Genomic DNA, 72089 nt, shown 5'->3' with positions numbered 1-72089 from the left:
GAGCCACCCAGGTGCCCCTCTTCAACCTTTTAATTAGCATTAGTGTTTTGACTTGCTTTTGCTAATAGAACACACCAGAAGAGACAGGGTGATGGTTCTGAGGTTAGAGTCTGTGGCTTTCCTCTCTCTTCCTTAGAACCCTAATTAATACCACCATGTGTGGTCAAATGCCACTGTCACCAAAAATATCTGTATGATACCATCCAAGAGACAACTGACTTACAATTGCATGAAGGAGGCTGCTGAGGTCAGAACTGCCCGGCTGAATCCAGCCCAAATAATGAGCTAAATGCATTAGTCACTTTTAAGCCATAAGCTTTCATCTGGTTTGTTATGTGACAAACAGTAATTGACACAGACATATATTCATCCTAGCAGCAGACAGGGCATTTTATCAGGGGGTACCTTTGGGGCATGGAAAAGAGTTGGGTAATATCTAAGAGATTTCCCAACTTTTCATGTATGTTCAAGTAAAGACAGCTTTGTAATTTCCAAAATTAGTCACTCCAAATGAAAAAAAAAAGACTTAACAATTTCTTTCTTTTGAATATAAATATTTAGTGTTTTCATTTCATTCTATTATTTGCACGGATGACACTCCAGTACTGGAGCAACCATCAAAGGAAGGATGAGTCGTGGCGATTTTATTAAAATTCATACAATGCACTTGACTATTCTTAATGACTTTAAACATCTCAAGCTGTGAGTTAAATAACAAATGATAAAAAAAGTCTACTCAATTTTTTTTTGTTGTATAATGAAAGTCAGTGACCTGCAGGAAGTAATTTAATGAATTGAGATATGGATTTATAGGTGATGGTATAATCACTTTTAAATTTATCCCCTCATTTTAATAATAGGATTACATTGGATCTTGAATGACAGTGCTTTTTTGTGTTTTGAATTTTACTACTTAATAATTACAGATAAAATGTTAAGTGAAACATAGTATATATTTTTTAGGGATTTAATAAGTTTTTTTGAGATTTAATTACTATGAAATGTACTCATTATATGTAATTAAGAACAATATTAGAATCCTTGAGCAAACAGCACTTTGACTTTCAACATGTGTAAATCAGGTTATCAGTGACAAAAGGCTACATTTGAATATTTAAAAACATACAATACCTTTTGTATCACACTTGACTTCTATCTATAATATGAAGATTAAAATGGAAAGTGGCTAAATGGTCTAGTATTTCTGACATGTTATGTACCATTTGACTGTGTAAAATTGGAACTGTTTTCAGATATTTAAGAAAATATCTTTCAAGTATGAAATCAAATCTTGCTTTAGGCAATATTAAACATAACAATAAAATATAGTTAAAATTAACATAGTAAATTATTTTCTCTTGAAATATTATAATTTATTTTTGTGAAGATATTCCTACTCAATATAAATAATTGAAGTAATATAGATATGTATAAAGAAGAATTGAAAACCAATAAAATCCCACCACTGGGAAATATCAAGTGATTATCATTCTAGATGTCCCTTTATACACACACAGATAGATTCTTTCTATCATCTATGTATCTATCTATCTATCTATCTATCTATCTGTTTATCATCTATTTCTATCATATATCTCTCATCTCTTACTTCTCTCTAATTAATATATATGTTTATATATTATTCATGTTCTGTAAGAGCCAAGTTCTTTCTTTTCACCTATTTCTATAGCTTTTTTCACTATTTCTATAGCTTTTTCCACTAATCTCTAATTCCTTCCAACTTCGTATCACAAGGAAAACATACCCACTCTGTATGTTTCTCTCCACATCATGCCAAAAGACTTCAGTGAGAATTTACAGAATTTTTTTTATTTTTTTGTATTTTGCAACTCGTCAGTGTGGTTCATAGAGGGTTATGTTAGAAGCATCAGCACTTTTTTTCCAAAATCCTCTAATTCTTTCACTGGCAACAATTTTTCAACATGTCTGACATTAGGTCAAACTCTTTTCATTATTTTATTGTTTACTGATGACATCTTTCTTGTGGTGTGTGAAGATCATTTCATTAAGTATTATATTCAAGAAGATTTATAATAGATTTTCAAAACAGTTTAAATACACTATCAAAAGAGTTTAAGTTATAATTAAATTAAATTATAATTGGATGACTACTTAAGATTCCATCAATATTGAAGAAATATTATTTATTAGGGACAATGGCAATAAAACTGAAAAACATAAAATGTTACTCTAAACAGAAGCATAGTCTAAGCTTGTATTTTTTCCATAAAAAAGTTCATGTAATTGAGTATTTGTGGTATATATTCCTTATAATATGTAATTTTAGAAAGCCATTGCCTTTTAATGTTGTTCTGAGATTACCACACATTTTTCCTTTATTGTAATATATTCCTTACATTTTTTATGATTGTAAATCTTATGGAAAAAAAATGTTTATCTTACTTTGAAGTGAGTTAGTATTGCATTTAGGGGAAATACAGTTGAGAAATTGCTATCAGCCATAGCTAGTTTGACAACAAAAACTCTTCAACAATTGAAGGGATAATTAATTTCTTCTTAAGCAGAAAGAAATATGAGGAATAGACTACGGTAACTAAAATTGAACAGCCTATATCCTTATATTGTTTTCAGCTCATCCTGGCTGTTGAATTTAAATTCATCAGACAAGGCAAATAGATAAACCTACCTAATCCTTAATCTTAGAGACACTTAACTGATTTTTTTAAAAATAACTTTTCCCTATTTGAATCACATTTAGATTTTATGCCTTAAACTGTTATTAAGTAGAGAATATGATGCTAATTATGAACTATAAGAGTTATCTCAGAAATGAATGATTTTCTTTCAATTAGTATTCTAACTTAGTAAGAAAATTATTTAGTTGAGAACTTGATTATGGATTCAATCATAGAACTTTTAAGAACTGTGAGAATGTACTGTAAAACTTTCAAGAACTGTGGAGAGTTTAAGATTTAGCCCCACAGGCAAGCTAATAGGTAATCCTGCCAGTTTCACAGATGTTGACAGAAAACATGGGTCTTTTGGGTCAAAGGACTTTTTTACTCACATCACAGCAAGTAACATGTGCTTCATGTTTATACTTCTTTCTCTTACCCTTCAAGACAGGTGGTGATGCAGAGTGGCCCAGTTAGATGTACAAACAGTGGGTTTGTGTCACAGATAAGGAACTCTAGATTTTTATAATGGCTGTAAGCAAAATGCCTCAATGGGTGGCATTATTTTTATTAAACTGGAGAGCAAACAAACATGTCTTCTGCTTTAGCAGGAAACACTATCTGTATTATACAAAATGCTTTACTATTTGAATACATTTGAAAAGATAAGTCAGAAAAAAAGAAAACCTGTCAGTATCTCTGATTGTAAGATATTCAGAAGCACCAGAAACTTATAGAGCATTGTTTCTCAACAAATCTGTGGTACCTGAGCATAAAGGATAATAGGTCAATACTTCTGATAAACAATAACAAGAGTATTCCATTTGACCTATAGTGTAAGTTTGGCAGTGTGCAATAATAAATTGAGATTAAGAATTTAGATATTTAATTAATTTTTATTTGCACTCAGATACTCATGATTAATTAACTCAAGCTCCCAATGTAACAGCTACTAAGTTATATAATTTTTCTCTTTAATATTAAAGATAATTTTAACCTTAGCTACTTTTCCAAGAATACGTTTCAAGAATATTAAGCGTTCTGACATTACACCTCATTTACAAGTTAAAAATTTATACTGACTCATTTCCATGGATGCTGGTAGACAACTCAAAACTACTAGCTCAGAGATAAAGGGCAATAGCAGCAGGCAGAGTAACAGTATTTTTTTTTTAAATTTATTTATGATAGACACACAGAGAGAGAGAGAGAAACAGAGACACAGGCCGAGGGAGAAGCAGGCTCCATGCACCGGGAGCCCGACGTGGGATTCGATCCCCAGTCTCCAGGATCGCGCCCTGGGCCAAAGGCAGGCGCTAAACCGCTGCGCCACCCAGGGATCCCGAGTAACAGTATTTTTTAATTGATTCCCGAAGTTTCAATCCCTACTCAGTGATGTCAAAAGACCAAGTGATACCTAAACACATAGTAGGTTACATTTTAAGACAGGAAACCTGAGCTTGTAATAATGCCTGTCCTTTGCCTCTGAAGTAGATACTATCTCTGTCTTTGAAGGCAATCCAATATATAAACGTTCTTGGAAAGCATCCAGAAGAAAGGGCAATAGATCCTCACTTAAAAGACATGCAAACATGTGAAAGACCCATAGAAATTGCTATGAGTCATGAAAAAGAAAAAGAATCTAAACATTAAAGATCTGGGGCCAATTGGGAAGTGTTTATAGAGCAGAAGATATATTTTCATAGAAATAAATACAGGTGGTAACATGGAGACATACAGTTTTTATGACTTCATCAGAACAGTACTATATATATATATATATATATATATATATATATATATATATATTGAAAGGCATTGTTTGATTGTTTATTTTTGCTGGGAATTCAGGAGGTTGGAGGGACATCTCCTCCAAACCTTCTGTTGCATATCTGAAATAAGAATTTATCTATTATAAATCAATAACTTAATAGAGAATGACACATTTTTCTGGCAGGAGAATATTTTACCTCTTTTCTTCCTATTTACTCTGAATTTTATAATTCTGCAGAAAGGGAGCTGATAGATTTGAGAGAGGGAGTGTATATATATATATATATATATATACATATATATATTTGAGAGAGGGAGTGTATATATATATATATATATATATATATATATATAATGTCTTATAATTGTTCTGGCAATTTAATGTCTTTCTATTATCTTATATTATGAAAAATTGCAAGGCAGAGAAACAGAAAGTTGCCTGCATTTTAAATAATTTCTTTCAGTACTAGAAAGAAACATATCATATAAGCATAGCCTTCAAATTAGTAACTTGAAACCCTAATAAGATGGTACATTTTCTCAAACTAGGATATCTAAATTATGTAAGTAACTTCCCCTCAAATAAATAGGTCATATTATCTAAATCACAAAGTCCTCTATAAATAAAAGAGATTAACATTTCTCTGTAAATGTTGTATGGATACAGCTCTCTATGCCTAAAAATGCTCACTGAGCTATATGAATGAGAAATAACTCCTTTATCTTGTTTTCCTCTTAAGCAGACTTAACACAATTTGTCTATAATGCTCACAATTTCTTTATAGTTTTCAAATGGCTGCTAGTCTTATACACTCTATTTGACTTTGGAAATGTAGGTATCATCTACTACATATGGTAAGCTGACTCTCCTAGAATTAGAAAGAAATCCATCTCCTTGTTTTTTCCACCCTGTCACCGCACTGCAAGTAGCTCAGTACTCTAGGTTGGTTCTTTCTATCAGCCTTCTCCTTTTCCTTCATTTTCTTTAGAAAAACTAAAATAAATTAATTATTTGATTAGTTATTGCTTAATACCACTGAGGTGTGGTAAATGATCTTTTTTCTCTACTCTGTCTAAATCATTACAGCACAAGCAGGCAAAAAAGTAAAATAATGCTGAATGGATAAATGAATCTTTGGTACTCTACCTAAAATCCTCCATTTATTTAAAGATTACCTACAAAGATTCCCTTTGGGACACTATGCCTGCCCAGATTATTCATATCTGTGCCTCTGTATCATTGGGTAGTTTATTTCACTACACCTTTCAACCTTCCTATTGTTCATAGGCAATTTTTGTTGCTGTTCCTGTTCAGATGTTGCTTGAGTTTGCCCAGAAGACAAATTTCCCAAGATCTTCTTTAAGGCACTGTTATTCAGCCATCTGCTTATATTATCTCTTCTTCCTTGGGGTCCTAAAGGAGAGGTATCCAAATTTACCCATTTTCAGGATTTTCCAGAGCCTAAAAGGGGACATCCACAGACTGGAATCAGTCAATGTCAATATTTTAGTTGCATGAAAGTGAGCTATTCAAATCTAAGACCTTCCAAAGTGGTGAATACAAATGCAATATGCTACATGATTACAAGACTGTTTGTCCTTTCTCTTCGGGTTTCAGAAATCATACTAGATTAATTGTTTACTTTTGGAAAAAATATCTCTGTAATTTTTCTTTTTGATGTCCATCATAGCTTTCCTAGTGGTTCAACATATTAATTTCCTTTGCACAGATCCTGGAGAAACAGATGTATGCTATTTACATTCCCAGCTATATTTTATCTGGTATGTGATGACATAAGAATAAATATATTGAGGGGATCCCTGGGTGGCACAGTGGTTTAGTGCCTGCCTTTGGCCCAGGGCGTGATCCTGGAGACCCGGGATCGAATCCCACGTCGGGCTCCCGTTGCATGGAGCCTGCTTCTCCCTCTGCCTGTGTCTCTGCCTCTCTCTCTCTCTCTCTCTCTCTCTCTGTGACTATCATAAATAAAAATTTAAAAAAAAGAATAAATAAATTGATAGGTGAATTTATGCTAGTATAAATAAATATATTCTTTAGAACTGAATGTGTTCTTCTACCTGAGGATTTTCACTAGGTGTTTATTTATTTATATGTTTCATTAGGTCATTGAATTTTTTCTCATCCTTTGATTTTTTTATCTTCCAAATGGCTATGAGATTCATTTCTTGTGAAACATTATATATGTGGTTGATTATTCAGGCAGAAGTGACAGTCCATAAAATATCATGAACACACAATTTTATTAAGTGTCATCTTTTCTAAGCAGATGATAGCTTCCAAATCATCCAAAATTCTTCCCTTAAACCTGCCCATGGAATATGGACCTCTCAGATTCAATTTCTGGGAAATATATAGTTATTTGTTATCTCTTAGTTTCACATTGACTTTCAAGTTGTTTGTTATGGAAACCTCCTAAGATTAAAAAAAAAAAAAAAAAGAAACAAGTCTAATCCTTGATAACATGGACTTGAAAAATGAAAGGTACCAGATGATTACTCTATCTACACACTTGAGTCCATCCATGTTAGCTGAAAAAATATTAAAAAAAAATAAGAACTTAACCTAAGAAAAAAAGAAAACATAAAAGACTTCTATGTTTCAAAACAATAGTGCTTCAGAAGATTTCTAATATATACAAGACAAGGAACTGTATAATTATTTAAAATATATTTAATATTGATATTTGTTACTTTTTGATTAGGCAAGTCCTAGGTTTGCCTCTCTCTACTCTTTAATGATATCCACATCTAAACACACCACAGCAAATCCAGTGATCACAAGTAATTCAAAGGTTTGCCCTCAGGCATAAGCAGAGTAAGGGAGTTCATGGATGGGAGGTCATGTGGACTCCTGGACTCTGATGTTCTAGAGGAAAGAAGGGAAAGGAGAGGGAGAGAAGGAGAAAATAGGAGGGAGCAGGATGGAGAAGAAGGGAAGAGAAAGGAGAGAGAGAGGGAAAGAGAAGAAGAAGGAAGGAGAAAATATTCAATACAATATTATAAGAACACAGTCACAAGAAGAATCACAAACACAAATCACCAGAAGACAGCGGGCAGAATTTTTAATACTGTTAAACTAATTTTGGGTAGTCAGTTGGTTGTTGGGGAAAGTGAAAGGGTGCAGGAAAAACAGAGGGGCAGGGCTGGCTACCTTCCATACAACTTGTTCTTCGTCCAACATAGCAGAAGTTGAATAGGTACTGGGAAGTCTGATGATGTCTGCCCCCAGCCCATATTTAATAGTTCAACCAGATTTCATTTTGCTATGTATGGGTGACTTACCGCTTCCTTTTACATTATACATATGTGCACATATACATATGCAATATTGTATTTCCCATTGCTACCTTCATTTTTATTAGCTAATTTTAAACACCAAGGTTTTAATATGGTAGGTTTGTGTGCTAATTTGTTTTTTTTTTTTTTTATCACAGAAGCAATTTTGAACTCTTATTGTTTTTCTGCAGGGTATGGGTCATCAACAAAGTATTACAGAGTTTGGATACATTTTCTTTTGGGCCTTAGAAATATCATTAACCAATTTCAAATTATATTTTGTGTGTTATCAGTTTGATTTTTTTTGATAATTTAGTAAATGACCAGAATTCAGAAGTATTGTGCATAATTCTAGAATGTAGCATTGCCTTGAGCATCAAAACACTTGTATATTTATTCATACTTTCATTTGGAAGGCAGTTTTTCATTTGGAAATGAAATGTACGAGAATGAGAATAATGCAAGAGTATTGCTCATAAATTATGAACTCTGGAGGCTCCTAATTCCATTACAGTGAAAAATTTCATAAACATTGTCCTCCTTAATCAGGATACATGTTTGGCACCTAAATGTAGAATAATTCAATATTCTATTTTCTTTGTTCATCTTATGTGATAATTTTTGTGTTGTTTGTGATTATTGACCACTTTTTCTTTGTTCAAATTCTCCTCTCCATTGGCTTCTCTACTTCCTGGCTCTCAGAACCTTTTCAGTATGGATTATTTTTTCTGTCCCCAAAATGTTGATATTGACTAATGTTCTATTTTTGACTCTTTTCTTCCACTCTATATTCTTGCTGGGTTTATTCACTTTCTCCCATAGTCTCAAATATTACATACATGCTCAAAACTTACATATTTATGTTTCCATCTCTATTTTCACTAAACATTATAGTATATATATGTATATTCTCTAGGCACCCAAATTTGAAATACTTAAGACCACACTATTTTTTACTTCAAATACCCTTCTTTATTGTCTTTTATTGTTTTACTGTCTCCTGCCAGTGATGTCACTAGTTAATCAGCAAATATACATTTAAGAACACAGAGTCTACCTCAAATACCCTTTTTTATTGTCTTTTATTGTTTTACTGTCTCCTATCAGTGATGTCACTAGTTAATCAGTAAATATACATTTAAGAACACAGAGTCTCCCCTGACTCTTCCCACTCTAACCCCTCTTCTCAAAAAAGATTAGCAGATCCTCTGGCTGCTATGTCCTAAATAACTTTCACATCTGGGCACTTTCCTCAATCCTACAATTCCTAAGAGTTCAGCCTTCTTCTCAATTTTCCTGACCACCAGTCTCCCTTTCTCCAGTATATGCCAGTATATGGTTGTAATTATACTTTTTTTCCCCCTATTACAATTTTTGCATGACTCTTTTCCTAAGATATAAACATCGGCAAGTCATTTGACTGCCCTGAGGATTTGATATTTTCTCATCACCTAATGCATTAACATAGCATCCAGAGCCTTCAAATTCTAGCCCCAGCAGCCTCTTTTGGGCCATCTTCTGCATACAACCTTACCTTACAGCCATGCAAGACACATTTCCATTTTCCATGAATATACATCCACAATTCAACACTTGTTTAATCTCCTGGAATGTCTTCCTTTTTACCCACCTTCCATTGCCTAGTTCATTCTTACTATTTTTTTTTCTTTTAAGATTTTATTTATTTGTTTGAGAGAGAGAGAGAGAGTGAGAGAAAGCACAAGAGTGAGGTGAGGGGTTGCGGGAGAGGCAGACTGCCCGCTGAGCAGGGAGTCTGACATGGGGCTTGATCCCATGACTCTAAGCTCATGACTTGATCTAAAGGCAGACACTTAACCAACTGAGCCACCTGGGTGCTCCAATTCTTACTCTATCTTAAAGACCTAGGATTTGGGATCCCTGAGTGGCTCAGCAGTTTAGCACCTGCCTTTGGTCCAGGGCGTGATCCTGGAGTCCCGCGTCGGGCTCCCAGCATAGACCCTGCTTCTGCCTCCTCCTCTGCCCCTCTCTCTCTAGGTCTATCATAAATAAATAAACAGATCTTTAAAAAAAAAAAAAGACCTAGCATTTTACATTTCAGGAACTTTCCTTTGAGATTTATACAATGTCATTGAATTCTCAATATAACCCCTTGTATTGAATTATATGTCCTGATTTTACAGTTTATGGGGCTTTGAGGGGTTAAATAACTTGACACTCCCATTTAGCAAACCCGTGTTTGACAATGTGATCTTAATCATTGTGTAACATTGGCTATCCTATGAACTCCTCAAGAGAAAGAGCCATGAAAATTATACTGCATCCCCCATTTAATTCCTAGCACAGAAAGCCTCACAAATTAAAGTGTTTTAGTGAAATGTTGATTGAATTAGCCAGGTTAAGCTATGTGCAACCTCTACACTGAAGGATATCTTTCTCCAGTGTACCAATGCCTCTTAGCTAAAGTCCCTAAACAGTTTATTCCTACGGATGTTAATAAAACAATAATAGTAATAATATGTTGTTACTGAAATGCATGATACATTTCATAATACAATTCATTTGAAAGAATCAAATACTATCATATATATCAAGTTCTTAGAATTGCTTTCTAGCATATAATGGTCACTCAAAATAATAATTATTATATTTCTATTTTAGTATTATTATACTTGTGTCAAAGGATATCAGTGTGTACATGCCAATACACTCTGACTGTAGATGACCTTTATCAGCGTGGCATATTTAGTATTCTGGTTAATGAATTCCAAAATATGTAAATACCAACAGCACTCCTTATTTCAATCTGTTTTTAAACACTTGCTTATAAAGTGCTTTATGAGAACCCACATAACAGTTTCCCATATTGATAGCTTTGAGAACAAATTTCCAGTATTCCAAAGTCTTCAAAGGACTTAATACATATTTTTTTACATTTAAAATTTAGCACCTTTAATCTTCTTTATTTAATGTTCATTATATTTTTCTTTGTTCTTTTTTTATGTTTTTCTTTGTTCTTTTCTTTGTTTGTTTGGGTCTTCTTTGTATACGATAGAAAGGAAATTTAAGAAAGCCTATAAGGAAAGGGGAAAGACCATCAAATAGACAAAAAAGATAAGTTGACAGGTATAAGCACTAGTCTCATGAAACCATAGAGTATGTTTGATTACTTCTAGTAAATAGGCATATTACATGGGAAACAAAAATCTTATTTTGAGTATTTACAATTGTGATGAGAAATCTGAGGGGAAAGAGTATAAAAGTAAATTGATAAAAATCACTAACACTTAAAAAGCAATGATTAAGTACCAGATATTTCTCTACACACTTTAAAGTTATTAACTCTTAGCTGTTCATGATAATTCTATTGGATAGGTATCAATTTTTTAAAAAAATAAAAACACAACATTATACCTAAAGGAGCTAGAAAAAGATGATCAAACCAAGACCAGTAGAAAGAAGGAAATAATAAAGATTAAAGTAGAAATGAAATAGAAACTAACAAACAAAAAAGAATAGAACAGATCAAAGAAACTAGAAGCTTGTTATTTGAAAAGATCAAAAAAATATAAACCTTTAGCCAGACTCCTCAAAAGAGAGAGAGAGGACTCAAATAAACAAAATCAGAAATGAAAGTGGAGAAATAACAACCAACACCACAGAAATACAAAGGATTATAAGGTAATATTATGAACAATTATATGCCAACAAATTATAATATATAATCTTCCAAAACTGAATCTGGAAGAAGCAGAGAATCTGAACAGATTGATTACTAGCAATGAAATTGAATCAGTAATCAAAAACTCCCAAACAAACAAAAGTCCAAGACCAGAGAGGTGAATTCTACCAAACATTTGAAGGAGAGTTAACATCTATTTTCCTCAAACTACTCCAAAAAACAGAAAAGGAAGGAAAACATTGAAATTCATTCTGAGGCATTCTATGAGGCATTACTCTGATACCAAAATCAGATAAAGACATTACAATAAAAAAGACCTATAGGCCAATCTGATGAACATATATGCAAATATCCTCAATAAAATATTATCAAGCTGAATCCAACAATGTATTTAAAAAATCATTCACCACAATCAAGTAGGATTTGTTCCTGGGATACAAAGGTGGTTCCATATTTGTAATCAATCAATGTATACATCATATCAGCAAAAAAAAAAAAAAAAAAAAAAAAAAAGGATATGGATGCCTGGGTGTCTCAGTCAATTAAGTATTTGAATCTTGATTTTGGCTCAAGTCACAATCTCAGGGTCATGATCTCAAGGTTGTGAGATCAAGCCCTGACTCTGGTTCTGCATTCAGCACAGATTCTGCTTATCTTTCTCCCTGCTTTCCTGCTGCTTATGCACTCTCTTTAAAACCATCAAACAAACAAACAAATAAATATAAAAACCATATGATCATTTCAATAGATGCAGAAAAAGCATTCAACAAAGCACAATATTCATTCATAACAAAAACCTTCAACATAGTATGTTTAGAGGGAGTATACCTCAACATAATAAAGGTTATATATGAAAAACCAGTTAACATCAAATTGAATGGTGAAAAACTGAGCACTTTTCCTCTGAGAGCAGGAACAAGACAAGAATGTACACCCTCACCTATTTTATTCAACATAATACTGGAAATCCTAGTCACAAGATTCAGACATGAAATAGAAATAAAAGGCATCCAAGTTGGTAAAGAAAAAAAATTAAAAATTCAATATTTGCAGATGATATGATACACCATATAGAAAACCCCAAAGACTTCACCAAAACCTAATAGAACTGATCAATGAACTCAGTAAGAGCATAGGATACAAAATCAAACACAAAAATCCATTGCATTTCCATACACCAATAATGTAGCAGAAAGAGAAATTAAGAAAAATTTCCCATTTACGATTGCACCCAAAATAATAAAATATCTAATAAACTTAACCAAGGTGTGGAAAGACTGTATTCCTAAAACTATAAAATACTGATGAAAGAAATAAGACAATACCTACAAATGGAAAGCTATTCCATGCTCATGAATTGGATGAACAAATATTGTTAAAATGTCCATACCATCCAAAGCAATCTACAGATTTAATGCAATCTTCATCAAAATGCTAACGGCATTTTCATAGAACTAGAACAAATAAACTTAAAATTTGTATGGAACCACAGAGGACCCTGAATAGCTAAAGCAATCATGAAGAAGAACAAAACTGAAGGTATCACAATCCTAGATTTCAAGGTAAACTACAAAGTTGTAATAATCAAAACAGTATGGTATTGGATACATAGATAAATAAAACATACAAAGATCAATAGAGAGCCCAGAAATAAACCCATGATTATATGGTCAATTAATCTTTCACAGAGATGGCAAGAATATGCAATGGGAAAAGAAGATACCCTCTTCAACAAGTGGTGTTGAGAAAATTGAACAGCTACATGCAAAACAATTAAACTGGACCACTTTTTTCTACTTTACACAAAAATAAGCTCAAAGTAGATTAAGGACTTAAATGTGAGATCTGAAACCACAAAAATCCTAGAAGAGAATATAGGCAGTAATTTCTTTAACATTGGACATAACATTTTTCTAGATATATCTCTTGAGGCTAGGGAAACAAAAGCAAAAATAAATATCAACATTACATCAGAATAAAAAGTAGTTACACAGCAAAAGAAACCATCAACAAAACTAAAAGACAACCTACTGAATTGGAGAAGATATTTGTAAATGACAAATCTGATAAAGGGTTAATATCCAAAATGAACAAAGAGCTTATACAACTCAACACCAAAAAAAAAAAAAAAAAAAAAAGAAAAAACAAAACCAAAACGAAACGACAATTACTCCAATTAAAAATGGTCACAAGACAGAAACAGACATTTCCTCAAAGATGATACACTGATGGCCAACAGACACATGAAAAGAAGCTCAACATCACTCATCATCAAGGAAATGTGAATCAACACCATAATGAGATATCACCTCATGCCTTAGTCAGAATGGGTATAATTGAGAAGATAATAAAGAACAAGAATTGAAATGGGTATGGAGAAAAAGGAAACTTAGTGCACTATGGGTGGGAATGCAAATTGGTACAGCCATTATAGAAGACACTAGGAGTTTCTCCAAGGGGCGGGGGTGGACTAAAAATAGAATTACCATATGATCCACTATTAGATATTTATATAAGGAATATGAAAACATTAATTTGTAAAGATATATGCATCCCTGTGTTTATTGCAGCATTATTTACCATAGCCAAATTATAGAAGCAGCCCAAGCATCCATAGATAGATGAGTGGATAAAGAAGATGTGCTGTATATATACACAATGTAATATTACTTAGGCATAAAAAAGAATAATATCTTCCCATTTGCAACAACATGGATGAATCTAGAGACCATTATGCTGAGTGAAATAAGTCATCAAGAGAATAAAAAATACCATACAATTTCAGTCATACATGCAATTTAAGAAACAAAACAAAAGGAAAAAAGTCCAACAAAACAAAAATTAGTCTCTTAATTATAGAGAATAAACTGAGGTGGGGAGTAGGGATATAACAGGTCAAGGGGATTAAGAGTTCACTTGTGATGAACAGTGAAGAATCTATAGAATTGTCGAATCACTATATTGTACACCTGAAACTAATATAACACTGTATGTTAAGTACACACTAAAATTTTAAAAATTTAAAAGTCCAACCTACAAAAAATAAAATTTAATTTAAAAAATAAAAGCAAGCATTATAATAAATTAAACAATAATAATTGCAATTTACTGAGTTCTTACTTTGTACTTTAACACTATGCCAAGAATTTGAAATATATTTGTTTCCTTAACATTTACAACTAACCTGATAAAGGGACATCATTCTTACATAGAACTAAAACACCTTACAGAATTCATCAAAGTATAGGCTCTACATATTATCAGGTATCTTGCTTTATTCATAGTATAAAAAACTTTTCACATTTCAGAACATTTATTTGTGCAAATATTTTCTCTTCTTTAAAATGCAAGTATCTTAAGGGTTGGGTGGGCTGGGCTTGAAGAATCAGTCTGTTTTCCAGAGTATATTTCATATATCTGATAACGTAATAGGTGCAATACACACTTTATTTTTTTTTGTATAATTTTTATTGGAGTTTAATTTACCAGCATATAGTATAACACCCAATGCTCATCCCATCAAGTACCCCCTCAGTGCCTGTCACCCAGTCATCCCAACCCCCCGCCACCCCCCCTTCCACTACCCCTTGTTCGATTCCCAGAGTTAGGAGTCTCTCATGTTATGTCACTGTCTCTGATTTTTCCCACTCATTTTCGCTCCTTTTCCCTTTAATTCCTTTCTTTTTTTTATTTATTTTTTTATTAATTTTTTATATTCCCTGAATGAATGAAACCATATGTTTATCCTTCTCTGATGGACTTACTTCACTCAGGATAATACCCTCCACATCTATTCATGGTGAAGCAAATGGTAGGTATTTGTCATTTCTAATGGCTGAGTAATATCCATTGTATACATAGACCACATCTTCTTTATCCATTCATCTTTTAATGGACACCGAGGCTCCTTCCACAGTTAGGCTATTGTGGGCATTGCTACTATAAACATTGGGGTGCAGGTGTTTCGGTTTTTCACTGCATCTGTATATTTGGGGTAAATCCCCAGCATTGCAATTGCTGGGTCCTAGGGCAGTTCTATTTTTAACACTTTGAGGAACCTCCACACAGTTTTCCAGAGTGGCTGCAGCAGCTCCTATTCCCACCAACAGTGCAGGAGGGTTCCCCTTTCTCCACATCCTCACCAACTTTTGTGGGTCCTTCCTTGTTAATTTTCCCCATTCTCACTGGTGTGAGGTGGTATCTCATTGTGGTTTTGATTTGTATTTCCCTGATGGCAAGTGATGTGGAGCTTTTTCTCATGTGCTTTTTGGCCATGTGTATGTCTTCCTCTGTGAGATTTCTGTTCATGTCTTTTGTCCATTTCATGATTGGATTGTTTGTTTCTTTGCTGTTGAGTTTAATAAGTTCTTTATAGATCTTGGAAACTAGCCCTTTATCTGATAGGTCATTTACAAATACCTTCTCCCATTCTGTACGTTGTCTTTTAGTTTTGTTGACTGTTTCTTTTGACGTGCAGAAGATTTTTATATTGATGAAGTCCCAATAATTCATTTTTGCTTTTGTTTCCCTTGCCTTCATAGATGTATCTTGCAAGAAGTTGCTGTGGTCAAGTTCAGAAAGTGTCTTGCCTGGGTTCTCCACTAGGATTTTGGTGGATTCTTGTCTCACATTTAGATCTTTCATCCATTTTGAGTTTATCTTTGTGTATGGTGTAAGAGAATGGTCTAGTTTCATTCTTCTGCACATGGCTGTCCAATTTTCCCAGCATCATTTATTGAAGAGAGTCCATTTTCCAGTGGATAGTCTTACCCGACTGTTGAATATTAGTTGACCATAGAGTTGAGGGCCAATTTCTGGATTCTGTATTCTGTCCCATTGATCTATGTGTCTGTTATTGTGCCAGTACCACACTGTCTTGATGATCATAGCTTTGTAGTACAACTTGAAATACGGCATTGTGATGGCTCGGGCTCTGGTTTTCTTTTTCAATATTCCTCTGGCTATTTGGGGTCTTTTCTGATTCCACACAAAATTTAAGATGATTTATACCAACTCTCTGAAGAAATCCCATGGTATTTTGATAGGGATTGCATTAAATGCATAAATTGTCCCTGGTAGCATTGACATTTTCACAATATAAATTGTTCCAATCCATGAGCGTGGAATATTTTTCCATCTCTTTGTGTCTTCCTCAATTTCTTTCAGAAGTGCTCTGCAGTTTTTAGGGTATAGATCCTTTACCTCTTTGGTTAGGTTTATTCCTCGGTATCTTATGCTTTTGGGTGCAATTATAATTGGGATTGACTCCTTAATTTCTCTTTCTTCAGTCTCATTGTTAGTGTATAGAAATGCAACTGATTGGGGCATTGATTTTGTATCCTGCCACACTGCCAAATTGATGTATGAGTTCTAGCAATCTCGGGGGAGAGTCTTTTGGGGTTTCTATGTACAGTATTGAGTCATCTGCAAAGAGGGAGAGTTTGACTTCTTCTTTACCAATTTGAATGCCTTTTATTTCTTTTTGTCATCTGAGTGCTAAGGCTAGGAGTTTAGCAGTGGTGAGAATGGACATCCCTGTCTTGTTCCTGATCTTAGAGAAATGGCTCCCAGTGTTTCCCCATTGAGAATATTTGCAGTGGGCTTTTCGTAAGATGGCTTTTAAGCTGCTGAGGAATGCTCCCTCTACCTCTACACTCTGAAGAGTTTTGATCAAGAATGGATGCTGTATCTTGTCAAATGCTTTCTCTGCATCTATTGAGAGGATCATATGGTTCTTGTTTTTCTCTTGTTGATGTGATCTATCACGTTGATTGTTTTACGAGCCTTGCATCCTGGCGATAAATCCCACTTGGTCACAGTGAATAATCTTCTTAATGTACTGTTGGATCCTATTGGCTAATATCTTGTTGAGAATTTTTGCATCTGTGTTCATCAGGGATATTGGTCTATAATTCTCCTTTTTGGTGGGGTCTTTGCCTGGTTTTGGAATTAAGCTGATGCTGGCCTCATAAAACAAGTTTGGAAGTATTCAGCTCCTTTCTATCTTTTGGAGCTGCTACATTAGAATAAGTATTGTTTCTTCTTTAAAGGTTTGATAGAATTCCCCTGGGAAGCCATCTGGCCCTGGACTTTTCTGTCTTGGGAGCTTTTTGATGACTGCTTCAACTTCCTCCCTGGTTATTGGCCTGTTCAGGTTTTCTGTTTCTTCCTGTTCCAGTTTTGGTAGTTTGTGGTTTTCCAGAAATGCATCCATTTCTTCTAGATTGCCTAATTTATTGGCATATAGCTGCTCATAATATGTTTTTAAAATCATTTGTGTTTCCTTAGTATTGGTTATGATCTCTCCTTTTTCATTCATGATTTTATTAATTTGAGTCTTTTTTTCTTTTGAATAAGGCAGGCTAATGGCTTATCTATCTTATTAAATCTTTCAAAGAACCAACTCCTCGTTTTCTTGATCTGTTCTACAGTTCTTCTGGTCTCTATTTCATTGAGTTCTGTTCGAATCTTTAACTCTTTTCTTCTGCTTGGTATAGTTTTTATTTGTTGTTTTCTCCAATTCCGTTAGGTGCAAGGCTAGCTTGTGTATTTGAGTATTTCCAATTTTTGAGGCATGCTTTTATTATGATGTATTTCCCTCTTAGGACTGCTTTTGCTGTATCCCAAAGATTTTGAAGAGTTGTATCTTCATTTCCATTAGTTTCCATGAATCTTTTTAATTCTTCTCTAATTTACTGGTTGATATATTCATCTTTTAGCATGATGCTCTTTAACCTCCACGTGTTTGAATCTCTTCCAAATTTCTTCTTGTGATTGAGTTCTACTTTCAAAGCATGATGGTCTAAAACTATGCAGAGGACAATTTCAATCTTTTGGTATCAGCTGAGACCTGATTTGTGACCCAGTATGTGGTCTATTCTGGAGAAAGTTCCATGTGCACTTGAGAAGAATGTGTATTCAGTTGTTTTTGGATGTAAAGTTCTGTAAGTATCTGTGAAATCGATCTGGTCCAGTGTATCATTTAAAGCTCTCTCTCTTTCTCTTTTTTTTTTTTTTTTTTTGAGATATTGTGCTTAGAATATCTGTCATTTGCAGAAAGTGCCATTTTAAAGTTTCCTACTATTAGTGTATTATTATCTAAGTTTCTTTACTTTGGTTATTAATTGATTGATACACTTGGCAGCTCCCACATTAGGGACATAAATATTCATGATTGGTAGGTCCTCTAAGTATGATATAGTGTACCTCTTCATCTCTTACTAGTCTTTGGGATAAACTTTAATTTATCTGATATGAGGATTGCTACCCCAGCTTTCTTTTTCTCCACCCCCCCCCCCACGGGAAAAAGCAACATCTATTGTTCTTAGAGTCTGATACCCGGGCTTTCTTTTAAGGATGATTTAAATGGTAAATTGTTTTCCAACCTTTCATTTTCAGGCTTGAGGTATCCTTAGGTCTCAAATGAATCTCTTGTAGACAGCAAATAGATGGGTCTTGCTTTTTTATCCAGTCTGAAACCCTGCACCTTTTGATGGGATCATTTAGCCCATACAGGTTCAGAGTTACTATTGAAAGATATGAATTTGGTGTCATCATAATACCTATTCAGTACCTGTTTTTGTGGATTATTTCTTTGGGCGTCCTCTTTCTTTTACAGGGTCCCCCTTAATATTTCTTGTAGAGCTGGTTTGGTGGTCACATATTCTTTCAGTTTCTGCCTATCTTGGAAGCTCTTTATCTCTCTTTCTATTCTGAATGAAAGGCTTGCTGGATAGAGTATTCTTGGCTGCATGTTCTTCTCACTTAGGACCCTGAATATATCCTGCCAGCCCTTTCTAGTCTGACAGGTCTCTGTGGAGAGGTCTGCTGTTAATCTAATAGTTTTCCCCATATTGATTAGAGATCTCTTGTCTCTTGCTGTTTTAAGGATTTTCTCTTTATCTTTGAAATTTGCAAGTTTCACTATTAAATGTTGAGGTATTAACGGTTTTTATTTATTTGGTGTGTGTGGGGGGGCTCTTTATTTCCTGGATCTGAGTGCCTGTTTCCCTCCCCAAATTAGGGTAGTTCTAAGCTATGATTTGTTCAAATGTGCTTTCTGGTCCTCTGTCCCTCTCAGCACCCTCTGGAACCCCAATTATATGTAGATTTTTCCTTTGAGGCTATCATTTATTTCTTTAACCTTTCCTCATGATCTTTTAATTGTTTTTCTCTTTTTTCCTCAGATTCCTTCCTTGCCATCACCTTGTCTTCTATGTCACTCACTCTTTCTTCTACTTCATTAACCCTCATTGTTAGGACCTCCAGTTTGGATTGCATCTCATTTAATTGATTTTTAATTTCAGCTGATTAGATCTAAATTCTGCAGTCATGAAGTCTCCTGAATCCTTTATGCTTTTTTTCCAGAGCCACAAGTAGCTTTATAATTGTGCTTCTGAATTGGTTTTCTGACTTCAAATTGTAATATAATTCTGTAACTCTGTGGGAGTGAGTACTATTTCTAATTCTTTCGTTTTGGTGAGTTCTTTCTAGTTATTTTGCTCAGTGCAGAGTGGCTAAAAACAAGTTGTACTGGAAAAAGGAAGGAAAAAAAAGAGAGAAAAGGGGGAAAAAACAAAATAAAGAACAAAAAACAAAAGACAAAACGAACACAAGGAGGGGTATCCTCTGGTTCTATATACTGTAAATCCCTCTACTTCCCCTGGAGCTTTCTAGCGCTGCTCTGCCAAGAATTTGCTCCTCCCGGTCTTTCCAGCGGGTCTTCTGGGGGAGGGGCCTGTTGTGCTGACTCTCAGGTGTGTGCACCTGGGGAGATGCCCCCCCCCCACTCCAGGTAGCTGTGTACCCGGCGAGGCCCCTGTTCCCTGGCGGCCCGCCCCTCCCAGGCACAGGGTGACACCAGGAGGGACACCACCACTGGCGGGGGCGCCCCCCAGCCCTGGAGTCAGCTCCCCAGTAACCACCACAGCTCCCAGTCCGCAGGGGCCTGGATAATCCTGGTGGGGGGGGCGCTGACCTGCACAGCTCGGGGGCCCGGGGCAGGACCGTCTGTCCTGGGCCCTCCCCGCCTGTCCCGGGGGAGCAGGGTCCCGGGCTGTGTCCCCCGCGCCCTGGGCTCCGGGGCCTGCGCCACTGGACTCCCGCTCCCGGGGGCCGCAGCTCCCGAAGGCAGCAGGTGCAGCCCCCTCCGCCCGGAGCCCCCGCCCGCCCCCCCCCTGGCTTCTCCCCGAGGCCCCCTGGCGCAGCTCCAGCCCTTCCCCGAGCTCACTTGCGGCGTGTGGGGCGCCCTCCTGCTAGTGATCCCGGGAACCTGGGGGCTCCGCTGCCCTCCTGCGGTCCTGCCCGAGCTCCCTGCGAGCGCCCTCCCTGGTGTTTGGGATGGGTTGAAACTTATCTAGGTAAGTTTGCGGGGACAGGTGACTTGGGGACCCTACTCCTCCGACATCTCCAACAGCCGCACACTTTATTTTTTCAAGAGGACAGCACTCTAGGTCCTTTCACAGGAGGCTATTAAGGGCTAAACTTTTACTCCTCCTATAGAAAAAGAAATCCTTTGACTTATCTTGCAATAATCTCTTATTTCTTTGTATGTGTGTGTGCCCAATCTCTCCTCTTACTGTTTCTTTTATGAATTGTGCATTAAAATAATTTCTGTGATTTAAATCCTCATCAATGCCCCATCATATTGTAAATTACTTTGCCCATTATGATTTAGCCAATGCCACTTATTCTCTCCTTGTATCTCAGAGTCCCGTGAAATATCCTTTTTTTTTTTTTTTTTTTTTTTTTTTTAGAGAGAGAGAGAGAGAATGTGAGTGCCCTGGATGGGCATCTGGAGAAGGAAAAGGGAGACAGAAAGAGAGAGAATCTTACGCAGGCTCCACACCCAGGGAGGAACCTGATGAGGGACTGGATCTCACAACTCCCGAGATCATGACCTGAGCCAAAATCAAGAGTGAGACCCTTAACCAAATGAGCCACCCTGGTCCCCCAGGTCTATGGTTCCTTTAAAATGCAATGGTTCCTTAACACTTAGACAATTATTTTAGTGCAGCTTCCTTCACAAGCAGAGCCTGAGACAATTCTAAATGCAAGTAGTTTTCTTGATTGACGCCAGTAAACACTTAGGAGAACGGAAAAATGAGATATAGTAAGGAAGACAACCAGTAAAATGTGTTATCAAGCAAGTTAACCCTGTGGATAACAGGAGCTTAATCACACATAGTGGCCAGTTTAAGAAAGTCAAGTAGGGCATTTTTACATCAACTTCTACCATTTCCAGGGCTTATAATTCCATGAACTTCTGGTAAACTGATAATTTGTCATCAGAGAAAGACATGGGCAAAAAGTGACCTCTCTGAAGCGATCAGGTCCAAGGCTACCAGTAAGGCACTGAAAGTGTCTGCTCAAATAATGTTATTATTACATCATATAGCTATTTATTTATTTATTTAATTAATTTATTTGCATTTGTGTCTATACCAATAGATCGCAACTTATGGAGGGCATAAATGTTTTTTTTTAAATTTATCTCTGGATCTACTATTTCCTATTATGTTGCCAAACAAACATCTGCTGAATTAAAATAAAATAATCAGAAAATAGCATGCCATTGCTGTCCCTATTATTTTCCTAGCATGGTAGAAGTACCCATCAGCTAACACTTTTTTTCTTTCAGGATAAGCATATAGCATAAGAACTGTAATATAAGGCACATTTGATTTTAGTTCTTTAAAATTAGGGTGAAAAAAATGTATGGTAAATTTGTAGATCTAGTCTTGAGCTGTGCTAAAACTATGGACTGTGCTCTCCACTTTTCAGTGCTGCATTGAACAGATGAGTGGGTCTTCAGGCAGAGACTGAATTTTCTGGCTACAGGTTCAATAGACACGTTAGTTCAATGACTTAAATTGGTAGTGACCACTCTGTGCTTTTTGTGGCAGAAAATCACTAGCCAAGAAGGAATCTATGACCCAGGAGGCATTTTACTGAAGCTTTCATTTATAAATAAGAATAACTTTAGGTCACAGGGAAAATAATAGCAAAGGAAAGGGACTTACGAAAAATAGAAGTATGCTAGTTTCCCCTTTAAAAAACAGTTGCTTAACTTTCTAACTTTCAACTAATCAGGTCCATATATAGTATGAATGTTGTAAATCATAAATGTTTCCTTTCATAAATTACTTCTGTTGTATGTATATAATGGCTATGAGAAAAAAAACTGTATGTAAAAAGCAGTTAAAAATATAGGGAGTTTTGGGGCACCTGGGTGGCTCAGCAGTTGAGCAGCTGCCTTCAGCTCAGACCCTGATCCAGGGGTCATAGAATTAAGTCCTGCATGGGGCTTCCCTCAAGGAGCCTGCTTCTCCCTTTGCCTATGTCTCTGCCTCTCTGTGTTTTTCATAAATAAATACATAAATAAATAAAATATTAAAAAATAATTTAGAGAGTTTTGTTAGAGTATATCACATGAAAATGGAGGCATTCTTTCTAATCACTTATGAAGTCAATTCTGTTCTCCCTTTTTCTCTTTGACATGTATGAATTTCACAAGTATAGACAAACTGGTGAAAGCACTTGAGAAGCTTCAAAACATATTCAGATGTGAAAAAAATATGAAAGAAGTAAAGGATGATCCCAAACTAGATTATTTTACCTGAATATATAAATTAGTTTATTTTTATGTCTGCAATATTTAATTTTGATTTGGTAATCTTCCTTTTTAGAAAAAATCCAAAGGTCAAAGACTCTCTTTAATCCTAAGAGCAATGCTTTTGGATAAATAAATCAGTAATGCTTTATGATTTTTAAAGAAAGCAGTGTATAGTTACATGATTTTTTGTATTAACTCACGAGGCTTTTGGTTTTGCATAGGCCTTGCTAAAAACCAGAACCTTTATTGACCTTTGGCAGTTAAACAGCTAAAATTTGTCATCCTTTCCCTCACAACTGTATCCAGTTGAAAAGTAGTGGGGTCAACCATGTAAAGACTGAAATACATGCTTCATTTGATAAAAACTGGATTGAGGATTTGACTTAGATATGCTGCCACCTTGCCTTGCTAAAACCACAATCCTGAATTAGATTTACACACCCAGTCCATATTATAACTGGATAACCATGGGCCTTTGCCATCTAAAAGGTTCACTACTTGAAGAATAAAAGAATAATTGTATGCTGCATATGAGGTAGCTCCAAAATCAGTCCAACATGTAAGCTGAAGAAAGCTATTCCCTTCAGCATTTGCTAATTAGCACTTGGGGGAGAGGTCAGGAATATCAGTAGCTCAGCATTTTTTAAAAATTTTTATTTATTTATGATAGTCACAGAGAGAGAGAGAGAGAGGCAGAGACAGGCAGAGGGAGAAGCAGGCTCCACGCACCGGGAGCCCGATGTGGGATTCGATCCTGGGTCTCCAGGATCGCGCCCTGGGCCAAAGGCAGGCACTAAACCGCTGCACCACCCAGGGATCCCAAGCTCAGCATTCTTTTTAAAAAGATTCTATTTATTTATTCATGACAGGCATACACAGAGAGAGGCAGAGACACAGGCAGAGAGAGAATCAGGCTCCATGCATGAGGTCCGATACGGGACTGGATCCTGGGACTCCAGGATCATGCCCTGGGCCGAAGGCAGGTGCTCAACCCCTGAGCCACCCAGGCATCCCTAGCTCAGCATTTCAAAAAACAGTAGTGCTATTTAGCATTATGGGAAGAACAATTTAAATATTGCTCAAGACTGGTTTAAACATTGCTGGAGAGTTTGCTTCTGCCATATAAATGACAATGGTGTCCAATCTGTTATTGTGACACCACCACCACCACCACCACCACCACCACCACCATGCACGTGCACACACACACACACACACCAGCATTTCTGAATATCTTGTAATTTAGTTGTAGTCAAGCTGAGGTCTACCCAAATGTAACATGAAGTCAAGAAAATTTAAATCCCATCCCTAATAAGTGTAATCATTCATCAATGACTAATCATATATTAATTTTGTGCAACTTTGTTGTCTTAAAAATAAATAAATAAGGGATCATTTATTGCTTCTGTTTTACTAATCTAGCATAAGCAGTTTAATTCTTAATTAGAAATACATTACATTTAAGTTTACGCTTTTTAAAGAAAAAAACACATTGATCTTAATACAGTATGAATTAATTACTTTTTGAAAATTTAATTTCATAGTGAGCAAAAAGATCAATTTATTCAATTGCAGAACACTATACAGCTTTACAAATCTGACAAAGTAAGAGTTCTAGATAGATAAAGATGGTATAGATATAGATAGATATAGATATAGTATAAACTAAGAGAGATAAAGAAAGGGAAAAATGAAGAAAAATCATGATTATTCTCTCTGGTCAAAAAATACAAAGATAATGCAGAGTACCTGCTTCTAAAATAGCATTCTAGTCTAACGGCTATAAATCACCACTTGGGGCCCAAACAACTGTAGCCAATACCAATTCCAATCTGGGATCATCCCCATCCAACTCTTTAGGTCCAGTTCTTCTCAAATCCTTCATCAATCAAGTGCAAAACAGTTTTGTCAGTCCCAACACCAAGTAGAAGTTTTGAACTAGCTGCTACAATAAGCAGAAGTATTGGTGGCCAGGAATGAGTATCATTGATACTTTACAGTACTGATAATAAAGACAATGCTAATGATACTAATGTTAATATTAATAATACTAATATCTAACATATACATAAGTTCTGGACTTAGTTTAAAGTGCTTTCCCTGTATATTTTATCTATTACCATCATATTGGTGTACAGCTTTTTGGGGGCTATGATTTGGTATTCATTGCCTGAGGTGTCATTCTCTGTTGGGACAGGAAAACTGATTTTTACCGTACCTAATTGCACGAGTTTTAACACCTTGCCTTGTCCTTCAGCTGTGTGGTGAAGGAAAGGGCATTGCTCCCTATTTTCTCAGGCTATTCTTTAGATTTCAGGTGTGAGAAGGGAAAAAATGCCCTGAACAAAATCATGTATAGCCGCATGACTTTAAATGTTGTCATTTACATTGACTCTATTTTTATTGCATTAATATACATTATATGTACTGTTCTTAGCTCTGAGTTTTCAAATGTAAACTAGACCAACAAGAACATTTACATTATAAATTTCTACCATTTTATGAGAATGTACCTGATAGGGATATTTGTTAAAACCCACCATGCATGCTTTGGACTACATGCTTCATTTTTCCCAACTGCTTTTATATTTTTCTCTTTTTAAAGATTTGTTTATAGTTATTTTAAAGGCAGGGGGAGGGGTAGAGGGAGAGGGAGAGAGATAATAAACAGCAGAATCTGTTTTGAGTGTGGAGCCCAAGGACACAGGGCCTGACCTCATGACCCTGAGATCATGACTCCTGCTGAGAAACTCTAGTCGGACACTCAACTGACTGAGCCACCTAGGGGTCCCCCAACTGCTTTTAAAGATCTAACAGATTAAGCTTATTTAGATTTCCTCAGGTTCTTTTCTCCTCCTCTATGCCTTCTTAGGTTCTGAAAAATATTTAAGTACACAATACAAAACAGTGTGCCTGGCATATGCCTGGTGATCAAAAAATATAAACTTTCCATTCAAAACCAAGAGGTTCTAAAATACCTCCTACCCAAAATAACTACTCCTAAATTAAGATACTTAACTCATTCCTCAATCCTGATAAGCTACTGTCATTTCAATGCAGTAACCTTATTATCATGAATAAATATATATTCCTATATTTATTTTATAAATTTTCTTACAGGTTTCAGTTTTAGGACTTCATAAAAATTATGTGAAAATTCTTTCTTTTTATTATCTATCATCTATGTATCATCTATCTATCTACTATCAATCACAATCTAAACTTTTCTCTGTGTCAATATAGTCTATAAAATGCTGCATAAAAATGCTGATATTCAAAACTCTGACATCTGTATTTGAACCAAATTAATAGATGTCTTATTTCAAGCTTTTAAGCAATTTATTATTCATTGTAATTGAAACTTTAAATGTGATATAAACCAGTTGTAATAGCAAATATGGCCAGCATTTTTGATACATTTGATCCAGGAGTGTTGACCTAAAGTAAAGGCAGATTGAATACCTTGTTTTGTTTTTTTGAATACCTTTTTATATTAGTTCTATTTCACATTCATTATACAGAGCTATCCTGTAAGCATTGGTATATTGGCCATGACTGCAGTAAGTTTATTTAGAAATAAGAAATTCAACTGCCTGCAGTTTTCTGATGATTTTATACACTTTCTGGCTCTGATCTTTCCAGTTTTCATTCTTTTATCTGGAATAACTGTCCATCGTTCTTTCCTTGGTTATCTCATGTTCCATCTTTACAGCTCAGCTTATTTTTCTCCTATAAGCCTTCAATGAACACTCCTACCATGTTCTGCTCCAAGTGATGAATACACATATAGACATACAATTAAAGTCAGAAATATGCACCTTTCTTTGTACTCCAGTAGCACCTATATTTTGATGGTATCTGTCATAATTCATGAAAATTTCTTGTTTTTCTTTCTTTCATAGTCTTCAAATTCCTTGAGGATACTGACTATCTGATTTGCCCCTGGTGCACATAGGAGGGACACACTCTGATGTGTATGTTAAACAAGTTGATAAATTAATAATCAGGTCTCACCTGTCTCCAAAATAAACCAATTTATATTTTTTTGTAGTTAATTATAATTTTATTGATGTTGGTTACATTCCAAATACATTTCAAAGAATTTCAAAGAATGCCGTTGCCTTGGCTTTTATTTTAAATTTCTATGAAAAAAATATTTTATTTAAAATATTAAAATAAAATAAAATATTTACAGCTCAATACTCAATATTATTTATATTTGAAGATATTACTTATTTGGAGTCCCACAGGGATAGTGATGTGTATGGTAGATACTCACTTGAAGATTAATTGTAATTCTGAACATCTGCTAAAAATGGAAAATAGACGCTTTATCAATATATAAGAAATTATATATCCTTCAAGTTACACAGAAAATCATGTACACCTTAAAGGGAATGAGAATTAATGGGCTTTATGGAAAGAAAATGTAATGAGGAGTTCAAAGGTCAATTTTTTCTACCTTTTCCACTAGGAAATTCTATATTATTAAAATAAACATCATTAACGGTTTCATGACCTAGTTGGTTTTTTTAAATCTCTTTGTAAAGAGTGTTAGAATATAGAATAGAGCATTGGAATAGCAATATAGGTTTAAATTTCTATGAAATAAATGGCAAAACTTCCCCCCAACATACAAGTATCTATTTAAAACCAATATAAACAGTTCTTGTATTTTACAAGGATAAAAATACGTATCAGCTTCTGTAAGGAAGAAAAAATATTACGTAGATGATTTTCGTTCAAGTTATTTATTGTCTTGTTGCAAAAATTAGTTTAGAAATACATAGATAACCAGCATTTAATATAATTTGAGACAGGTGCCACACATGATGCTAGTAACATAGAAAATACTTTAAAAAACATTTGAAATGCAAAGTAGATGTATTTAAGAATCCATAATACAAACAAAGTTGGGAGGAGGGACCTGAGTTTATTGAGTAAGTTACTCATTTAGACAATTGAATTTTGTAGTTGTAAACACAATCTATTTCTTTATAGAAGTGTTGATTTTTGTCAGAATAGGAAGCTCTGATTTATTGAAGTCAATATTCCTTAACTTGGTGTGTCCAGAATATATTTCTCAGTCAATCATAGGTTGAAAGATTCCCAAGTCATACAATTTCAGTACATACAGCCATTCGCCCCACAAAAACAAGTTCATGTAACTTCAAACCCAAATATGTACCACCAGTTCAGACATCTCTCTTGACTTACAGATATAAGTACCCAATACCCTACTAGGTATCTTCACATGATGGTCTAAAGTTCACTATTCAAAAATGAAACTACTGAACTCGTCATCCTCTCAAACTGGGTCTCAAACAACAAACTGAAATAAGCAGAATAAAATAAAAACTATATATTTCAAGTACTCTTATTTTAGTAAATGAAACCAGATTTGGATCAATAACTCATTTCTACTAGAAATAAAATCATCTAAAATTACATATATTTAAATATTACAGCTATGTTTTATATACAAAAATCATTTAAATATATATACTTATGTATGTATATTTAGTATATACATGTTTATAAATATAAACTATATATTTAGTATAAAGTTGCTATAAATATTTGTGAGTATGTTTTTGTGTGGACATACATTTTCAAATTAGTTGAGGTTATATTTAGGAATACAATTGCTGAATTATATGGTAACACGATGTTTAGCTTTGTAAGAAACTGCTACAATGTCTTCTAAGTGGTATACTATTTTGTATTCCCACCAGCAAAGAATAAGGATTCTTGCTGCTAGACATTCTTGCTAGCAATTGGTATTGTCTACTCTTTTGATTTTAGCCATTCTAATAGGTTTGTAGTAGCATTTCATCATTGTTTAAATTTAAAATACCTTAATAAGAAATTATGTTGACTAACTTTTAATATGCCTAATTGCCATCTGTATATCTTTTTTGATGAAATGTCTGCTCAGGTATTTTGTAGTTTTTAAACAGCATTGTTTTCTTGTTTGGTATTGTTAATTTTTAAATTGGAATACTTTGGATAAAAGTCCTTGGTCAGATTTTTTTTAAATTAACTTGTTTTGTTTTATTTATTTATTTATTTATTTATTTATTTATTTATTTTTTGTTTTTGTTTTTTTTTTGTTTTGTTTTATTTATATCTTATTAAGACTTTGCTTTCCTGAGCAGTTTTAGGTTTACAGCAAAATAGAGGGGAAGCTTAAGAGATGTCCCATTTACCCTCTGCTCCCACACATTCATGGCTTCCTCTATTATCAACAGCCCTCATCAGAATGGCACATTTGTCACAATTGATGAACCAACAATGACACATCATAATCACCCAAAGTCCATGGCTTACATTATGGCTCACTCTTGGTGTTGTATATTCTGTAGATTTGGACAAATGTTTAACGACATATGTCGATCAATTATAGTATCACACAGAGTATTACCACTGCCCTAAAAATCTTCTGGAAATCGCTGATCCTTCAACAGTCTCTATAATTTTGCATTATCTAGAATATCATATACTTGGTATCATATAGTATTAGTATTTACTCTTGATTTCTACTCTGGTCATGATCTCAGAGTCATGAAATCAAGTTCCCCATCAGGCTCCATGCTGGGTTTGAAGTCTGCTTAAAATTCTCTCTCGGTCTCTTTGTTCATGCCCCATTCTCTCTCTCTCTCTCTCTCTCTCTCAAAAAAAAAAAAAAGTTTCTTTCACTTACTAATATGCATTTATTGCTCCTCCATGTTTTTTCAGGGCTTGATAACTCATTTCTTTCTCACTGTTGAATAATATTCCATTGTCTGAATATGCCACAGTTTATTTATCCATTCACCTACTGAAGGAATGTTGGTTTTAGGCTAAGTTTTAGCAGTTATAAACATTCATCTGTGGGTCCCTGTCTGGGCATGTTTTCAAATATTTTTGGTAAATATCAAGGAGCACTATTGCTGGATCTCATGGTAAGCATATGTTTGGTTTTAAAAGAAACCACTGAGCTGTCTTTTAAAGTGGCTGTCCCATTTTGTATTCCAACCAGCAATGAATAGGTGTTCCTGATGCTTTACATCTCTATCAGCACTTGACATTGTCAGTGATTTGGTTTTTGGACATTCTGATGGGTGTGTTGTAGTATTTCTTTTTTTTAAAGATATTTATTCATGAGAGACAGAGAGGCAGAGACATAGGCAGAGGGAGAAGCAGGCTTCCTCGGGGGAGCCTGATGTGGGACTCGATCCCAGGACCCCAGGATCACAACCTGAGCCAAAGGCAGATGCTCGACCACTGAGCCACTCAGGTGTCCTCATTTTTGTTTTAGCTTTCATTTCTCTGATTACATATGATATGAAGCATTTTTTCATATGCTTATTTTGTCATTTAGATATCTTCTTGTCAGTTAAGGTGTCAGTTAAGGTATTTAATGTGCGGTTCTTTGTTTCCTTACTGTCGAGTTTTAAGACGTTTTGCATATTTTGAACAAAAATCCATTATCAGAGCTGTTTTTTGCAAAAAATTTTTTCTAGTCTGTGGCTTATTTTTTAAATTCTTTTGGCATGATCTTTCACATATCACAAGTTCTTTATTTTAATAAAGTCCAGCTTATCAATACTTTCTTTTATGGATTATGCTTTTGGTGCCTTTCTTCCAAAGTGTATAAAATGGATAAGGAGGAAAAATACTAATAGGTGTTAGGAAACCTGACAAACTGTATACCTCAAATGGAAGATCAAAGCCAACATCAAAGATTTTGTTTTTAACATCAGTGATTATAACTTCTGTGGATATTATGTGCCCATGAAATGATGAGATGGGAATAATATTTTATATCTGTTTTCTTCTTTCTCAAAACATATAAACTTGTATATTATGAGAACATCAGACAAATCCCAATTGAAGGATAGTCTACAAATTCCAGTCAGACTTTTCAGTTCAACATTTTTAAAGTTAGATTGTATTCTCTGCGTGAAAATATAAACTTGCTGAATTATGACAAGTACATCAATGCTAATCGATATGCTATTTGCTCTCATACAATTCTCAGTGTCTTTGAATTTATATCGAATCCTATAACTAGTTTTGGGTCAATGAAATATAAGGAAAAGTGTTATAAATAATGTCTGGACTGAGATACTGCAGATCCCATACCATACACAACTTTCAAGACTCCCTCTTCTGTTGCAATAACCTATGGAGCTACAACATAAGAAAAAAAAAAAAAAAGATAGCACAAGTACCTGACTCTGTGAAAGAAAGCTTCCTGTTGACTTATGTATGACAAATGACAAGAATATAACAATAATAAGTTGATGTTTAAACTGTAGCTGTAGCATAGTGTATCTTACTCTACAGGTCTTAACGATCTAGGACCACACTTTAATTTTCTTATTTTTCTTCTAGATATTTTTAGTAATATTTGCCACTGGGATGATGCTTGATTTTACTCTGTGGAAATCCTATAGGACTATGCTGAGAATGTTCCCATTCAAAGAGATTATATTTCTGCATTAGTTGAAAGCTAATTTGGTTGTTCCCATTCCAGAACCATTTCAAGCTTCCTTAAGTTTTACCTAAAATAATACATACTAGGATTTGGCTTTCTTTCCTTATTTCTCTTCCAGTGAAAAATATCCCCATAACTACTTTTAGGACTGCTCTGTGTCTTTAGATGATTGTCGTCCAAATCTCTGGTTCCTCATTGCTCTTTCTTGGCTTCCTTCTGTACTCCTGGCCATTAACCTTTGTAGTTGTACTCAGGTATGTGCTCTGGCTTCTCTGTATAGAGGCACTCTTCCTGGCTATCCTAACGTCCATTTGCCTCCAGGTCTTGATTAAGCTGTTTTTTGTTTGTATGCCCCCTCTTTGTTTCTGTATGTATTTTGCAGGGAGGAATTCATGAAGATATCTCCTATATATTTTGAAATGAACAATGAATCAAAGAATCTGCAGTAGGATCTAGCTATTGTGCAACAAAAGTGTGTCCCATAACTCCCAGTTACTTGAGAGATTATGTCTAGTACTCTGTAAATGCTTAAAGTCTATTCAGTATAATTTTAAAATAGCAATGCTAGCTTAATTTGTTAGTGGTTTTTGAGTGTATCTTTTTCCAACTTTGTTTCCAAATTTTCTGTGTCATAGTTTAGCTCAATATCTATTGAATGAAATATAGTTTTATCTGTTTTTTTTTGTTTGTTTTTAATAATCTAGTTTCACAATCTTTGTTTTATAATTGGAGAGTTTTAGTACACTTAAATTGATTGAGGTTGTTGATAGATTTTGATTCATTTTTTATTTGGCCTTATTTCAATCTACTTTTTCCATTTTTTTTCCTCCTTTCCATTAGCCTTTTTATTTTTTTTTTATTTTTATTTTTTTTAATTTTTATTTATTTATGATAGTCACAGAGAGAGAGAGAGAGAGAGGCAGAGACACAGGCAGAGGGAGAAGCAGGCTCCATGCACCGGGAGCCCGATGTGGGATTCGATCCCGGGTCTCCAGGATTGCGCCCTGGGCCAAAGGCAGGCGCCAAACCGCTGCGCCACCCAGGGATCCCCTCCATTAGCCTTTTTAATTGATAAAAAAAAAGTGTTTCTTTTTTCTTTAAGAATATTTTCAAAATAAAACATTGGTCTCAAGCAATTTAGAGGACTATTCAAATTACCTATTTCAACATTAACTATGAAAATAATTTTGTTCAACTTTATTTTATTATCATAATTGTAAAAAAATTATTGCTCACCTTTTATGAATTGCAGTATCATAACTTCCTTTCCTTTCCTTTCTAATTACATAGGCAATATAACCTATAATCTGTGTCCAGTATTTTGTTAGACCTTATCGAAAAAGGCATGTGATTTATATCATCCTAGGATCATTATATCATCTTAGGATCATGCAATCAAGCTAAAGGAAAGCAAGATATATGCCCAGATAATAGAATAATATAGGATAGAATAATAATAGGGTATAGAGCAATAGTTAGTTTAATGAACAATGTATGTTCCATTTTAGGAAATTTCTAAAATAAAGCTACACTATTAAGAGTACACAATTCTTAATATTTTTTATTAAATCTATCTAAAATGTATTATTTGCAATGTTTCTTTCTTAAAAAGAAAGCCATCAAACATGATTTAACATTTTTCTCAGTACCACAGAGTCATTAGTTTCATTATTTGAAATACATTAGTTTTACTATGGGTTCCTAATGCTTTCAACTTTCAGTTCTGCTTCTCATCATGTCTGCCTCCTTTCAGTTATTTGCTTATTTTCTGCTGTGATTGGAGAAAGTCAATAAGTTAGTATGAATGCACTGTGGCTAAATAAAAAAGCATCAAGAATTGTGAAAGTCCAAGGGAGATGTAGTGTGAATGAAGGACCAGAGTCCTCCCCCAATGTTTCATTGAAAAATAAATTAAAATATTGATATGGTAAATAATATTTAAGCAAATTTCTGACAAAAAAATTCAATAATCTTCTTTTGGGCCAAGAAGCAGATCTAATCTTATGCCCCTAACTCAAGACCTTACACCTGGATGAAAAAAGGAACACTACTCTTCCTACTCTTCATCTTAGCCTTGAACTTTTCTTGGAACAGAAGTAGAGACTATCTCTCTGACCTCATATTTAGCCTGAAGCTTGAGATGACAGCATAAGTGATATGACTCCTGGGAACTGCTTAAAACTGACAAAAGACTACTATTGGAACTGCCCAACAAAAAAGGAGAAAGAGGTAACCTTGGCCTAGCCAAGCTCCAATCTTTTTCTTTTTTTTTTAAGATTTTATTTATTTATTCATGAGAGACACAGAGATAGAGAGGCAGAGACACAGGTAGAGGGAGAAGCAGGTTCCATGCAGGAAGCCCTATGCGGGACTCGATCCCAGACTCTGGGATCACACCCCGGCTGAAGGCCGCGCTAAATTGTTGAGACACCAGGGCTGCCCTCCAATCTTTAATTACATTAAGAAGTAGTCAAATATTGAGATTTCCATAACGCTACCAACCTGTTTGAATCCAACTATGGAAATCCAGGGAACATCTGCTACTAAAGAAATATAGAACTCAGATTAGCCATCTTGCTGAATACCTGAATTCCAAGAAACTACAAAACACATGTAATCCTAATGGAAAAATAATAACCTGAATTCAATAAGAAAGTTGTACAGTTTGGAGAAAAATTTAAAAAGGAAAAATAAGGCAGAATATGAGTCTCATTTAAGATCAATTTCCCAGGGATGCCTGGGTGGCTCAGCAGTTGAGCATCTGCCTTCCTCCCAGGGCTGATCCCAGGGTCCAGGGATGGAGTCCCACATCAGCCTCCCCGCGAGGAGCCTGCTCCTCCCTCTATCTGTCTCTGCCACTCTCTATGGGTCTGACATGAAAAAATAAAATCTTAAAAAATCAATTTCCTATATAAAACTCAAAAATTTAGGAGAAAAATGTTTTATCCATCTTTCAAAGGGATGGATACATATCATGATTGCTAAAGAACTATTCCAATCTTTATCAAAATGTGTATATACCATAGAAAATTGTCCTTATGGAAAGAAAATAACTATTTTCTCAAGTTTCACCTTTTTCCAAATACTCCATAAACACTGGCATTTATTTACATCAAATTGAATTCTGTTCCTTAATATCTGATAGGGAGATAAATATAGTATCTTTTCCAGCCATTAGTATTCTGTTGTTATAGCCACTGATCCTATTGTTAAAATATTATCTCCCAAGGATACTTACATTGTCTGCTTGAAATATCCCCCACTTGTCTTGAATGTTTCAACTCTAGCTTATACTTATGTCATTTAAATTGTTCAGGATGAGTAGGTGAGTATGGGGAAGCAGGTGGGAGTAGACTGCTTCTGGGTACACCTGTATGTCAGGTTGGAACCAAATATCATCCACACTCATACAAGTCCTAGAGTCGAATTCAGGTTATCAAATTTCAAATCTGATATAATAGATAAGATCTCAGACCCTGGGGGCAGGTTGCTTAAGCTACTGGGTGTTTTTCCTTGCTAACTGTGTGATCTTGGGCAAATTACCTAATCTCTCTGTCTCATTTTCCTTAGCTCTAAAAAGGGGATAATGACAATCCTCATACTGTCATTATAAAGATTAAACAAGTTTATAAAATTAAAACATTTAGAATAGTGCCTTGTATATAAGAAATGCCATGTAAACATTAGAGTTTAACCACTGAGTTCTCTCTAGGGAAACTTGAGTGTGTTTCTCAATCTATTTTAAAAGTTCAGCATCTAAATTCTTTTCCTCTCAGGAAGATTCTGTTCCTTATGAAGTTTTCTCCAACTGTCCTGAGCTCTGCATTCCAAGATATATATATTTTTTTATAATAATGTCTGTATAGACAGTAAGATCCAATTTCTCTTTTTCCAGGCCAATGGGGAAGGTTCTGAGAGCTGCCTTTAAATGAATCTTCTGAAAATAAAACTTGCTGACTCCATGTTGACAATTTTAAAGAGTAGCATCTCTAGCAAATCCTCATCCTAACGGGGCACACAGCTACATGAGAAATTTTACAATATGACCACATTTCAATACATGTTCTTAGTCAAAGAAGTTTGTGAAGCTCAAGGTATAACATTAGTGAAGACACTAAGCTATGAATAAAGACAGAAGAGTCAAACCATCTTTTCAGGGATGGATCCAAAGGATGCCAGAATTTCTATATAAAGCATCTCAACCCTGCTGAACAATTTGGATGATTCCTCTGTTGAGAATGGAGAAGTTTATATATTTATAATTCATGATCACCAGAGCTATAAAAAGCCTCATAATACTCATTTCAAATGTCCAATGTTGAGGTTAGGAGAGTTAACACTAGATGTTGTCAATTTTTCTGTTGGATGTGATTGCTTAGTAGTGTTAATTTAATATTAGCTTTATAAACATATTTAGCATATTTTATTGTTTTTTCTTTATTAAATGGCAAAAAATTTAGTGATTTTGTTATTAAAATTATATCACCATGATATTTGTCTTCCTTTTTGTCAGTTAATTACTATATGCTTTATAATTAAATTTATGTCAGGAAAAATGGGCTTTATATATAATTCTTTGCAAGATGTATGTGAGTTTTCTACTATCTCCTACACACAAATTCCCCTATAGAGGTAATTTTACAGTATTTGCCCATTTAAACACAATCCATCTTTTCTTTCTTATAAACATGTTGCCAGTACTCCTGGGCAGTTCTACAATATTTAGAACTTTAAAAAATATTATGCAAAAATTTAACATATTTAAACATTATTCATGATCATTTATGCTCATTTTAATTTTCTTTAATGTTCCTTTTTTATAAAATGCTAACTTTTTCTAAAAGAACAAACTCAATATTCATGGGCTGATAGTAGTTTAGCTACCTCATTTCATAGACTCCTAAAGCAAACAACTAAAAACTGGGACTTAAGAGAGACTGGAATTGCAAACATGTGAAGCAATGTACACCAGATACCAAAATTAGAATCAGAATTGGAATTCATCTCCATGTTTGTCTGATTTACATCTGTATAATTTTCTCAGCATTGCCCAATTCCGCTAGATGCATTTAAAATACCCAGCGTCTTTAAATGCTTGGGTGAATGATGGGATCTTTCACTTTATATCTGGACAATTAGTCTTATGCAGACATGGTGTGATTTCTAACTCCTCTATTGATGATATAAAGAGGATAACTACATTTTCAATGTAGATAAATACCTATTATTATTAAAAAGTCACATGTACACTCAGGATGAAGAGCTGTCAAATAGCCACACCCACAATGTCTTTGCCATCATCCACAATCAGTTATTGAGATCCACTAGCACTGTGCTAGATAAAAAATGGGGCATTTAAAATGCTTCCTGAGCTTCAGTTAATCTGCATATTTATTCCAATGACAGGTATACCAAAACACTTCTTTGAAAAAAATGCAGCGTACCATCTGTCAGTGCTTATTTCAACAAAGAAAATGTCTTTTTCCTCCCCAAATCATTCGTTATATTGAAGAGAGCTAGAAACACAATTGCATTCCATAGTTTCTCCTTCATGCTTCTGTCACTTTCTAAATGAATTTGGCAGAACAAAATTAATAGCTGAGAAAGACTAGGAAGAGAAAATTCTCGATGGAGAAAAAAAAATTAATGTTTTCAAATATTTACTTTCCACCCTGAATCCACAGTCTTCTGTTTTTATTGCTAGATTGAAAAATGGCAATACTAAACCACAAAAATATTTTAATTTTCAGAAAATTAAGAATGGATTATGCTTAGTCTTCTAAAAATATATATGAATATGTAGAATTTAAGTAAGTGAACAAATAAATCATTATTAAGTTTTTTCGAAGTGTACCTTCTTGGTTAGTGTTATTTCTAATGTGTCCCTTTTGCCCTACCAAGCAGTTTAACAACAGATTTCAGGAAACACAAAAAAATCTTTTCAAGGTCATAGACATGAACTATATTGCCATCACTTTGAAAAAATAATCAATTGGGCTGAGTATTTAGAGAATTGTTATAAATCTCTTAGTCATAAGAGCAAGAATAAAAGAAATGCCTCAGTGATGCTTAGTTGGTCATAGCTACAGGTCACCACTATCTGTTCTCTGTTTCTAAGAACATAAGAAACTTCCATTCCCTCACCCTCTTAAATTTAGACATGGTCATTTGACCTCCACTAGATAGTGATATATACTCAGAAGACGTGTGTTTCATTTCCAGATGGAAGCATTTAATTGCTGGTACTCAGACTTCCAGCCTGCTCCCCTCCTCCTGTAATTGTGGAAGTACCTGGTGACATGGAAACACAACTTAGCTGCCGTTGAGAAGTTGTTTAGACCTGCAGTGGACTTTGTTTGTTGGAAAAACTAACTTTGGTTGTTTTAAGGCACTGAGATTTTGAAGTTTGTTTTTATGTCATAAATGAGCCATTTTGATGAATATGAGTACATATAATAATTATAAATTATAAAATGGACATACCAACATTATATATATATATATATATACATCTATATATCTCTATCTATCTATCTATCTATCTATCATCTATCTATCTATCTATCTATCTATCTATATATCTTTTTTTTTTTTTATTTTATTTTATTTTTTTTTATTTATGATAGTCAGAGAGAGAGAGAGAGAGAGAGAGGCAGAGACATAGGCAGAGGGAGAAGCAGGCTCCATGCACCGGGAGCCCGACGTGGGATTCGATCCCGGGTCTCCAGGATCGCGCCCTGGGCCAAAGGCAGGCGCCAAACCGCTGCGCCACCCAGGGATCCCTCTATCTATATATCTTATAGTTTGTTTTTGACTTGGTAATTATGACCAGTAAATGTAGGATGTCAAAATTGAATGTTTTAATTTATAGTGGTCTTTCTATGTTAATTTTCTTTGACAATAAAATCCTTAATGAAATCAGGCCTGAATTGGCACTCTGTCTGGCTTAGCAGAGATCCATATCTATCTATCTATCTATCTATCTATCTATCTATCTATCTATCTATCTAGATTATTATATATTATATATCTATCTTTAGTTTTATTTGCTTATCAGCATTGCTCTATCCTCTTTAAGACCCAACTCACATTACACCTCCCTCACTATTCTTTCACTCCACAAGTAATTTTATTTTACCCTTCACTCCCATAGCACATCATGACATCTTTAATTTTTCAGTTGATAAAGATGTTTGAATTTTTTTTAATATATTGATACCTCTAAATTTGCTGATGGGTTTTCTAAAAAGTGAAAATTCCAGTCCTTAATATTTTGGGAATCTCTCCTGTCCTATTTTCTCAATCTACATGCTTATCTTGATCTCTTAAATGCCTCCTTGGTTCTTATGTTTTACCTGTGCTAACTGAAACATGAAGTGAGGGACTGTCCCTTATCACCTAAGGATTTTTCTCCTGGAACTTAAAACTAAGTTCATTTTATCTAGCAAGCTCTACAACATATTATCATTATTATGATCTCTATTATTTGCACAACTCTCAGTTTCAGTTTCTTTGTTTCTCTCTTGGTTTTGCTTTTTTTTTTTTTTTAACCCACTTAGCAAAATAAAATTATTATCTGCCTTCTGGATAGCTTTACCAGCAAAGCTAACATGGCTGAAAAAAAAACTCATAACCATGCTGACTTGCCTGACACTAAATCAGCATCATTTGATCCACCTTGCTTCCTTTTCATATTCAGGGGCCTTTCCAGATCCTAGGTAAGCAAACCCTTCTGCCTGTGTACTAGACCTGGTTTCCTAGTCTTACCTAACTGAAGAGCAAGACTCTAGCCATTGCCTGATCTCTCACTTACATGGTCAAACATTCCCTTTACTGATCATTCCACAAAATACATGAACATACTGCTATTTCTTTTCATTTTATTAAAGAAGCTTACAAACAAAAAGCTTTGTTTGTTGTTCTCATTGCCCCTCCAACACTAACCAACTTTTTATCTTTAGAGCCAATCTTTCTGAAACAGTTTTCTGTGCTTACTGTCTCCAAATTCTGTCCCCCACTTCTATCTTTTTTTTAATATTTATTTATTTATTTATTTACTTATTTATTTGGAGTGGGGAGAGAGAGAGAGGGAGAGTATGAGTAGAATGGAGGGGCAAAAGGGCAGAGGGAGAAAGAGGCGCAGAAGAAAAGGGAGAGGCAGACTCCCCATTGATTAGGGAATCTGACCTGGGGCTCCTTCCCAGGACCCTAAGATCATGGGCTGAGCTGAAATCAGCCACTTGACCAACTAAGCTACCCAAGTGCTCCTCCTCACTTCTGTCTTGAATCGACTGCAACCAGGTTTCAATTACTCTGTCTACCTAAAGTGCTCTTTAAAAGATCACAAAAGACCCACACTTTGTTACACAAAATGGTCATTTGAGTCCTTATCTGATTGGCAGCAGCATTTGAAGCATTTGTTTTTTCTCCTCAAAACAAGATCTTCACTTAGTTTTCAAGATACCATTCCCTCATGGATTTCCTCTCATCTTTCTGCCCATTTTTTTAGACTTTCTTCCTCATTTACCAACCTGGAAATGTCGAAGAGTCCCAGGGCTCCATCCTTTACTTTACATAGGTTTTGAACTTTCATTCTTTCTCTAGAGCTTCTCTAGTCTCATGGCAGTACATACCATGCCCATGGTGATGATTGCCAAATGTTTAACTCCTGTCTAGACCTCTTTGGATACTCAAGTATGCAAGTGGTTTCTTGTCATTTCTTCTTTAATGTCTAATAGGCATTTTATGTTCAATATGCTGTAAACGAATGTTCGGTATTTTCTAATGCTATCCAACCTAATGTGGTCTTTTTGAAGTACTTTTATTGAAAGTCAAAGATAATTCCATTTTTTTGGTTGCTTGGGAAAAATAAATAGCATCATCCTTTGACTCTTCTCCTTCTCTTACCGTTGAGGCTGACAGCAAATCTTTTCTGCCTGACCACTCTTTACCACTCTCACTGTCACTATCCTAGTCCAGATCATCCTCTCTAATCAGGGATTTTTTCAATAGTTTCTGTCATAGGCAGAATTTTAATATGACTGCCCAATGACCCATGACTTTGTAAGATATCTTCTTGTTTGGGGAAACAACCTGTAATTTGTTGCTAATAATAGAACATGGCTCACTGTTGAAATAGCTCAGCTTGTTGACATACCCTAAACATTATGTTACCTCCTAAGGCAAAGGTGAAGGGATTTGGGAGATATAGGTCAGGTATCCTAATCAATTGAGTTATTCAAAGGGAGATCATTCTGATGGGCCTGACTTAGTCAGGTAAAGCTATAAAAAGAGGTCCCAGAGTCAGAAACAGAAATCAGATTCCCCCACTGACCTTGAAGTAAGCTCCTGTGTTGTGAGATAACCATGTCCTAAGGGACTTTGGGAATCTTCTATGAGTTGAGAGTAGAATCCAGTTTCAGATAAGTGCATAGCCGGGTTAAAACTTTGATTGAAGCCTTGTGAGACTCTGAAGAGAAAGAAGATTTAGTTAATCCATGTTTGGATTTCTAATCCATGCAAACTGTGAGCTTTCTAACTTGTCTCATGAATCTCTAAAAGTACAACTCTCTCACCATTTTATACTTCTCCAATCTTAGTTTTATCTTAAGACTTCAATCAATTGACCTATTTATATTTGATTATTTTGTACATTCTCTCTACAATTGAAGTTCTGTAAGAGTGGAGACTTTTGTTGATTTTGTTCATTGACAGAAGATTTTTAATACCTACAAGCACACGTGGTCCATAGTATATGCTCAAAGAGCTTCACGCAATAAAAACTACTTTTGTGGCCATTTTGTGGCAGTGAGACCTGCAAATAAAGGGGAGCACTGGGGCTGCGGCGAGAGGAGGAGTGGGGGGCCGGGGTGGTGTGATCTGGTGGCCTGGGCCGAGGGGGCAGCAGAGCCTCGGCCTATGTGCTGGGCGGCACCTGCGTGGCCTCCATCTGGGGAGGATTCAAGATGACCAACGAGGAACCTCTTCCCAAAAAGGTTCGACTGAGTGAAACAGACTTCAAAGTTATGGCACGAGATGAGTTAATTCTAAGGTGGAAACAATATGAAGCATATGTTCAAGCTTTGGAGGGAAAGTACACAGATCTTAATTCTAATGATGCAACTGGGTTAAGGGAGTCTGAAGAAAAACTAAAGCAACAACAAGAGTCTGCTCGCAGAGAAAACATCCTTGTAATGCGACTGGCAACCAAGGAGCAAGAGATGCAAGAGTGTACTACTCAAATCCAGTACCTCAAGCAAGTCCAGCAGCCTAGCGTTACCCAACTGAGATCAACAATGGTAGACCGAGCGATCAACTTGTTTTTCCTAAAAATGAAAGGTGAACTGGAACAGACTAAGGACAAACTGGAACAAGCCCAAAATGAACTGAGTGGCTGGAAGTTTACGCCTGATAGGTAAACAAATCATACTCCCCAGTCAAGACTTCCCTTGACAGTCCCACTACAAGAAAGCTGTGGTGGACAGCCAAGTATTCGTTTCTACCCCAAGACTCAGACTTTTTGAGCCAAAAAAAAAAAAAAAAGCCACATTCTTATACTATCCAGCTTGTAATGGTTAATGTAAAACTTACCAGTTGAACCTTGTGTTTCAGCTTTTTTTTTTCTTCCCCCTCCCCTTGCTTCAAAGGCCTGATCGGACTATTCCGAAGAAGTGGCCACCTCCAAAAATTCCCCTTCTAAAACATGTAGACACTTGAGAAATGTTTCTGTTTGAAGAAAATAGAGGGAGAAACAGAAGTCTTAAGTCTGTGGCACACTGTGTCTTCAGACAGTTTGGAGGAATAAAAACCTAGAGATTTAAAATCATGAACTGAACATGTAAAATTCCAGTAAAATGTAAAAATGGAATATGCATCGCTCTTAACCTTGAGCATAGTAACTTAGAGACACTGTATCTCAGGTTTGCCAATAAGAATGTGGACTTCATGACTGTTGTTGAACTGGGTCAAAACTCAAATGATGTGAATTTTGCCTTTAAAGAGTTTATTTGCTAAGAACCAATTTAATAGTCATGAGAGAATCAAATAATAGATGTCAGTACAAGTAGTTAATATATTTAACCATTTAGTTTGGGGCTCTATATTACTTGATTGAGCCTTAAATCAATGTGGTTTTAATCAATGGTTTGTTCTTTGAATGGTCAGAAAGTAGAAAATCTTACTGAGGACTGTACAAACAAACATAAAGGTGTGGTATCAAACTTCAGGTTGAAACTGTTTGAAGCATTATAAACATTCATTTCACTACTAGATTGTATAAGGATATTGGCTGTGATGAGACTCACTGCGTTATTTTTTTCAGTAGTGAAATTGAATCCCCATTCCATTCAACAGGCACATGTTGAAAGAGCATTGTCGTTGTTAATGGGGAAAGTGTTTTCTTCATTGTATTTGGGTCTTTTGTACTGCACTCTTGATATTAAATTAAATGTGCCTTGAAAAAAAAAACTACTTTTATATATATAACACAACACTGCTCTAAAGTTCATGGATCCTAGAAAATTCTAATGTCTATGATTCTTTTGCCATACTTTGCCATGGAGAGTAGGTTGGGGATAAACACATTTTAATTCTGAGTAGATTATATGGATTTTTTCACCCAATATATTGTGTAATCTTAGAGATTGGGAGGAAAAGTTCATTTATCTTTATACTCTAAATAGTACTTCATAAATTGTGGTACTTAAGTGTATGTTTTGCCATTTAATTTTAGCTCTTGCATCTGGAATGTACATGAAAGTAATGATAAAAGTGGGAAAATATACATTATAACTAATCTTAAATCTTCTCAGATTTAACTACAAATATTGCTCCTAATTAGTTAAATAGATAATTGTATCATGGGATGCTTACAGCTTTCTATGAAAAATATATTAGTTATAGATTATAAAAACTCCTTGAAAAGAGTCCTATAAATCTAATTTAATCTTTTTATTTACTTCTTGATATTAGGAAAGTGACTTCTGACATTAATGAAAGTTCTTAGGGTCATGAGTTGATGGTCAGTACTATGAAAACAGTGTTAGACAAAATTATTTTTGACAGATTCAAATTCTGGCAGACAGCAACCGAGGAGTATAGAGGAGAGGACAAGCAAGGTTAAGTGGAATCTTACAGAAAAGGAAAATACGTTGGCCGAGGACAGAGTTTCTTAGCCTCGGTTCCACTTAAATTTGGAGATGCTATCCTTTGCATTATAAGATGTCTAGCAGCATCTTTGATTTCTACCCAGTAGATGCCAGCAGCATCCCCATTCTACTCAGAGCTACTAAAATGTCTGTTGATATGGTCAAATGTTTTGGAGACTGAACTTTCCCTTCTTTTCTTCTTCTTCCTCCTTTTTCTTCTTCTTCTTCTTCCTCCTTTTTCTTCTTCTTCTTCTTCTTCTTCTTCTTCTTCTTCTTCTTTCTTCACTGAAAACTATGGGTATATAAAATAAGCAAGATATTAGAGTACTAGATCCAGAGTATCAAAAGTCACAAAATTCAAAATATATAATTAGCAAGCAAAAATCATTGGCTTTCTTTCTTTCTTTCTTTCTTTCTTTCTTTCTTTCTTTCTTTCTTTCTCTTTCTTTCTTTCTTTTTTCTTTCTTTCTTTCTTTCTTCTTTCTTTCTTTCTTTCTTTCTTTCTTCTTTCTTTTCTTCTTCTTTCTTTCTTCTTCTTCTTCTTCTTCTTCTTCTTCTTCTTCTTCTTCTTCTTCTTCTTCTTCCTTTCTTCTTCTTCTTCCTTCTCTCTTCTTTCTCTCAAAGAGAAATTTTAATTCTTTTGAAAGGTAACTCTCCCTGGGATGTGTTGATTGACAAGAACTCGACATGTGAACTTGCTTCTAGAAGAAAAGACACAGGCATAGCCTCCCCCGCAAAGAAGCATGGGATGTGGACTTTGCAGTTACTCTTTCATCTAGAATGTAAACCAAGAGCAATAAGATGATGAAAATAAGAACTGCCCCTAGCCTTAATTATTCTTAGATTGTTCCCTAAAATGCTAATGTTAATTTTGAATTGGAGAGATTGGTTACAGTTGTTGGCATAGAATATGAGCAATTGAAAAGAAAGAAGAGTAAACAAAACCCAAACCATAAATACAGCAACACTAAACCATATTTCTGAAAGTGAGAAAAAACTTGGTTCAGACATTAGGCATCAAATTAATAATAAATTAAGTGCAATGTATTTGGGCAAACAGAAAGTAGAGATAGCATAACAAAGATAAAGATGAATGAAATGGAATAATGAAATGTAAAAAATTACAGCAAAAAAAAAACTAAATAAAATGACAAAAAAAAAACACTCAGGAAGAAATTATCTAAGGAGATAGAATAATTTATCTCTAACAAATTCTTTACACTTCAGTAACTGATAGATATAATGAAATGCATGGACAGAGCAAATGCAAGATAATAAGGCAAGATAACAAAATGAAAAGGAACAATAAATAAGAAATAGGAGAACACATACAATCATATGCATAAGCAAAGGAATTAACTACCAAATAGCACCATTAGAGAGATAATGATAATAATAATAATAATAAATGAACAACTGAAAAGATGGATACATGACGGTTCAGCATAGACATACTTAAAAATATTGACATGATGAAAATCACTAAGAATGGAAAGAAAATTTTTATAATTGGAAAGTAATTTTTAAGGACATAAAGATGGCTAACCAAGAATTAAAATCAAACATAGATAACTGGTGGTCCTGAAGTAGAGATGAAACCAAACGAACTGAAAATTAAAAGCTATTTTGGGTGATGCCTGCGGGGGGCTTGATCAGATAAGCCACTGACTCTTTATTTCAGCTCAGGTCATGATCTAAGGGTGGTGAGATCCAGCTCTATATTGGACTCTATGGCTTGTGTGGAGCCAGCTTAAGATTCTCTCCCTTTGCCCTCTCCCACTCTTACATATACTTGTACTCTCACTCAAAAAAAACAAAACAAGACAATTACACAAAACTGCATTAGATTATATATATAATTGCATTAGAATACATATACTTATAAATTTATATTATATATTATCAGAATAGCTACTGTATATTAACTCTAATTAGATATAAATATATGTTTATATATGCTGAATATAAAATGTAATATATATCATGTAGTACCTATGTATTATATATACTGCTAAAATGAAGGACAGACTGATATGCCATAAAATTTCCTTGAGCAGAAAGAGCCAGTTTACTCATGCAGGTAAAACTTAATTTAGCTTATTTCGCAAGTCTTACTTGACCTGTATCATTTTTGGCTTGTGCCTCTGGGAATGATAAGCAAAACTTGAACTGTTTCCCAAAGCTGATATGAGATAACCCCTGAAAATTATAATATTGTAACCCATAACTGTGAAAAATCAACAGTCACTGCTTTCTCACTACATTGCTGCTGTATAACAATATACCCCAGAGCCTCATTCCGTGTTTTGGTTTGAATATTTCTGATTTGCAAACTGTCTCTTTGGTGTATGCACAATAAATGTTTGCTAATTACCATTTCAGTGATTCATTGGTTTTACTTTGGCTATTTTTAAGCCTTTGATAATACCTGTACCATATATATGTATATATAAATATATAATATATAATCTCCAGAGTAAGTTACTCAAATTTAAGGAAACAGTGGAATCCTAGGGTATCCAGGTAAAAAATTAAATTTCTAAATCAATGAAAAATTAGATAGACTCATACTCCTCCATCCAGGTTTAAAAAGAAAAAGAAAAAGAAAAAAATTCTGAATTCACTTTAGGATTCACTGTGACATTCTAAAAACTTGGAAAATAGAATATAAATTTCTAACTAAATTCAACTGCAATTTTTATTTAAAAAACAAAGAATTCTGACATTAAAAAACCAGTGAATTAGGAATAACCCTGTCAGGTACTGGATATAACAGTCAACTAAGTAGTAAATGAAACATTACTATATTCCTACAGTAGTAGTTTAGAAATAGATTGATTTAAAAAGAGCAGTCAGAAGTATATCTAAGAAAAAAACCTACATTTGGTACATAATATTATTGGAATTTTAGAAAATGTTTCAGAAGATAACTTATTTTAAATAGTCTTTAAATTGATTACTGTTATGCATATACAACTGCTACTTTTAAGAATATTAGAAAACAACATCACTGTATTACTATTTCATTCTCTGACAGCTCCTTACTTCTTTTGTACTCAACCCTGGAAAATCTATCTTGACAGAGCAGCACTTGTGATCATTTAAAATCATATAATAAATCAATTTCATCTCAAGTCCTTCACTTGTCTTTCCATCTATTTCCATTCATTAAACATAAAAGTCAAATCTTTAAATGGTTCATAGACCTTAAAAATAATCCATTTTTTTCTGCTACCTCTCTGATCTCCTTGCTACAACTCTTCCCCATTGTTTCCTTCAGTCTACCCACTCTGGGCCTGGTTGCTGCCCACCACATGTCCCATGTGCTCCTGTCTCAGCACTTACTCTTTCCTTTATCTGTAATTCTCTTCCCTCAGAGAGTCCTATTGGCTTCTTCTCTCCTCCTTTATGTATATACGTTAAGTCTGTCTTCTCAGGGAAGAGTACCAGCTTCTCCTTTTGCTTGAACAGGGGTATCAGCTACTAAAGGCCAAAATCTTTCTAGTTTATTCACTGCTAAATCTCTAATATTTATTTCAGAGCCTGGCACAGAAAAGAGTCTCATAAAGACATCTCTTGAATACATCTACTGATAAATGACTGACTGAATGAATGAATAAACTTTATGTTTCAACTCCTTCGGCTTTTGTATTTTTGAAACAAAAATCACTCAGCTTGTATAAACTAAAAGTATGGTTTTAAAATTTTATTACTGTTGTAAAACTGTAATTTCAAGCAACTTAAAATTAAAAATCTATTAAGCAAATGAGGTAAAGATGTCACAACAAAGATGAAAGATGAAAAGTGGATATTTTTCCCTATTTACACTTATGTTGGAAACCTTAACTGAAGAAAAGGAATAGTCTGACCTAGTGGAGAGTATTGCAGTGATTCTAAAGCAATTGTGGGTGTGAAATTAGCAAAAAAGAGAAAAGGTTAATGAACAAATTATCATTCCCCAATATTCATGTTCCTAGTAAAATGTTGTGTCCTGAAAGAGGAAATCTTCCTTCCTCTAAAGGGTACACAGTTTGCTTTGATTCACACTTTTTTCCCCCTAGAATAGAAATCCCATATAGAAAGCAGCCCAGGGCTTGCATACATAACACTTTCTCTAGGTTCAACGAATGTTCAATGAGTAAACTAAAAACATTTTTCCAAATACTCTGCAATCCTGGTTTGGGTATTAAGAATATATTTCTCAGGCCTTTTCCTATGACAGTGGTCTTTTTTCCCTATTGCTTGGGGATATAACATATCTCATCTTAAATTTAATTCTGGATAATTTCTATCTCTAGGATTTAGACAGGGATTGAGATCGTGAGCCAAGGGTATCATCCTCTTCATTTATGAGCTGTGATTCACTGCTTACTGTCTTCTTTCTCACTTCTTAATGTGTGAAAGGTAGGTTCTCTCAGCGCTTGAGTGGCTAACTACTTCATACTTTGTGCAAACAACTTCTACTTTTTATTCTAACAGATGATTTGAATTGACTACTAGTGATGGCATTAGTTCCCCCACCTATGTTCTCCTAATGATAGTTTATTTCCAGGAATTTCTTTGCTCTGCTCCAATGTTTTCCCACCTTACCACTTAATAGAGGTACTACCTGTACCTCTCCTTTGTAAGATAGAAAACAAACTGGGTTCTATAGTCTTTAATTCCTTGGCAGAAACTGTTTCCCGTTTTACAATTTTTGAAACTTCACTCTAGCAGGGTGACTCTTCTGTGTTCCCTCAAGATTTCTGTAAATTGAGCTAAGATTAATTGCATACTGAGCAAGGCTCTTCAATATTTCACCCTTGTTATACACTGCAAAACAGAAATGGATTATTCTCTTGGGGTTTTTCATTGTAAAAGAAATAAGGATAATAGCCAGTGGCAAAATTCCTGTCAAACAGGAATCCTATTGGGAAAATATAATTTAAAAAATATTCTCCCAACCCAGAAAAACTTCTTCACAAAGGTAGTAGAGAAAGAAAATAGTTTTATTATTGAATAAGCATTAAACCAGAATGGGATGTACATCATGGGCAATCTAGAAACATCTCATGCTCTTATTAAACTGTCTTAGTCTGGTTAGGCCACTATAACAAGCACATCACATATTAGGCAGGTAACTTTCTGTGGGCACCTTGCTCCAAGTTGCAAAACTACCTTCTGTAATAATAATAATATAGGAAGTTTGTTTTCCTCCAGGATAAATCTTACTAGCAAACAACCCAATTATCAGTTGGTCAACCCAATTATCAGGTGTAGTTGAGATGAACAATGTGACAAGTGGTATTGTAAAATTCTTACTTGAGGACTAGTGACTGCTTATCTTAAGAACATGTGTGTAAAGGGTGTATCTGCTTGACTATTGTTATGAACCAAATTTTTGCACACCCACAAAATTCATATGTTGAAATCCTACCCATCAATATGATGGTATTAGAGGATGGGTATTAGACTGATAATTAGGGTGAGATGAGGCTTTAAAGGTGGAGCCCATATGAATGGGGTTCATGGCATTATAAAAGTCATGAGAGCTTGTTTCCCCTCTTTGCTCTCTGTCATGTGAAGATATAATGAGAAGTTAGTAGTCTGCAACCCAGAAGAGGACTCTCAACAGAACCTGACCTGTGACCATGCTAGCATTCTGATTTCAGACCTCCAGTCTCCAGGACTGTGAGAAATAAATTTCTATTGCTTATAATCCCCTCAGTCTGTAGTGTTCTTCTTATAGCAGCCCAAATGGGCTAGGGCAGCTTTATAAGAGGATGAGATTCCTTTCTGTCTTCAATCTCTTATTGGATTTCCTGTGATTTGCATTCCATCCTGTTTAATGCTTATTCAGTGATAACATATATATATTTTTTTCTTTACTATCCTTCTGGAAAAATTTTGTGTTTTGGGAGAAGATACTTTTAAATTACATTTCTCCAACAGGATGCAATGTCAGCAAAAATGTTATTTAAAAATTAAGCAGGCAAATATCCCATGACATAGTTTCTTAAGTCAGTTTCTCAAGGAGTCATGGTTGGGTTGGTGGTACTGGAATTTTGCCTGTGTAGGGTAAGGTTCTGCCAAGTTTTGCAAAGTTCCAGACCTCGAGTCTTATAAAGCCCAACTACTTCACCTGGAACTCTAGTACTTTTGCCTAATATGGCCAAAAAAAATCTTTAGATATTTATTGAGATTGAGGGAATAGTTTCTGACTATACTGCCGGTACATCTGCTATTTTTTTTCTATAGATTTCATTTTGAAACCTAGAAAGAGGAGAGAGGGAGGTCTGCTAAGTACCTAATATACACAGAAATATTTAAAAAATGACATGGTTTATTAAAGGTTGAAATGAGCATCCCTTCAGATTTGAGTCAGTTATAAGCAAGTAAAAGTTGTAAACTATAAATTGGTGGCCTAAGAAAGATAACTATTCTGTCTCAGCATATATAGAAAGTTACTTTTTTCATAAAGAAAAAAAATTCCTTTTATCTATTTTTTAAAATTGAGGTATAGTTATATATATTGTATTTGTTACACATGTACAACATAATGATTGAATATTTGTATATATTGTGGAATGATAACCACAATAAGTACAGTTAACATTCACCACCTTAGAGATTTTTTTTTAAGATTTACTCTTAAAAATTTTGTGCCTTTTGACTCCCTTCATCCATTTAACCAATCCTCCAGTCACCTTACCCCCTACCTTTGGGAACCACCAATTTGTTCTCTGTATTCATGAGCTTGGTTTTTTGTTTGTTTGTGTTCAGATACTGCATATAACTGAGATCATGTGGTATCTGTCCTTTTCTTAGGACAGATTTCACTTAGCATAATGCCCTCGAGGTCCATCTATGTCACAAAAGTATAATTTTATTCTTTTTTATAGCTAAATAATATTCATTATACACACACACACACACACACACATACACACACACACACCACTTTCTTTACCCATTTATCTGTCAATGAAATGAACACTTAGGTTGTTTCCATATCTTGGATATTGTAAGCGATGCTTCAATGACGTGAGAGTGCAGATATCTTTCCAAGTTAGTATTTTCATTTTCTTCAGATTATTTTTTTTTTCATTTTCTTCAGATTATATCCAGAAGTGCAATTACTGAATCATACAATGGGAAAGTCAGTGTCTACAATAAATGGAATTGGGAAAACCAGACAGCAAGCAAAAAAAAAAAAAAAGAAAGAAAGAAAAAAGAAAAAGAAACCACTGTCTGCTACCGTACACAAATACTAACTCAAAATAGATTAAAGACTTCAATTTAAGACCTGACATTATAAAACTCCTCAAAGAAAACATAGGTGGCAAGCTCCTTAACATTGATCTTGGTGATAATTTTTTAAAATTTTTTCACCAAAGGCAAAAACAATGAAAATGACAACTAAAAAGTGGGAATGCATCAAACTAAAAAGCTTCGGCACGGGAAAGGAAATCATCAGCAAAACAGAGAGGCTGGGAGAAAATATTTGCAAGTTACATATCTGATAAGGGGTTAATATAAAAAATATAGAAAGAACTCATGCAACTCAATGGCAACAAATCCCAAACATTCCAGTTAAAAATGAGCAGATGATCTGAATCAACATTTTCCTAAAGAAGATATACAGATGGCCAACAGGCACATGAAAACGTGTTTAACATCACTAATCATCAGGGAAATGCAAATCAAAACCACAAGGAGATATCACTTCATACCCATTAGAATAGCTATTGTCGAAAATATAAGAGACAGCAAGTGTTGGCAAGGGTGTGGAGAAAGGGAACACTTGTGTATTGTTGGTGAAAAGGTAAATTGGTGGAGCCACTATGGAAAACAGTATAAAAGTTCCTCAAAAAAATTAAAAATAGAAAAGTTCTTATTCTTAAACCAGACAGACTCAGCACCTCTACTGTCTTCAGAATTCTGCACACTAAAGGAAGAAAAAAATTGCTAAATCTTAGGAAATCCAAAGATCTTTTTATATCAATTCCTCAGGGCAAGGATTGCTTCTACTTACACATTTACATAACTAGTAAGATATCCTTTTTCTCCCCTAGAATAGAGAATATCCTTAAGATGATTTGGCATTTCCATCTCTAGGCAGAAACCAGGTTGATGCAATTGTTTCTAAATTCTAAAGCACTAGAACTTTTAATAAGTGTTACAGTCAAAACTTTTAAAAAATGTCCTGCATTTATTGCAACGCCTAAATTCTTGTAAAATGATCCCTTAGTTCATAATTGTTTTGTTCCCTTGGACCTCCAGGATTAAATTCATTAGTTCATTCATAAACTGAGACTGTGCCTGTTTGTTTCAATATCATTGATGACCTTGATATTATACTCCAGATGTGATAATTTTGCAAAGGAAAATGTACAAGTGGCAGTTGAAATGTCCAAAGCAATTGTAGTGGGCATCAGCTATTTTTATCAGTTCAGAATATCCTCTTTATTTTTGTGGCCAAACAAGAGCTATCATTTCTTTATGGGAATTAATTTTTCCCACTAATTTCTAGGCTAATAGCACCTCCACCTTTCACTCTTGGAAATATGGGTGGGAACATGTGATCCAAAGAGGCTAACCAGAATTTCTCTTGTATATTTGTATCATATCTAAATAAGACATTTACAGAAGTCAGTAAGAGGACAGCCAGTTGGTAGCCAGTGTGCTGTCTAAATGGGATTGTTTACATGAATTTCGAATTGAGACCCTTCTTGTCCTTCCTAGAATCTGGTGTATATATATATATATATATATATATATATATATATATATATATATATATTTTTTTTTTAAATTGTAGTTTATAAGAATAGTAGATTGAACTGCAGGCTCCAATGCTTCATCTCTGTCATCATCTATACTCATGCCATGGATTTATCTCAAAACATATATTTCTCCTCACCTTGTATTTTTCCATTTTGGGCCATATGAATTGCTTTGAGGAAACAAGAGTCCTTCATAGCTTTGGACATAGCTCTGGCCTTAAGAAGCTCCCAGTGATTCTTCTAGATAAAATATACTTGGGGAAAAATTATATGCTTGGGAAACTTATTGCTCCTAAGAGGATAAGGCTGAGCCATCATTGAAGACAAAGAAGTTAAGTGTAGCCTAGATCAGCTACCTGTGAACTGCCATGCAGATAAATGAATAATAAAAAATTAATGTTGTTTTAAGTTCCTGCATATTTGGGTAGTTGTTACATGATAGCATCGCACTGATATACTTGGAGATTCCTTCACATGTATTCTGTTTCACTCCCTCAAAATATCCAGGTTTCATTTCAGCAACTGGAACCCACTGAACACTAATACTCGCTTAATAATTGATGCAATCATTATGTTAGTTTTCATCCTATAAAATCTAAGAGTTGCTAGGAAATTCTGAGCAGGGTTAAAAATTTCTTGATTATGGCACTCTCATTCCAGAAGTAGACTTTGATTCTAAGAGATCTCGCTACTCTTTGGAAAACTTGGTCTGGGTCCTTGAACTTTCAATATTTTTCAACAAATACTTCTGGAGCCAACTGCTACTTAATGCCAATTACTATCTCTCTTTACCTGGAGATTAATTGATTATTACAGGTACCAAGCCATGGGAATAAAAATCCTACTCCTCTCAAAGCAAAACTTCAGATCTCTGAATATATAGTACAAGAAACAGTTGCGCAGTTATTTTGTGAGCCCAAACTTGTATTCTTTGACGAGAGTTGTCTCGAAATGGATTCTGCAAAAACAGGCCCTATTTGAAAACAGCCAGATGGTTACCCACTCTTTCATACTTTTTTCTTAGCAACATTTTCCCTATATAGATACCCTTTATCCTAAGGGTAGACAAACCCTTAGAGCATAGTGAGGGTTTGAGCTATTTGCTCAAACAAGTGAATAGAGACAATGAAAGGGATTTTCATTTACTGCAAATTATGACTGTCAGTGGCCACAAACTAAGAGACATCAGTTATTAAAGAGAATGCAATGATCCCAGCATTTTTTTTTAAACCTATTATAGGCTACTGCTAAGGGAAGTTTGCCAAACAGTACAACCAAACTAAAAGCCATAGTCAACACTTTTAGATTGACAGAAGAAAAATGAACTGATTTGGTGCTGGGGCACCCAGGTGGCTCAGTAGTTGAACATATCTACCTTTGGCTTAAGTCATGATCCTGGGGTCCTGGGATTGTGTCCCACATCAAGTTCCCTGTAGGGAACCTGCTTCTCCCTCTGCCTGTGTCTCTGCTTCTCTCTCTGTATCTCTCGTGAATAAATTTTAAAAATCTTAAAAAAAAAAAAAAAAGACTGCTTTGGTGATACAACAGGATGGTTAAGAGCACAGACTCCAGAGTCACATTACCTGGGTGTGAATCCCAGTCTGTTACATACTAGCTTTGCCAATTTGGGGTATTTATTTACTTTCTCTAATTCATTGATCTGTAAATGGGATAAAAGATAGTATGTACTGCATAGAGCTGCTGTACAGATTTAAAAATTTAAATAAAATCTTTTTAAAAAGCAGGGGAATTCCTGGGTGGCTCAGTGGTTGAGCGTCTGCCTTTGGATCAGATCATTATCCCAGTGGGATCGAGTCCCACATCAGGCTCCCCCCGCAGGGTGCCTGCTTCTCCTTCTGCCTATGTCTCTGTATCTCTCATGAATAAATAAATAAAATCTTTTTAAAAATTTAAAAAATAAAAGTTCATATCGACAGCATGCTTATTACATGACTTGGCACATGGTGGATGCTTTGTAATTTCTAGCCATTACTGTCATTCCTGCTGATGTTCCTCTTGGTATTGTTATTATTAATAAATACTTACAGATCATAAAAAACAAAATTTTAAGTTTTTGAAATCAATTTCATGAAAAAAAAGTTGGGAAAAAAGGATAAACCTAGAGCTTTTTATTTCATATATACCAAGCACAGTGATAGATATTTTACAGGCATCAAATATCCCCAGAGAAAAACTGAACCAAGTAGGATGATGCTATCACACGTTTAAGTCCATAGCTATGCTTTCTGAAATGGTAGCCACTAGCTACTCGATATTTTCAGAAATCTAGTGCAATGTAGCTACTGAATTTTTACTTTTATTTAAAATATTTTCTGGGATCCCTGGGTGGCGCAGCGGTTTGGCGCCTGCCTTTGGCCCAGGGCGCGATCCTGGAGACCCGGGATCGAATCCCACATCAGGCTCCCGGTGCATGGAGCCTGCTTCTCCCTCCGCCTGTGTCTCTGCCTCTCTCTCTCTCTCTGTGACTATCATAAATAAATTAAAAAAATTAAAAAAAAATATTTTCTGAATGATTCAATTATTTGGGAAAAAAAGAGCATGTTTGAAAGAACTTGACTATGTGTTTTTCAGTGTAAACTTTATGAAAATATACTATATATAAAATATATTATGTTATATATAATTTTATAATTATTATATAATACATAACTATATTATTTTATTATTTATATATTTAAAGAATTTATTTATTTATTTGACAGAAAGAGAGAGCATAAGTAGGCAGAGCAGCAGGAAGAGAGAGAGGGAGAAGCAGATTCCCTGCTGAGCAGGGAGCCTGACATGGGGCTTGATCCCAGGGTCCTGGGATCATGACCTGAGCTGATGGCAGAAGCTTATCCAACTAAGCCACCCAGGTGCCCCACAGTCAATTGCCTTAAATACTGAATCTTTCTCTCTCCAATACTTTTAGTGTCTCCATATTTAGTGGCTTATTACATTTATTATTAGGATTTTATTTTTTTAAGATTTATTTATAAATTCATGATAGAGGGAGAGAGAGAGAGAGAGAGAGAGAGAGAGAGGCGCAGAGACACAAGAGGAGGAAGAAGCAGGCGCGGGACTCGATCCCAGGACTCCAGGATCGCGCCCTGGGCCAAAGGCAAGTGCTAAACCACTGAGCCACCTAGGGATCCCCTATTGTTAGTTTTTTTTTTTTTAATTAGTTTTTTTTATTTTTATTTATTTATGATAGTCACAGAGAGAGGAGAGAGAGAGAGAAAGAGAGACATAGGCAGAGGGAGAAGTAGGCTCCATGCAAGGAGCCCGACGTGGGACTCGATCCTGGGTCTCCAGGATCGCGCCCAGGGCCAAAGGCAGGCGCTAAACCACTGAGCCACCCAGGGATCCCCTATTGTTAGGTTTTTAACATGCAAACTATCAATCTCAATCTCCCCTCCAAGTTATCCATCTACCTCTCTCTTCCCTTTTATTATCACAGAGTTTTAGACAACTGGACACACTTTCCTATCAATTCTTTTCTCTCTAGTTTGTGACAAGCTGAATTTGCTTTTTGACTTTATAAAGTATCTACTTACCTAAGTAACCAAGTATTCCCATGGTTATTTCTCATTTCTTATCTTGATTTGCAAGAAAAACTTGGGATCATTGACTACCACATTTTTCTTGGCTTCTGGAGCATCATACTCTTCCAGTATGCCTCTGACTTATACTTCTGTGATTTTTCACATAAATGTTGCTGTTCTTCAGAGTTTTGCTTTGGTTACTTTTAACTTTATATCTTCTTTCTGAGTAATATCACCACTCTTTGGCTATAATAAGAATCTATACACTGTTGATTCTGAAATAAATATCCTCAGCTCAGATCATAATCCTGTACATAAGATTTATACATCCAAGTTATCTCTAGTTTACTTCCAGCACACATAAAAGATATAGTGGCAGGCAGAATAATGCCGCCCGCCCCCCCACCAAATGTTTAAGCTCGGATTCCTAGAAACTGTAAATATATTATCTTATAAGGCAAAGAGACTTTGCAAATATAATCAAGGTTATAAACCTTGAGATGGGGACAATAGCCTAAATTTTCCAGGTAGGCCCAATCTAATAAATGAGCCCACAACAAATAACATTTCCCGTCTGTAATCAGAAAGTGATATGATGATGGAAATAAGATCAGATAAATGCTATTATTGCTTTGAAAATGGGGGAAGAGACCAGAAAGCAAGAAATGCAGGTGCCTTCTAGCATCTGTAAAGGGAAGAAGCAATATCTCCTCTGGAGCCTTTAGAAAGGAATACAGCCCTACCAATACCTCAATTTTAGCCCAGTGAAATCTATATTAGACTTCTGACCTTCAAAACTGTAAAACAATACATTTTTCCTTATTATAAGCTTCTAAGTTTGTGATAATTTGTTATAGCAGTAAAAGAAAGCTAATATAGATTCCAATTCAAAAGGAAATTCACAAAAAAAAGACGAAAAGAAATTCACCAATTTCATTCTCTATGAAACAAAATAAATAAAAAATATAGAAAGAAACAACTATTTTTTTCTTGATTTATTATCTTGGAAAATGGCATTATAATATGCCTGATGTCCACATCAGAAAATCGGGTTTAAATTTGTATCCTCCTTCCTCATCACCCCTTACATTCAAACATTCACTAAGACCTGTACATGTATGAATGTGTACATGCAGACACACACAAATTTACACGTTATCCTCCCTTTCCACTTGCTACTGCCCTATTAGTAAGCTCTACCATCTATAACATGGATTAAGAATACACCTCTTCAACTGGTCAGCCTATTTATTATCATACTCCCTTTTAGTTCGCCTTCTACAATCTCCTATTTACATTATCGTTCCAGCCTATTACTTTCCTCTCCATTTTCATCTCAAGCAACTCCATTCCTTATACTCAACTCCAATAATTCTGAATTTTTCTCAAATTCTCAATACACTGGAGTCTCTATCTTGTCTAATATTTCTAGCAATTATCATTTCCATTTTTCTTTTAGATTGTTTATTTTATAGTGATGAATAGGAGTGTTTTTAAAAATATAAATTCTAAGGACACCTGGGTGGCTCAGTGGTTGAGCATCTGCCTTTGGCTCAGGGCATGATCCCGAATTCCAGGATCGCCCTGCAGGGAGCCTGCTCCTCCCTCTGCTTATGTCTCTGCCTCTCTCTCTGTGGCTCTCATGAGTAAATAAATAAAATCTTTAAAAATATGTATACATATATATATATAAATTCTAAATGTTGAAACATCATATATCATACAAATAGCTTCTTCCACTGTGATTCCCTTTTTAAAAATTTAGTAGTGTCTTCGATGAACCTAAGATACACAGTTTAAAGTGGTCTAACTTGTCATTTTTTATAATAAGTGCTATTTTTCCAATTTAACAAATATTTTTCTACTTTAATGTCATAAAAAAGTTCTTGTATGTTATCTGTAGCTATACAATTCTTCTTTGTTTGGCTTAGAATTCTAATTATTTCCCCAGCACCATGACCCTATCAAAAGTGTTCTAAGATACTACTTTTGTAATCACTAAATCCTTCCTGGTTAGTGATTCACAAACATTACTATACATCAGAATCACCCAGAGTGCTTGTTAAAACACAGAAAATGGGAATATACCACCAGAATCTCTGATTCATTAGGTCTGGGGGGAGGGGTAGTCTGAGTCTTTCCATTGCTAACAAATAGCGTGTGGTGCTGATGTTGCTTAACTAGGGCCACACAGAGGAAAAGAGTGGAAAGAGCAGCAGCAGGGATGCCTGGGTGGCTCAGTGGTTGAGCATCTGCCTTAGGCTCAAGTTGTGATCCCAGGGTCCTGGCATCGAGTCCTGCATTGGGCTCCCCGCAGGGAGCCTGCTTCTCCCTCTATCTATGTCTCTCCTTGTGTGTCTCTCATGAATAAATAAAAAATAAAATCTTTAAAAAAAGCAGCAGCAAATTTCAGGCTTGCCTGTATGAAGTTTCCTCCTGTCTTATAGTTAGTTTGATCCTTCGATTCTTTACTGGCATTTTATTTTCTTACAGTTTTAAAGAGGGGTGTATTTGTATGTGTGCATTATGTTTTCCGGAGATCATAGCTGTTCTCAATAAAGGGGTTATTGCTCCGAAAGAACCTGGTCTACAACAACTGGCATGAAGTTTTCCTTTCAGTTTTATGTAGAAGTGAAGACAGGTAGAGGAAAGAATGAAAAGATAAACTGGTGAATGACCCGCCAGTTATTATCTTTTGAAATTTTGCTAGAGAAGGACCTTCTGTGTTGTATCCCTCTAATACTGATGTTGTATGTGCTAATTTCCACCTACAGCCTCAGCTGTGACCCTTATTTTTGAATCAGTTCTGACTCTTTTTCATTTGTGAATTTGGACAGCACTATTACTGAGACATACCAATCTACCATCAATATTTTCTTTTTCATCTTAAATCAGCAATCCATTTCTCAGGGTCTGTGTGTTCTGCTAGTTCTCCCAGGTGATTATGCAATGAATATCTGACTTTTTCTCCATGACCTTGTCCTCCTTGCTTGTCACATTTGGAAATCAGTCAATTTCCCATCGATTACTTCTTTTTGTCTTAGACTTCATTTAGAGTCTGGACAAGGATATATATCTACTTTCTTTTTCCTTTTGGATTGATATGGTTACAAAAGTCTTTTCTGAGTACATTCTTGAGTGTCAGATCCCAGGTCCTTTCACTGTTAGCTAACTAATAATGCTTGACTCTTCTCTGACTGCCTGCATGCCAGGTTAGAGCCTCCCTAGGCCTCATAGAATGACAATGACAATCCCAATGACATTTTTCATGATGAAGAACATTTACTTTTGATTCCAGATGTCAATTTTTGTTTTGTTTTGTTTTGAAGCCTATAATCAAGACTCAAAAATCATCCAGGCTTTTTGTTGCTTTTAAAATTATAAAATATTTCTATGAAGTAATTAATCTTAAACATACTTGAAGTGTTCCTGTTGTGAATATGGCTGACAGCATAAACTCTATATCATCCTAATTAGAAAAGGATCTCATTATCAGTACTTTCCACACAATTACACAGATTTTTTTTTTTAAATAAGGACAACAGTGCTATGAGTTACTTTAATGGTGATTACTCTCAGTTTCTCATTATAATAGTTGGAAAATATAAAAATGACTGAGAAAAAATATCTAATACAAATTTACATACCATGATGACTTATGTGGAGCAAATGAGCAATACCTTTCGGACAAACTCTTTCTAGAATAAAAAATAACCTATTAATGGTGAATACATAGACTTTTTTTAATATATAGGATATTTAAGATTATGAAAATCCAGGTTACTACTCATAAATACACAGTTTATAAACTAAATAGTAGTTAGATAATAAACTTGCAGTCAAATTCTCTGATCTTAGAAATCTGATATATGTGGCTGTTATTCATCTATTCTAAAAGATAGTAATTAAACTTCTAATTTAGGAAGACAATTTATAAGGTGCTATAGAGGATCTAAGGTGAGTGACAGTTTTTTTTTTATTCTAGAAATTTAGATTCTACTAAGTGAGACAGTCATACAGGAAAATAAATATCAAAAAAAATTATTACAGATCTAACATATATTATGTCCTCAAAATACAAATGTACACAAATGCAAAATCTAACTAAACTCCAAAGGAGTGACTTACTGACTGACTAATCTCCAGGTGGAGGCTAAATAGGACAACATCATAAAATGACAAAAGTTAGATACAATTTAGAATATAAGGAATCTGAGCAATGGAGAAATAACTGTTCTTTGGGCATCAGAAACATTTCATTGCTGGTATGAAATTTTCTCTGAACACTGAAGCATTGACAATGTTCAGATTTTTCAAGGAGAGTGGCAAATAGTGCAGAAACATGAAAATAAAGATATACTAGAATTAACAAGTTCTTCTGTTTAGGCAGAGATGGATTAACTTAAGTCATACAGTAATAGGTGAGGCTTGAAAGATACTTCAGTTATACTGAAAATTATATTGTATACTCAGTGTTATTTAGAAGGAAATACACCCTAATGGAAACTGGTGAACCAGGAGAGAGATGATGATGACATCCGTTATTTAACGTACTAACAAAGCTTTGAGTTTACAGATCTAATGAAGATTTAGAAATGCACTAATGGATTTGGGAATTGTGGCTAAGGCCCAATGATCACATTGGGTGATTATTTATAATTAGCATAAGTATTTTAAAAATCCAATATATTAAAAGAGAAAAGACTTTTGGGAATGCCACAAAAGAGAAGTTGGGAGGATGATAAATAACGAATTATAGTCAGATACCTATAAGTTAAGGCATGCGAAATAGGAAGAGCCTTAGAAAAATGCAAGAATGCAATATCATGGAATATAATAAATGATAAATATTTCAAAAGGAAAGATAAAATTAAGCTTATGAAATGCTGTTCAGAAGTTTGCATTTTGTAAAGAATATAATTTGAAAAATACCATGGGGTTTTAAAATTAATAGATTATTGACTACTTTTGAGAAAGCTGTTGTACAATTATGTCTGTATCTATTGATCTGTATTTTAACATTTATAAGCTTATATGAGTGATATATAGATTAAACTAATTTTTTAATTCTTATTTTAATTCAGAATACAAGAACTCTCTTAACTGTCTCTGCTTTACCTACTTACTAAAATACCTGAAACTTTATTTTCCTTCGTAAAGCATATTGACTACTCATGACACATTCATGCTTCTCACCTATATTCCCATTTCTTATAGTTTTATCCTTAAATTCCTCACTGGCATTTTATTTTCTTAAAGTTTCAACATGGTGTGTGTGTGTGTGTGTGTGTGTGTGTGTGTGTGTGTTATGTTTTCCATAGATCATAGCTGTTCTTGATAAAGGGGTTATTTACTCCAAATGAATCTGGTCTACAACAACTGGCATGAAGTTTGCCTTTTAGTTTTATGTAGAAGTGAAGACAGGTGGAGGAAAGAATAAAAAGATAAACTGCTTTTCTTTCATTCACAGCTGCTCATTAAAAGTCAGTTGTTTGCTCACAAAATTGCATATGCTACTAGACCTTGTTATGATTATTTTACACTTTATTAAACATTAGAGAAACTGGTAAAATGAGAATATGAAAGAAAAGAAGTTGCTATCTCAATTAAAGCCAAATTAAATATAAGAAAAAACAATGGAATTTAGTCACTAAAAATACTATTACTTGATGCCTTGTAAGACTATCATAGTAGTAAAAAAATAAAATTCAGCAATTACATCTACTCACAAGTGTCTTTAAGTTCTTTCTTTTTCTTTAAAAAAAGTGGAAATCCTGAAAGTTGTGTTAGACCTGCGGTAATACGCAAAACATAAAAATTCAACACACGGGTATGCATTTTTATATTTCAGATGAAATACAATGATAATTTAAGATAACATTGTATACTAACTTTTAATTTTCTTACAGGTTTGTGCCAAATAACTACCTCTTGGACTGCCACTGGATATGCAAGAGTTATGGATAAATCCCATAATGTCACATGCCATGAGTCACAAATACTTCTTACTGGGAAAATGGTAAACTCACAAGACCACTATCAGCAAGAATGTATATTACACACACACACACACACACACACACACACACACACACACACATTCTCCCTTTTTTCACAAGGAAATCTGTGACAGGGCTGTGTGTTCGCTGAACATGGAAATGAGTTTCCTTTTCAGAAGAAGGATCTTTTCTCACTGTGGATTCTTCTTTTGGGTGAGTAGGCAAAAGAGAAAATCTGTCATTTGAGGGATAAACAGATTTTTTCTTAGCTCTAAGAAGTATATCTGTTTATTGGAGATGTTTGAGGAAACTTGGAGATTTGGGGGAATTACAGAACAGATAGAAGTTTCTGAGGAAGTTGAGCTAAAATATTAACCTCTCTAGCTGGGAGAAGGAAGATCCCTGGAATCTCAGAGGACAACCAGGCCAGACACAACTCAGTATCAGATAATGGTCATTTTCAGGCTGTCTGGAAAATTATGAACTACTGGTCCTAATGTTGTTAGATATGAACGTATCTACTTTAACATATCATTTTACCCATAGATCTTTACTTCCGAAGAGCTCCTTTTCTTTATCCTTTATTTTTCTGAATGTAATACAATATTATTTGTTAAAAATAGGTCTGTATTCACCTGGGACAGGACAGACTACCTATAGTTAACCATTTTGTATTACTGGATTGTATTTAAAGCTGTCTTTAAAATAGTTACATACATTACAGATATAACAACAGTTACAGATACAGGTTCATAAACTTCTCCATTGGTTTGCTAACATATGATCAACCGGCATTCTAATTATATTCATTTTTTTTCAAATGAAAGTGACCAACTATATAGTTTACACAGATACATGTATACTAAATAACCTAATGATCCATTTCTTGCTATTTGAGTAAGAGACTCAGAGCACATTTGTAATCTACACTTTTTAACAGGTAAGTACCATCAAACAAATCAACTATTTAAATATATGTTTTGTGGTATTTGGATTTGCAGCTGAGAATTTATCTAATGATTTGACTAATAAAGTTTTTATTTTAAATTCTATTTGCTTAATATCATCTTCAAAGATAAACAATGGCTATGTTACATTACTTAACTAATAAACTCATACATTCTATCAACAGAAAGCAAAGAGTTCAGCAAATCCAAAACTTCCCATCTGTGAAGGAAAATTATGAAAGAAATTACAAAATGTGTCCCTCCACCAAAGCTCATTTTAACCAATCTGCGATCCTTGGAGGTATTCAGGAGATTTAAATCAGAGGATTGTTTCAAGGGAAGAATCTATAGATATTTACTACCAATTCCAATGAGGATAGAAGCGACCCAGCAAATGCAATTCTTTTTAAATTACCTTGACAGTACACTGTCAATATATTCCTTAATTATATTTTGACAGTATCTTGAGTATCTCAGCAGGTGAAAACTTCTTTGATTTTCATTAGTTTTATGCAATTTGTCATTTGGATGCTGTTGAACACATACCACAATCACCACTTATAAAGTAGGATGCCATGAGCATAGAACTCCCCAGGACACTAATCATTCTTCCTTCCATCCAAACTTCCTGTCCTTCTTCTCCATGTCAGTATTTCCTTCACTCTTCAATGCTGTCCTCTCTGTCAGCATTGCTATAAGCTAAAGGAATCATTCGTAACTAGTCAAGTAACTCAGACTCTCTAAACCTTTTTTTTTTTTCTAAACCTTTTTGAGGGCTTATAGGCCTCTAGGAAAACAAACAAAACAAAACCAACCCTCATATATTCTTTATATCATGTTTAACATATGATACTTATGCAAATTCAAAGGATATATTTTACAAATATCCCAAGAGAATAGAGAGAATACAAATGGAATTAAGCTAAGTAATAGGAAATAAGAAGTATTATTGTCTAACCATTCCTTTTGTAAACCCTAAATTCTATCACTCTTCATCTGAAGATTTTTGGTGTCTCTGTTATCAAATCATTAGACAATCCAGATTAGGATATTTATATATTTTACTGTAATTTGTAATCATGTATGTGGATCAGAAAATTATAAACTGTCATTCACGGAAATGGCTGGTATATTATTATATATGCTTATAATATATAGCTGCCTAGAGTACAGGATCCAAACACACAATTATTAGAATTTACAAAGAAGTTATATAATTATAGGTTAGAAAATAAAAATATAGATAACTATAGTTTATAAAAATTAGTTTTTTCCTACGTTTTCATGTTTGTCTTCCATGTGAAAGTACACCTACAGCTTATAAATCATATACATTTTAACCCAGTAATTTCAATCACAGGCGTATGATAGAAAAAAAGATACAGACAGGTTTATTGGCATGTACAAGGACATTTGTTGTAGGTTATTTTGTGTAGCATCAAAACTGGAAACAAGATGAATGTTCATACACAGAGGAATGTTTGAATAGAGTAGGATATATTTCAATTCTAAAAAATTGTCCAGCCATAAAATGAATTAAGTTAATGTGCATAGATTTCCATGGGCTATAGATAAATGGGAAAAAAATAAAAATATATGAAGGATAATGACAAAAACTTCTATTTATGTAAGCATTTACATGTATGGTGTAATGTAGGATTATAATAGCATGGAGAAAACTATGGAAGTAAACACACAGAGATGTGGGCTCTTTTGAAGGTGGTATCACTGAAGGAATTTGAAAGAAAAGAAAATATAAGCCAAATAGAAAGGAAAACATAAAAAGATGATTGCTTCTGTAAATAAATACAAGTAACAAAATCAACTCTTCTGTTCCCAGTTAGGATGGTAATAATCTGCATAAGTAAGCCCATTCAGGTAATAGCTCAAGCAAGAAAAAGAAACGCAGTGTGCTACCTTGAATTTCAAAGGTGGAAACTTGAAGTCGCCATTTCACTTTCTGTATTCCTTTTTTTTCAAATATTACTTTATTTATTTGACAGAGAGAGAGCAAGAGCTCGCAAACCAGAGGAGGGAGAGAGAGACAAGCAGACCCCACGCCGAGCCTCGCACGGGACTCCATCCCACAGAAATCATGACCTGAGAAGAAACCATGAGTCTGAAATCCAACTGACTGAGCCACTTGGGCACCCCACTTTCTGTAATCCTAAGAATTCTGTCCCTCCTCATTGTTGATAATTACTATTAATATTGTTAGTATGCACTAACATGCATTATGCCATTTAATTCTTTGAAAAATTCTCATCAAGAAAGCATTACCAGTGTTCTCATTTCATATGAGTGGTGTTAAATAATTTGTTCAAGGTTTTTACCATTTGTAAATTCATGGTGGTGCTTGTCTGTTTATCTGAAATACCCTCCCTGGCTCTTAAATATAAGCATAAACACAAAGTGACAAACAAAACAGAGGTAACTTTTTTCTCTTCCTGCCTGCCTTGTCCTTTTTTCTCTGAAACTCTCAGGTATGTTTTAGATCAACATTCAAGACTTGATTTAGAGCTTGGGGAAAATAGTCTTTTCAGGTTACCTAGAGTTGAGCATACACAGTCTCCTGCAGAGTAATGTGACTATTCTACACTAACCACCTGGCCACTGGAGTTCCATATTCAGGTTTGAGGCCAAGACCTCAGATACAAATAGAATTTCCCGCTTTGTTTTTCTTACTAATATTCCCACTCCAAGGATTTGCTGATTTTGGGAAAACTCCAAGAATTTCACAGATTATGGGTGACTTTAGGAGCATTATTTGAGTATTTTAGTGTCTGTTGGGCAAAATAATCTTAAGATAGCTCCTATAAACACTTTTTTTTTATTGAGCTGAAATGCACATAGCATAAAATTAATCATTTTCAAGTGAACAATTCAGAGCTATTTTGTACTTTCATAATGTTATACAACTGCCACCTGTACCTAGTTTCCAAACATTTTCATCACCCCAAGAAGAAACCTCACACCTATCAAGCTATTCCTCATTCTTCCTTCCTTCGGATGGTAACTGATGAAGTTTTGGAATATAGGTGAGGTTTGGTGGGGTGAGGTCCAGAGCCAATAACCAAGAAAGAATCCTTGAGATGTCTTTGGTGCAAAATGGTGGTTTTATTAAAGCACAGGAACAGGACCCATGGGCAGGAAGAGCTGCTGCCCTGGGCCTGTGAGAGGTGACTGATTATACACCTGGGAATTGGGAGAGGTTTAAGGAGAGCATACTCTCTAAGGAATTTTAGAAGCAAGGTTTCCGGGACCCAGAGGGGGCTAGCTATTGTTGGGAAAAGGTTGGGAAAAATTATTACCATCTTATAAAACCTGAGTAGGGGATCCTTCGGTGGCTCAGTGGTTTAGCGCCTGCCTTTGGCTCAGGGTGTGATCCAGGGCCTCTGGGATGGAGTCCCACATCAGGCTCCCTGCATGGAGCCTGCTTCTCCCTTTGCCTGTGTCTCTGCCCTCCTCTCACCCCTCCATGTGTCTCTCATGAATAAATAAATAAAATATTTTAAAAAAATTAAAAACCATGAGTCATGAGACCCTACAGATGTATATCAGTGGGTCATGTGCTTGGAGAATGATTGTCAAGTGTATCTTGGGGTTTCAGAGATAAAGGAAATTACTAAAGGAATTTTTATTTTTTTATTTTTATTTTTATTTTTTTTTTAATTTTTTATTTATTTATGATAGTCACAGAGAGAGAGAGAGAGAGAGAGAGAGGCAGAGACACAGGCGGAGGGAGAAGCAGGCTCCATGCACCGGGAGCCTGATGTGGGATTCGATCCCGGGTCTCCGGGATCGCGCCCTGGGCCAAAGGCAGGCGCCAAACCGCTGCGCCACCCAGGGATCCCTAAAGGAATTTTTATATGTTAAAGTAGACTTACTGGATTCTGGGGGTCAGGCTAAGATTGCCTTTTGCCCTTAACAAAGTATTAATATTGAGGCAGTTGAGTCTGTAGAGGAATGTCCCTTTGCCTATTTCAAGGACTTGTCAATGTGCTGCCTTGGGCTCATGCTTTGTCCTCAGCTAGCCCTGTGTGTTCGCCCATCAGTAACCAACACTAGTGTTTAGTCTTTCCTGAATTAACAAATTTAATGAACAAAGATCATTAAAATTTCCAGGCCTATTTCTTGATCTATTTAATTGAGATTGTATACTCATATCACAATTCAGTGGTGAAGAACAAATGAAATATTATATGAAGGTCATGTGGCACAACACTTGGAGCATAGCAGACCCTGGATTAACATATTATTCCCCCCATAATATCCCTTCACACTTATTTTCTATTATATTGAACAGAAAGAACTACTCTTTGCAATACACTAATTTGACATTCTTTAGCTAGGAAAATCTCTGCTTATCCAAAGTTTTTTTTTTTTTAATTTTATTTATTTATTCATGAGAGACACAGAGGGTGGGGGGGGTAGAGACATAAGCAGAAGGAGGAGCAGGCTCCATGCAGGGACTTGATCCTGGGACCCTAAGATCATGCCCTGGGCCAAAGGCAGACCCTTAACTGCTAAGCTACCCAGGAGTCCCTATACAAAGTTTTTTGTATAGTATATTTCAGGGAACAATAGTTCCTGTCTTTTTTGAGGGTCCTAGCTGGACTAAGAATGAAGTCAACATTAGACAGATTAACAGGAGAAAATTAAATTTAGTAGCATTTGTATAGGGAATTCACGCAGACACGGAGACTCCAAAGGCAGTATGCCTGTCATCCTGAACTAAGTAGTTTGGGACTTCAGAGGAAAGGAATATGACAGGGTATAAGAAATGATGTTTTGGTGATTAGATGTTTGTCCTGCCATCCAGTCATTTAGATAAAATTCATCTCTGCTAATAGCTGTTATTCTGGGAAACATCTCTTCCACCCCCCAATTTAGATTATTTTTTGTAGTTAAGGGAGAGGTAAAGTTTCTCTTGCGCCCGTAAGGTCTTGATTGCCTTCAGTTCAGAAAAATCTTCATCTTAACCTGGCCATCTTGGGGTGGCCTTCTTTTATCCCCTACACATAATTTATCCTTTAAACCTTTTTGAAAGGCAAAAAGGAAGAATACAGAGAGATAAGAGTGGGAAGAAAGAGGTGGAAAGCAAAGGAAATTTTAGTTCTCCAACTGACAGGAGTGAGTGAGTCTGCCTAGCAGGAGCCAGGGCAAGAAACCTCATTTCACAGACTTTCAGCTCAAACCCTTTCCACTTGGCTACACTGCTCTCAATGGGCTCCCAGACAAAGGCATCTCTAAAATATGAAAGAATGCTGAAGAAGGTGATTCATGGGGAGGAGAAATTGAAATTTCCTAAAGGACAATTCTCAGTCATTAGAAAGTTACTTTCTTAAGTTAGCACTGCACAGCAGGGAGGCTTTTAAGGCCTTCCATTTACCTATAAATGAAAGTCAAAAAAGCAAAATGAATAGAAAAGACCTGGAAAGTTTGAATGCACTGCAAACAAGGAGGCAGTGAAAACCAGGTTTCTAAGGAAAGGAAGTCATTGGAAGGATGCCAGGGAACGCTACAATAACTAAAGTGGAAACGATGGGAAAAAGCTTGTAACAAAAGCTGAAAATTAATTAGAAATATAGAAGATGTGTGTGTCTGTGTGTCTGTGTGTCAGTGTGCATATGTGCCCATGCAAAGGCAAGAAAAATTTCTCCTTCTTCCCTGCTAGGTTCTTTGGAATTGATATAAAACCTATTAACAGGAGAAAATTTCATTTGTATAGGAGCCGCACAAAAAAAAGGAGACCAGAAGGACAGCTGGGTAGTTGAGGCTCACTACTTCCTGGGTTAAGGAAGGGGGGACACAATGGAAACAAAGAACATTCAATCTGGCGACAGATGTCTAGGAAACAGAAGTTCTCTCTTAGGCAGGTAAGTCCTCAGGTAATAAGATACCCCTGTAAAGCTCTTTTCTTGGTACAAGTGCCCTTTAACTGTAAATTTAGGCAGCTGAGCAGGAGGTAAAGAGCTTTTCTTGAATCTGCTGGGTTTTGATTGCCTTTACTCAAGGTAATTCTCATGCTAAAGGACATATTATGGGGTGGCAAACTCGACTCCCCTCCATGTGTGATCTTAGTCGTAGAGAGGGCTTTGTATTTATACCTTCACGGAGAGAAGAAGCCAGGAAGATGGCACCTCTGTCTTTTTTTCTCTCTTTCTCCCTCACAATTCTAGCCATTCAAGAATACACATTAGTGAGAGAAAAGTACAGAGGGAAAAACCTCTCTTACGAATTTATGTATTTTCTAAAAAAAAAAAAACCACAAAAACAAAAACCAAATAAGCATAAACTGTAAACTAAATTATGAGTACAAGTAACTATAATAATGATATTTTAGAAATTAAAATTAAAGTATGTGCATTTATGGCCTTGAATCCTTTTGATAAGATGGTTATATAAATAAATGGTTTTAAAGTACTATACTATTAGACTTTCCTTACATATCACCTAAATGGTTCTTAAAGTACTATACTATTAGACTTTTCTCACATATCACCTAAAATGTCATTTTTTCTTGAAAATAGTGATTTTGGTATATAAATGATAAAGCATCAGAGCAATATATCGAGTAGTATGTATTTGCCTTAAAACACTTAAAAACTTAAGTTGGGTTTTAAAGCAAGACGCTTCTGGAAACTGTTTATTCTGGAACAATGTTATCATTCCTTCATTTTTATTTTGAAAAATACTTTTTTCATTATTCATTAAATTTGTTTTTCTCCTGTCATCTGTCTTATGTCAATTTAATTATAACCTAAAAGAGAAAAAAAGGGAAAAGTTTTCCTCCTCTATAGTATTCATTAGTGCCTTTAAAATGGAGGAAGAGCTCTGGGTCCAGCTATGGAGAGATGAATAAGTTGCCATGCTGAATAATGCAATGCACAAAGAAATATGTAACTCTTTCAAGATGAAAAGTCTTATTTATGGGGCTTCAATTAATTAAGTATCTGCCTTCAGCTCAGGTCATGGCCCTGGGGTCCTGAGATCAAGCCCTCTGGTGAGCTCCCTGCTCAGTGGGGAGTTTGCTTTTCTCTCTCCCTCTGACCCTTCCCCTTGGGTGTGCTCTCCCTGGCTCTCTCTTAAATGAATAAATAAAATATTTTTTTCTTAATTTTTAATTTTTTATTATAGAAACATTTTCTTTTTTTTTTAAGATTTTATTTATTCATGAGGGACGGAGAGATAGAGCGGCAGAGACAGAAGCAGACTCTGCAGGAGCCCGATGCGGGACCCGCATCAGGGACTTTGACCCTGAGTCAAAGGCAGACAGTCAACCGCTAAGCCACCCAGGCATTCCTCTTTTTTCTTTCTTTTTTTTTTTTTTTAAATAAAAGTCTTATTTATAAGATGTATTTTAAATTAAAACTAAAATTAATCCGAGGACAGGGTTTTGGATGCAACTAAAATATTTGAAGTACATTTTTAAAACAACTGTAAGAAAGCTAAATCCATTAAAAATATAAGAAGTAAAGAGCATCATTATGTATGTATTATATATATTGGTAATTCTGGCTGTATAGTCTTCAAAAGCACTGGTCTCTTAAAATGTCAAATTTTTTGAGGGAAGATGGTTAAGAGGAAGACATTCCTTTTACTCCACGACTGATTGTCAGTCTCTGAAAATCACTTTTCTTCTGAGAAATGAATAGGAATCTTCCTGTTTTGTTCAATTAGACTATTTCCTGAAGTTTCAAAGCAGGATACCATTTGATCTTAGGTATAAAAAACATAATTAAGGAATTGGAAAAGAGTTACATTATGAAATACATTTAAACAATGTACAGACCTTCTTAAACTTACTTTTGTTTTTCTTTGATAGGGAAGATTCAACCAAATTATTTAAAGACACACTTATATAGATCTCATGAAATATAGTATGGCTTTAGCTTTTCCTTCGGTATTTTTTTTTATTTCAGCAAGAAGGGAAATATAGGCTTTTCCTGACTTTGCACAAAATACCATGAAGAATTAATGCCACTTTATATAAATTGAACTAAAAGGCTCATTTGCTTCAGATAGCTAGGTAACTCAAGAAAATTACTTTCTAAGCTTAAATTGTCCTTATAACTGGCTCAATTTTTTATTTTTTTTAATCAGAGATTTCACATGTACAAAAGGGTTTTATTCTAGCTTACTGTATTTGTTCTTAATTTATTTTTAAATCTCAGAAAGATAATAAAATGAATGAATATTTACTTTCTTGGGACTTTTGCTTACGGACATTTTTAGTGACTTTCTAATTAATATTAATGATATGTGGACTATTTGGCTGTTCTTACATGCTATACAAGTCTTTCTATAATATATAGCTATTGGATAACTGAAAGAGAATCATAAGATCATTGGGAAAATTCTGAGTCTTTGTTAGGTGTTTCTAACACTTTTGTTCTTTATAAATAATGTAAATAACTTGCATATGCCATACAGGAAAGAAAATATTCCTTCCTAAAAAAGAAAAGCTGGGAAATATTAAAATATGAATCTAGTATTCACTAAGGAATTTAAGGAAATTGAGTAAACAGATGAGGGGCAACTGGATAGAACAAAATACTATTCTATTAAACATTAAAATTAGATTTCACTCAAGAGGCAATTGCTGAACTAAATCAGAATGCTATTATGAGAGATTTGCCAAATACTGGAAAGTGGGTATTATGAAGAATTATGTTACTATCTTAGAAAAGTACATAATGATTGGTATTTGAAGACCAGTGATGTGATATATAAGTGGCGTCAAAACTTTGAATCACCTAGCCTCAACCTATTTACCAATCCCATATCCAGTTCCTTTCATAATATTCCTTTTTCTCATACATTTTTAAAAATTTAGATATACTTTACATACCATAAAACTCACCATTTTAAAGTGCACAGTTGAGGTCTTTGTTTTACTACATTCACAGTTTGTTAAACTAGTACCACTATCCAATTTCAAATATTTTTAGCACCCCAAGAAGACATCTCTCATCTTTTAGCAATGATTTCCCCATCTTCCCCGCCCCCCCACTGTAGCCCTGGGCAACCCCTAGCCTACTTTTTGTATCTATGGATTTGCATATCTTAATATTCTCTTTGATCCTGTCATATCCAGTACATTATTCTTATTTCCATATGCTCTGTTTTCTCACATCCATGCTTGTGCTCATTATAATTCTATATTATGAGTCATCCACTGAACTCTATAGCCATCACCC

General features: G+C 34.9%; 1 protein-coding gene across 1 annotated transcript; it reads left to right on the top strand.

Moving 5' to 3' along the window:
* Nucleotides 1-41444: 41444 nt before the first annotated feature.
* LOC121499170 (pre-mRNA-splicing regulator WTAP-like) lies at nt 41445-41902 on the top strand. The gene has a single exon (XM_041769720.1). The coding sequence runs from the start codon at nt 41450-41452 to the stop codon at nt 41900-41902; it is 453 nt and encodes a 150-aa protein (XP_041625654.1). The 5' UTR covers nt 41445-41449.
* Nucleotides 41903-72089: the final 30187 nt, after the last annotated feature.

The sequence above is a fragment of the Vulpes lagopus genome, chromosome 9, assembly GCF_018345385.1.
Source record: "Vulpes lagopus strain Blue_001 chromosome 9, ASM1834538v1, whole genome shotgun sequence".
In the NCBI taxonomy this organism is placed as follows: Eukaryota; Metazoa; Chordata; class Mammalia; order Carnivora; family Canidae; genus Vulpes; species Vulpes lagopus.
Note: the sequence above shows the minus strand (reverse complement) of the source record. Positions and strands in the feature narration are given on the sequence as shown.

What these genes read in the sequence shown, in the direction of transcription:
- LOC121499170 (XM_041769720.1), top strand. Translation starts at nt 41,450, where the DNA reads ATGACCAACGAGGAACCTCTTCCCAAAAAGGTTCGACTGAGTGAAACA.